Raw genomic sequence first — 72,089 nt, 5'->3', positions numbered from 1 at the left:
AGCCAATCTGCCAGGCATACAACTGGATATCATAGAATACTGCAAAACAACATCATGTATGAGAACCCTTTTGTTGAATGTGTTTGGATTTGAAAAAAATGACAAAAGTCCAAAAGGATGTATGTGCTGCGTTAATTGTCGCTTCTGTTGTAAATGTAGCTCATGCTGTAAATAATCTGAAGAAAACTGATGTGCTCAACATTTCTGCAACTCTCAAATATAGTTACACACCATTATTATTGCAATGTGATATATCTTTGACCTCCTAAATAATAATAATATAGCCATGTTAATATATGTATGGCTGAAAAAGAACCAAGCAAACACAAAGATATTGGATCAATGTGGGTCCAGTGTTGGAAGATAGCGTTGTACTCGTCCGGACTGATGCCGATTTATAGTGATAGCTCACTGAGATACCATGCCGCAGTTTAACATGAATACCCCACTCAGACACAGTATACTGACTCCGAGCCGACCAGTCCTTGTTTTAGCCCCTTAATGCCGAGCGCCAGACAGGGTAACAACAAGTACCATCTTTTAACGTTTAACTCATGCTGCTTAACTCATTGTGCTTTAATATTTGCTAACACCAAGTTCGTGTTTTATTTAGTCATTGTAGAATGGAGATAAACATACTGTGTTTTCAATGTCGAGATGCGCATTGGGTTCCACTTCAATTTAGCGCCATAATTTACAGGTAGCCTAGCTCTACATTGAAAACATAGTATGTCTCCTAAATATAGAGTACATTTTAACATTAATAATTCCTCACTACCAAGAGATATGTACAATTTGTACACTGAAATCACAGCTTAAAATTTTTCCAATTATTTCTGTGAAATATTGACATATTCTTCAAGATGACAACTTTATGATATAAAATGTGATATTGATATTTGCAGTAATCCTCTAGTTCCAAGAAAGCCTTTCCATTAAGGCTCAGATGAATAAAATAGTATTCACTTCTTCTATTGGTTGTTCACTGCTGTTAGGCCATAGGTTTTGTTACATGTCTTTCATTGTTACATACAAACATATTTATGACTTATAATTAATTCTTTATACATTTCAAGTGACTTGTCTCGTGCAATTGCATTTTTTACAGGCTAAGTTATACATTAGATCATTATTTTTAGAAGCCATTAATAGGATAAATTTATGAAGATATTTCCAATGCTTGAAATGGGTGTACTTTTTTTAAATAGAAAACAACCTACTACATACAAGCAAAAAGTGAAATTCATCTTCTGTTTTAGACTGACAACTTTTGACAAGGACTGGTAAGATTTTCAAGTTGTCAGTCCTGTGGTCTGGGGGAAATTTAATTGAAGTCTGCAACACTGTTAACACTGTCTTAAATATACCTTTGACACCTAGTTTTGGCAAACGTTTTCAAACTTTTCCTCTATCTACATAGGTGAAAGTCACACATAACTATCATCAGCCATCAGTATAACATTTTTGTCACACTAAATACACAGGTGAAAGTCACTCATCACTATCATCCAGGATTAGTATAACCAGCGTTAGAAATTGGCACTAGTCCTGTAGTCCTTGCCAAACTGCCCAATACTTAAGGTATCATCACTGAGGTATCATTAGGACGGTTAGAAAATTTCCATTTTTAAGGATTTTGCTATATCGTTATCATTATAAGGACTAGTGGACTAAACATGTTTGTTTCTACCACTGATAACATTTTTGTCACACTAAATACACAGTATAATATTTTGAGAATAACTATGTAGTAGCACCTTGTTGTCAGGGTAGTAAACACAACAAACGGCTACAGGGTGTGAGCTGATGGATGTTTATTTTCTCAGAAGAGAGAGGCGAATAAATATGCTGTGAAACAATGTATAAATAATAAGACATACTGCACAAAAGACATAGAACAATGACATTGTTATAATATACATAATGGCCTTAAATCTAATGGACATTCAATGATATAACTTAAAATAGCGAGAAATAGCGAGAAACCTATGTTACTCATGTAGTAAGTAACCTGCAGAAAGATACAGTAATATATACTCAACAACAAAAGTTCCTGTGACACCAATATTTTAGTGTATTTTTCAAACAAGTAAAGTTTGGTTTTCAATATTGTAGTACATATATGGAATCAAGTCACAAAACCGCAACTGCTACAGAAAAGCATGCATTTCATGCAAAAGTTGACTTTTATGCAATCCCCATGGACGGATTCGCGTGTACCGACGTCGAGGTGAACGTTACGTTAATCATTGTGTCATGGAAGAAGATCGTTTCGAGGGCGGCATGAGGTATGAGAATTACTGCATGAGGTATGAGAATTACTATGAGTTTATTTAGGGTTTAGTTTTACTTAGTTAATGTTCAGGTTAAGATGATAATAGCCTAGAAAAAAACAACTATTTATCAATTAAAGAAACTTCTTTATAATCATGATAATACTTTATCATATAAAATAATCATAACCAGAATACACTGATTTGTGAATTCAATACACAACCTGACTAGCAATAAACCTAGCACAACCTATTTCTAACTGTAAGATTTAGAAATACACAAATACATATAAAGTATCACAGAAGAAATATACTACAACTAACCTTCAAATCCATGAAATTAACACGTCCATTGGCTCCATGAATTAAATTCTGAATGTTTTGTTTGTTTGTTGTTTAACGCCGCACTCAGCAATATTCCAGCTATATGACGATGGTCTGTAAAGTAATCGAGTCTGGACCATACAATCCAGTGATTGACATCATGAGCATTGATCCACGCAATTGGGATCGATGACATGGATCAATCAAGTCAGCGAGCCTGACCACCCGATCCCGTTAGTCGCCTTTTACGACAAGCATAGTCGCCTTTAATAAAACTATGGCTAAAATAGAATTATAACATAAGTTGTATATACAAAATATCACTCTGCCACAACTACACAGGTGGAAGTTCATCATCACTATCGCCATCAGCAGCAGCAACCGAATCACTGGTATCATCAGACTGATTACATCTGTCATCCATGTCAATATGATCACCTTTCATCAATCTGAACACAATATCTTGGACTCTGATGAAAAGACTAGATTTTGTGAACTTTCTGAAAGGGGATGATACAATGCCCTTAAACCCATGACACTTTCTTCCTGCACAATGATGAAATGGCCTCAATTCATTAAGTGATTTTTGAATTGACTCTATCTGAGAAATACAAATCCTTTTGGAATGTCTGGTTGACTGTCGTTTGACTCCAAGAGATATCCTCAGGTTGTCACAAACTTTGAATATTGCACTTGCTGCACCTGTTGCTGTTATCATGGCGTTTTTGGTCTTGTTGGCACCAAGTTGTTTGATGAGCGCCTTCTGATTCTTTATGCTGTGTTCCTGCACTAGGTCAGCCTCAACACAATTTGAAATTCCTCCCTTGGTGTTAATGAAAGCTGTGTCAAGGACAAGTTCTTTCATCATTGGAGAGAGCAAGTAGCAGACTTTAATGAGAAAGTCAATATTCTCCACAAAATATTTACTCTGTGAAGAATGGGCAAAAAAGAATGGAATGTTCATCTTGGCATTATGGATAAGTCTATCACTGTCTCCCTCTTTGGCTGTGTCATCAAGCTCCATTAAATGGAGAGCCCAGTGGGATAGTTGCTGGCAATAACTGTAGACTTCATCAGGTTCAAACTGAGACTTTTCTTCCACCACTGTACCATCAGCATTTACATGAAAAATCAAATACATTCTTTCACAAGAATCCTTGAACGTTAAATCAAGGTATCCATAGTGGACAAGGAAAGCTCTTAAAACTGCCTCTGACGCTGTGGTTTTCTCTTCCAAAGACAGGTTGAAAACATCAACAGGAATATTCTTCAAAGCTGTCTTGTTGTCATCAGTGATACCAAAGTATTCACGTGCCTGTTCCACAATAACAGCTTTTCCAACATGAACAAGTAGGTCATGATGAGACTGAAAATTCCTCTTAACATTTCCATTAACATTTGTCATGTTAAACTTGGCTTTGTAGAAGTATAGTGTCCCTGGCTGTCTAATTGACCTTGGGCTGAACAAAGCCTTGTATGCCTTCTGTGAAAAAAAATATACAGTGTCAGTGTATTATATACACATAGTGTGATGGCACTGTTACATAACTCACGAGCAGTCAAAAGTTTTAACACTTGACTTTCCGTATTAGAATCCTGACATTGATGTGAAATACAAGTTGTTACTAGTATATCATAAGGAAATATATTTTTTCTTTGCCCTCATAAAATGTTTCTGTTGGCTATCTAAATATTTTCGTTTTCATAAATATGTATAAATGAAATACAAAGGCACATGACATGAAATTGTGACAATATTGATAATTTGATTGGTATAATGTGAACAAATGATGTTGCAAGGTCGAGTCCAGTCAAGTAAAGATGAAATACCTCCAAAAAGTCCTGCTTGTTGTGCCACCATTCAATAACAAATGGTCCAAGATCATCAAATCTTTTGGCAGGTGTAGGAGAAAGTGCTCTGAGACTCTTGGCACCCTCAAGCCTTACCCTGGTGAGCTGATCCCCACCGACTGGAACATGAAGTTCCCTTAGCGCTGATTGGTCACCTGTATAACAAGAAAATAATTTGAATATAATATTTATTAGTTAGATAATCATTTCAAATTGTTATTGTTTCTAAAAGTAGATTCACCTAATTCCACAATGATAACCTGTTGTGACTACTGTTATGATACTACACAAATCCCATGAAGATCCATGGTAGAATAGGTCTTCAGCCACACGATTATTTACAGACCACCATCATATAGCTGAAATATTGCTGAGTGCGATGTTAAACAAAAAACAAACAAAAAAAACACATACAAATTTTAACAAACAAATATGTGCAACTTTTACTTAAATAAATCTATTTTTAATATCCATTAATTAGTGTCATAACACTCATATCAGATTACATTTACGTTGGGTACTGATGCATTCAATTGAAAACTACTCTAAAGTGCAATAAAGTGTTTCAGGAAAAGATGATTTTATTTACAATTAAGAGCAATATGAAACATGTAAATGAAGTTGTAATCATCACCATGTGCACTTGTAAAGAGTTCTGTCAACTGATCCTCATAGCTATCAAGAATCTTCACACATTCTTCATACTTGGCTTCATTGCTGAATAACAGTGGCATGGGATGTACCTCTGTCTTCATGGATGCTGTTTTACTGTGGCTGTGTGGAATGTGTGTTGGGATGTTAAGCCATGATAGTGCTGGAATATCCTGAAATAATGGATTGAAACACAATGAATAACAGCTAACAGATGAAACAGATAACAGTTACAGCTGGCATGAAATCAATAACAATTTCTCTCACATCAAAGCATTTGAATTCAAACCCTTACAAAATATGTCAAACCTAAACAACTTCCTAATCCACAGCTAAACAAAAGGATCTATAAAACTTTATGTTTCATTCATTTAGATATTAGTAAATCTGATCTGAGCATGCCAGATATTAATAACATATATTATATGATTCTTAACCTTCAGTATTCTGCCAATGAGAACAATATAAGCTGAGGATAACTTGTTCAAAGTGTCTTCATTCGGGAGGACATCAGATGCGTTGATGCATGTAGATGATGGAGGGGGTGGTGAAGTGCTCAAGTTAATGTCAGCAAACTTGGAGAAAATGATGTTTGATGCAAACATGTGAAGATCCGTGTTGTCATTTTTAGTTGATCCTACTTTAGATGACCTGATATAGACATCCAAATTGTCTCCAGTGATCTATAAGAAATGAATCATATCACATTCATCATGTTCAAATACTGCATTAATTCAGTCATACAACATTAAAATGATAACTAATGGAACACATAGAAGACATATTTCAATGTAACAGTGCTAAATAATAAATTAACTTGTTGTGTTCTTTGCATTGAGTAATTACCTTGATCAATGGATTACATTGTAATGATCGAACAATGTTAAGCTTTGTTTGAGTCACTGCCTGGGCCATCATTCGGAGTTTGGTAGTTGGGGATTGGCACAATCCGATGTTGCTCAGTAGTACCATACTCTGTAAATAACGTCATAGAATGTGCACCGGAAAGCCTGGATTAGACATACAATGACTGAAAAAGAAGCATAGTCATATTTCAATTTAACACAGAAATTTAATTTATCAACATAATTAAAATGGGACAGTATAAAAATTTATAAAAATGGGTGGACATAATTTCTTAATCAATTTTAGCATTAAACATCAGACAAAATACAGGTTCTGATGGGCTAACACATATATTTAAAATGTATATTTTTTTTAAAAGAATATTGTTTCCAAATAGACATGTGTCCATGACCATTGTAAACTGGTAATGTGTATATGCCATGTACATATATATATATATATATTAATTACAACTTTCTATCCTCAAAATCATTACTATCAATAACAAATGCTTTATAGTACTGTACCTGATCTTCTAAATGTCCTCTTATGAGAATGCATCCCACCATCTTATGCCATGCTGTTAGATGGATGTTTCGCATACGCATCAGTATGGAGTATGATGACGTTATTGCAGCCACTTTATTGAGTGGAATTTCACCATCCATACATCCAGTTACAGTGGACATTACAGCCAACAAGAATGGTGCCCTAGTAAAAGAGTATGAAACTAGCAAATTATGAACTATATTTTGATGCCTTCTATGTTCTCAGAATAAGGGCTGTTTCTTCAGTACAATAAAAGCAGGATTACTTAGCAAATGAACAACACAGTGATCTTGCAATATATTTTTGGTAAACATAGTCAAAGGTACATAATTCATTCTAGAGGGATTTTAGTGTAACCAAATAAGCTCCTCTTCACATAACACTGTTATCACCTGACATGCATAAGTATTCAAATAAAATAACCACTACATATAAAAGACTACAAGAAAGACATTATAACCCATTAAATAGAGGTCACTTGTTCTTTCACTTTCAGGTAAGCTAAAAAATGATGAAGAAAAGGCAAATTAGTGTAGCTGACAAGGTAAAAACATCACACCATAAAAAGAAACATGTCATTTCAGTTTATGTGAGCTAAAAGTTGAGGGATTCAACCAATGTTTTGGTAACTTTAGTACTCAAGCTTATATTAAAACTAGTATTATATTACTCATATAACAATCATGATAAAAGTTTTATTACAATTAAAACATGACATTTTTCCCCCAAATATTACCTCATATTGTAAATTCACTCATCAAATTAGATTACCTTTCTTTCATCTCCTGAAATACCTGACCTATAAAGTCATGGCTATCTGTAAGATTCTGCAGACTTGACTGCTCCCTGAGAACCGATGGAGATGATAATGATGATAGCTCTTGACAGTCTGACAGTAGCTGCTGTATCACTCTCTCGTTTATTTTATTTCTTGAACTGGGGTGGGACAAAAGTAAGGTCACAACTTGCTCCAAGTCCTCAGATGCAACTGCTTCCATTAGTCCATGTAAATATGTCTGCTGTGGCTGTTTCCCAACTTCAGCAAATGACTCTAAACAGCGAAAAATACTGGTACCATTGTTGTATTTTTCCCATATATCAGAATCCATTACTCATCTGATAGAAATACTAAAAATATATATATATATATTTCAGTTTACACTTTTGATAAATGTAGATGGCTTCTGTAGTTATTTAAATGAAAGAAGACATTAACTTTCTCCTATCAAATAACATGTTTATCTCTTCAAAACATAAAAGTAGAATTGGTCCTATTAGATACTTAATTTCATGTATGTACCATGAGTTGAAAATGTAGATGGTAGCTTTTGTTTTGGTGGCAAATCCAAACAATAGTTGTGTTCACCAACTGCAGCCTTTGGTTTTTCATCGGGTTCAGTCCCTAAAACAAAGTAAAATAATGTGAGCATGTTCAGAAATAGACAACAATATCAGATAAGCAATCATCAGGACAAGCATGAGTACAATAGGTGCAAAGGAAATATTGAATTACGCATAAATCATATGTGAAACACATTTTTCCAATAATTTATTATATAGCTTATTTCATTTCAACACATTTACAAACATTATTATTTACTCAAAGTATTCTCTTTTACTCTAATAGTATTATGTGTAATATACCACAAGCCACTTACCAGTAGAACAGATTTTGGTACACGGTGAGGCTGCATAAATGTGTTCAGCTTCTTTTTGCACAGAGACAGATGATGCTATATTCAAAAATAAGAAAATACATATTAGGCCAATGAAAATTTATGTATTTTAAAGATATGACAAAGGAAAACTAATTCTTAAATAATCTACAGCTAAATCACATTACTTCCTTATACAACCAAAGTTCCTTTCAAATTTCATATTCACAGTAGAATACAGTACAAATGTAGTATCAGTATCTCTAACTCTGTATGTATCTATCATCTGTGAAAAAAGGGAGAAATAGGCCATACCATCTGATTCTTCATTATGGGAAGCAGGTGAACTTCTCTTGTTTTCAGTGTAACTTGTGGCATTCTTTTTGCACGTGGAAAGGTCAATGTTTAACTCTGTGAATGTAAATGATACTGCCAATCATTTAAATGTAGGAGCTGACACTGCCTAGTTACAAATTGTCTGGTAATACACAATTCTGGTAAACCATCATCAATCACGACACACATATATTTTTTCAATATAAAGGGCCCAATGACCAAAACTACAAATATTGGTATTACATAACTATTAATCCAGTGTTAGGTCATTTTAACTGCACCAATGTAACATAACTAGTAATTATTTTTTATACAGAGTACAAATATGTACATTATGAAAAACAGATGCATCTATGTACCTAGCTTCCTTCAATGTACACTTTGAGAAGAGCTGACATAACTTACTTAAGAAGTTTCTTATATTAAAACATATCAATCATTATTAAGGAAAGGTGTCCCTTTAACATAAAAATTTAAACACAAAAAATAACATTTATATTTTGCACTAAAGTAATTTTTGTTGTTGGAAAACATACAACATTAATAATAATAAGGATATTAACACAAGAATATATTATTACATCACAAAGTAAGAATACACGCAGTGAATAAGTATTCTCGATGTGTTTGCCTTTGACCGGAATCGAACCGAGTCTAAAGATTACTCTTTCAGACTACCATTCAAAAGCTTCATTACATCTAATTTCAATGTTAAAATATGTACACTTTGTTATTATGCAAATCAAAGGGTTAACCCATCATCAGCGTCAGAAACTGACACAAATCCTTCAGTCCTTGCCAAACTGCCCAATTGTTAAGGTATCATAACGACTAGTAGAAATTTGCCATTTATAAATGTTAATAAACTTGCAGAAATAGTATATGTGTGAACATTCCACACTTTCTAAAAACATAAATGTATGAAAATATAAAAGGGCACTCACTGTAAATGACGATGAAAGCAATACCAGTCGGTCTTGCTTCAGACATCAGAGGATGTTGAGCTCCAGCAATGCAATAATATGTTTTGCAAATATTTTAGCTTCTACCTCATGCTTAGTTAAAATTCTTTGCAACAGATGAATCACAATTCCAAATGTGTGCTTGAGGTTTCAAGGTTGATTTATCAAATGTGACATATGCAATAAAGCAAGAAAATCTATTTAAGGGTCCCAAAAGATCTCGTAACAGCACTTAGTTTAACCATGAATAAAATAAATAAATATTATTATTATCATTATTACGTATTATGTCTAATAAACAGACTAGTCTACTCATTTCCGGTTAGAATGATAGTGACAACAAACAGCAGTAAACAACTCAAGATAAGGAACATCGGATGGGCTGTTGAGAAGGAGGTTAGGGGCATGAAAAAAAGTTTCATATTTTCTCATGTACGGGAACGCTCACCTGAAATATCCTCAACCTCGCATGCAATTGATTGCCGCTTGCTGTCAGGTGTGGAACAATCCGTCAATAGTGAATGCCTTTTGATTTTGTTATCTCTGCAAATATATTTCTTCACGCTGGTTTGCAATCCATCCTTAAATTTCATAAAGTTATTTATTTTTATGAAACAGTTTCTACACAAACCAGCTTCGTGGTGATGCAGCAAAGAAACTGTCTCGGCATCCAACAGGACACACAGTTTTGAAAGAATATTATCCTCGACACACTTCCTGCCTGACAATTTAAAAGAAATGGAATTACCTGATGACAAACAAACAAAACAATTAATAGGGTATAATTTCGTCTGCTCTATCACGGCCATTCGCGTAAACATAAGGTCACCTAACTGTAGTTCGATAGGTCACGATTAGGCCCTAGCTCCATGCATGGCTGTAGTCGCCTTACACAGTGTGAAGTTTTGACTGGTGGCAGCGATAGTATAGAGAGCTCCGGGAACGGACTATCGCTGTGAGGAGCTTGACAAGCGTACGAGCTCCTTCCTAAGCTGGTTCCCGGCTCCCTATGCGCGTCGTCAACTTGTGATATTGGAGACGGGGCCCAGCTTAGCTCCTTCCTAGCAGAGAGCTCCGCGAACGGGATATCGTTGTAAGGAGCTTGACCAGCATATCGGCTTCTAGGCTGGTTCTCGGATCCTCCACTTGGTGTCGATGCTCTTGCTCGGTCTCCCAGTCTGTCGCGGGAACGAATTGGAACCATAATCGGTTCTAACGAAATGGCACGAGTTGGTCACAAGTGCTTATATATAACAGCATGCGATGCGTGACGATAACATGAGTGGTTTGGATATTATGCAGTGACTGTTAAACTACTAAACGTTGCTTGTAGTAAATTGATTCGTCAATAAATGTTCTTTATCATATATTCCCATTGATAGTGTTTTTTATCCGATGCAAGTCTATAGTGTTTAGCAAGTCTAGTTCTGATAATGAAGAGAGTCTCTGGGCTCCTTTTCATTAAACGTAAATTAAGATAATTTAACAACTATTTTTTCTGTACGATAGGTTCATTTCAGAGACTAGATGTTAGTCTAGGCAGAACGCTGGACAAAAGTTAATGTAGGTTCACCATTTATCACTTACCCAATTTGTCAGACAGTTTACTAGGAATGGCTCATAAAAAACATATAAGGGTTACCTGTTGCAATGGATCAGTTCTACAGACTTTACCCCCTTAGTTAAAAGATATAAAAAATAAGGACCTTTTTTTTCTAAGATACACATTAACTTCCATATGGAGAAGTGAATACCTTTAGACATGCTTATTTGATGATGTAAATATCATAACACTAAGATCTCATCTCAGTGTGGCTGCTTTTATTAAAGTATGTATATTTGGACAAATTTTAAAAATTGTCACAATAATGGCAGGGTTGCAAGAGGCGACTATAACGGGATCGGGTGGTCAGGCTCGCTGACTTGGTTGATGCATGTCATCGTATCCCAATTGCGTGGGTCGATGCTCATGACGCCAATCACAGGATTGTCTGGTCCCGACTCGATTATTTACAGATCGCCGTCATATAGCTGGAATGCTGAGTGCGGCGTTAAACAACAAATAACCTAATAACCGGATCGAAAGACATCTTTGCACTATTTGGACGCTATGGGGAAACTTGTGAGGCTCGGCTGACTTTATTGGAGACACTAGTTTTGTGTGTCTTTTGAAGTTATATTCTTGGTGAGTGCTTTGGTTTATTTATACACATGTGCTATATTTTTTAGCTGAAATATTTGAAGTAAATAAAATTTTACAACGCAGTATACATTTTTCTCTGTTGTCTTATTCGTCTAGTACAGTATCTCAACAGGGTTATGAATGGGACTAGCCTATTTTCTTATGGGTAACAGCTATTGGTAATGAGTGTACTCATCCACTACCTGTGTAGTTATAAACTCTCTGACACCTGGGGTCTCTGACAAATGGGAGGACACCCTTCCCCTGATCTGTGAGTGTTACATATTTGTAATGAAAAGAGGTCAGTTTAGAAGGTTTGGTTTGGTTTGTTTTTTGTTTAACGCCGCACTTGGCAGGATTCCAGCTATATGACGGCAGTCTGTAAATAATCGAGTCTGGACCAGGCAATCCAGTGATTGATATCATGAGCATCGATCCACGCAATTGGGATCGATGACATGCATCAACCAAGTCAGCGAGCCTGACCACCCGATCCCGTTAGTCGTCCAGTTTAGGACACTTTACGACAAAGAGATTATTAATGAGAGAGAGAGAGAGAGAGTAATTTGTCCTCTGATTTCTTTTATTTGTATATTGAAATTCATAATATAAATCAATAACACATGAAATATATGCTAACAAAAAATAGTACACCTGTTGGCACGGGCCTGTCGGATCGGGGCGTCTATGTCAGTGGGATGCAAATGTCACAATGACTTGGTATGTAAGTAACTTATCGCATGTTAATGTTTTTTACAACGTACAGAATATCAACGTTGACGTGAATTAGACTTGCCCAAAATATAAAATGCCCTGTTGACTAGTACAATACGTTTTAATTAGTGTCACATGTGTCAAACATAGCCAATGTGTAATTAGGGTAGCTATAGCTTATTATACAAGTGACCAAGAGCTGTTTGAGCGACTCGATTCAAACTGTCAAGGAAGGCTAATTAGCTCAAGCTTCAATACCCCAGTAGGCCTTAAGCAAAGTCCCGCGCCAGTATTGTATTTGATTACAGAGCTAAGCTGCATATAAGCGTAAAATATACAACACAAATTGCTAAAATACGCACCCGTGAAGGTCCGGGTTAAAATAGGTCTTCAGCAACCCATGCTTGCCTTAAAAAGGCGGCTATACTTGTTAGAGACGACTAGTTTAACGGTCAGGCTCACTGACTTGGTTGATGTACGTCATCGTATCCTAATTACCTAGATCGATGTTCTTGATGGTAATCACTGGATTGTCTGGTCCAGACTCGATTATTTACAGACCTCCGCCATAAAGCTGGAATATTGAGAGGGTCATTGACGTTTACGTTGGTTGTGTTAGACTTCTAGCCAAGGGAAGAATATAAAATTATCTTTAAAAAAGATATATTTCCAAGAAGATATCTGAATCTTCGTCTTTAGTATTTCTAACCCAATAAGGTAAAAACTATGTCTGGGACGAGTCCAAATTTACTACCCGGGTACCCATCCCCTTACATTATCCGACCTTACCCGGTACCCGCTGTAGGTCTGAAGAAATAGGTACAAAAGTCCGATTGGGAATAGTTTGACCCTGGCAAAATGTATTTAGATACTCGTATAAAACGATATGGCCATGCACACACTGAAGTTGACTGAAGTTTTATATCTATTCACACATATAAAGTCTGAAGGAATGCGTGCTTAGTCAGAAAGAACTGCGAGCAATATTCACTTGTAGTGTAACCGTGGAAGTTCTAGATAATTTATGCCATTAAACGATATATGACGTGACTAGCGACGGGTCCGGGTAGTCCTGTGGGTGTCCTGGTCCTTCGCAGGAACCACCCGTCCCTGGTACCCGAGTTACCCGTCCCTGCCCTAGTAAAAACACTGCAGACAAGAAACTTGATAAAAAATATTCAGCATAAGCAATAAGTCTGAGCATGTTGCTATAGTTTTGTAATTAAATGTCCTCATTGGTCTCATTGGCACTGGTGGCCCAGTCGTCTAAGGCGCCGCGATTCGCTGTGCAGAGTTGCGTCCCTTGGGCACGCCAGAAACCTGTGACTGTGGGTCCGAATCCCGGTTTGCCCCGATTATGTTTCTAGTTTTGTCAGCACCGTACCCATGCTCGTGCGTTTCACCGAAGTGGTAAACGTCTGAGACCTGCATCACTTGGGGCTTTCCTCCCACATTAAGCTGACACGCCGTGATATAACTGGAATACTGTTAAAAGCGGCGTTAAACCCAACTCACTCACAATCCATACACGATCTATCCATACAGCTAGTTCTAAATGTCTCTTGGTCGACACATACCGGAATGCATCTAGCGACTTGCGATTCTCAAGTGTAAGTTTGATGGAAACATAATAACATTTCGCTATTTTAATCAGAACTTTAGATTTCTACGGCGAAATGAGACCAGTTCACGATGGTTGCCGGGATATCTAGACGTACTTTCGTATTTCGCTTTCGCGCGATCTGATACCACAGTAAGTTGGAGATGAAATTAATCAAGTAATTTAATTACCCCCAGACATGTTACGGTAGCGTCTCACATGGCATTGATCTCAGTGTCTAAGAGGGACTGGTAATGGCACCCACACCATGGAACATGGGTGATACTGCCAATGTGACGTTAAATCTTAACTCACTCACTCACTCTTGTAGGTGAGGTGTTTTTTACGCCGCTTTATACAGTAGTTTAACTTATATACAGTAAAGTACGGTTATAACGAACTCAAAGGGACTTCTAATTTCTGTTCGTTATAACCGTAGTTCGTTTTAAGCATATATACAGTATAATTACAGCAAATAGTCGGGACAAAAAAGTAAGTTCGTTATATCCGTCAGTTCGTTATAACCGTATTCGTTATAACCGTAGTTTACTGTAACTGTGTGGCAGCTGATGTGGAATGAAAACCCGAAGCGATACATACGTTTTCCGCTTTGGTGAAAGCCACGAGCACGGGCATGTTCTGATAAAATGGTATGTACACCATAGCCTTGCTCCAAGGCTGTACTGAATGAAGTCCATTGGCGTATTATAATTCTATCCTTATAATAAGCAAGTCTAGAAATTAGGACAGTATAAGGACGCCAGTCTATTATAGAGACCGCTTGTGCTTATTATTTATATAATCTAGAAATTATGATTAAAACTAATAATGTTTGCCTTAGAGACTTGTGCAAGTCTAAGGACGCCAGTCTCTTATATGGCCCATTTCTTATTATTCATATAATCGACAAAAATATGATTTAAACTAATGCGTTTTGGCTTAGGGACTTGTACAAGTCTTTGTACACCACAATAGAATACTTTTGCGTATGTGGTGTAGGGACAACAGATTAGGTTTCCGCACAGTACGATGTAATAATCTTAAACACACACCCTGGTATATAACACGAAGCAATAGTCTTAGGCATGTTATGTATACCAGTCATAGTGTTATTGTGCGTTTACTAATAGTATTCCGTGAACCGCTCTCCAAGCTGGTTTAGTTTTTTACGCAGTCTTTACGCTTGCATCTTTCCCACAGTAGCCCTAACCACATTCACAAAATAATAGAGATGTTCAGAACACTGCTTACAGATTTTGAATAAATTTTTCGTGGAGGTCGTACCTAGAAATGCAGTCAACCTTGTTTATTTCAGTTTTCAAGGGTAAAAAAGATGATGGGAGAAATCCTTCGTTTAATGGTCAATTTGCTTTATGTGTTAATAGTGAGTATGGTTTTACGCCGCTTTTAGCAATATTCCAGCAATATCACGGCGGGGGACACCTGAAATGGGCTTCACACATTGTACCCATGTCGGGAATCGAACTCGGGTCTTCGGCGTGACGAGCTAACGCTCTAACCACTAGACTGACTGACTGACTGACTGACTGATAAAAAAAACTAAATGCAAAAACTGTGCCCAAACGGACTGCCCAGGCATATGCACACCCTGGTGCATCCATTGCAAATCCATACAAAAACGCTCATCACTCTCCAACCAATGCCCCCACAGACTATCACTCACCCAACAGGCCAACAAACATATAGACATAAACACGGCCAAAATCCAAACCAAAAAACCCACACTGCAAGCATACAAACCACTACTACCAACACCACCCCCAAACAACAACACTCACGCACGCACAACAGTATATCCAGGCTCCGCATGGGACCAAAATCAGCAAGACGCATACATCGCAAACGAAACAAACACCCCACACATCCCACAAACCCACACACCCACCCTCCCCGCCTCTCTCCCCACAACTACCACATCTACACCCGCAAGCAAAACCCAACGCACAACGACCACCACACAACCAGCACCAACACAAGCCATCACAGCCACAAGGGCAACAACACCCCAAAACCTACAGGCACCCCCCGAACATCCAGTCAACAGGGAAACTACAGAAACCACTCAGACTCTCACACCCAAACCAAGCATGCAACCCACCACCGAAGAGAATGACCAAACTAAAGATAATTTAACCGAAGAGGACGAGTACACATCCTCAGAGGAAATATACGATCTAACCTTGTCAGCCCCTAAAACCAAAAGCCATAGAAAAAACTCAACCAAAACGAAGCAAGCAAAAAACTAAACAACTTAGTCCTCCTACTACGTTACATGTTAAAGCAGTCTAACCCAGAAGCCAGCTCCAAAGCCTTCTTTGGTGTAGCACATAAACTAAAACTCGTCACCACCCCTTTCGACCGTTTCAGCAGCAACCTTAATGACCTACTAAAGTAAATACCTAAACCAAACATAAATCAACCCAGTTTCCCAATGGAAGGCCTAAACATTTTTCAATGGAATGCCAATGGCCTCGCCGGCCATGGTTCTGAACTTAAAGCTAAATTCAAAATAGATAAAGGTCCCCATGTAGCATGTATTCAAGAAACCAAATTCTCACATAAAACTAAATTCAACCTACCAAATCATAACGCAGTAAGAACCGACAGGTCAAACACCATCCCAGGCAGAACAGGAGGAGGTTTAATCATCTACGTTAGAGAGGATATTAACTAGGAAGTTAAAGAGGATATTAATTAGGAAGTTAAAGTAAACACTCCTAATCTAGAAGCTAATGGAATCCAAGTCACCATCAATAACCAAAAAATAAAAATCATTAACATCTATCACTCAACACTAAAACCAATTAAAGATACAGACCTAGACACCCTTTACCAATTAGGAAATAAATCAACAATCTTCCTAGGAGACTTCAATACCCATCATCCTACCTGGGGCATTGCAGATAAACTAGACAACCATGGACAACTAATATCAGAGTGGATCGAAAAAAATGACCTAATACTATTAAACAATAACCAACCAACTAGATACGACAAAATTCACCACACCATGTCGGCTATCGACTTAACAATATGTACGCCAGACTTAGCACAAAGTCTGATGTGGGACGTCCACCCAGTACCTCTAGGCAGCGACCACTTTCCCATAAATATAACCCTAGGAAATCTAAAAATACCAAATCAAACCCCAAAACAGGAACCTAAATTTCAGTACAAAAACGCCAACTGGCACAAATTCCAAGAATTATGCAACCAAGCTAATCTAAACGATATAGAAACAAAAGACCCCGAAACATTCTGCCACTAGGCTACCCGACCGCCCCATATATGTGTTAAGGCCATCATATTTCTAACGTTACTAAGCAACGTAAGGTATATGAAAATGGTTAAACGAAATGTATAAGTATGTCCATTTTTATTTTGAATAGGTCTGAAAACCTATTAATATAATGTTGGAGATGTTGGTGACGATCGCATTCAAACCAAAAGCTTCGTTATTTCACTGGCATGGTATTGTGGCCATCGCCGGTGCGATTTAAGTGGTCTGCATTCGTGGTCGTTATTGAGAGTAACGTCCCTTTACTGGCGGGAATCCCTATGCATGTATCGAGAAAACTGATTGGACGTTATAATGAAACAGTAATTTTCATTGGTTACATTCTCAAGTCCCCTGTGTTTCTTAGCATCTGCTGTTGTTTGTCAATGGAGGATCGATGGATGTAGGTGCGAACCGGGGTTTTTCAATGGGAGAAAATGAGTTGAATAATCAGAAACAGGTACGTATCGGGCACATCATTCATGTTTCTTTAAATCGGCCACTTTAAACACAATTTGCTACAAAATTGTTTGTTGGGTCATGTTTCAAACGAGAAGAAATATTCAGGTTGTGTGACAGCATGTTCTCCACACTCATTCTCAATCGATCAGTTGATTTAAGCGCTAGCGTAGTCTGTTCCGGCGATCAACTTGACTTGGGCCAATACTTATCACTTTGTAAGAATATATCATATCGATATGGTGTTTACCGAGTGACTGATATCGACGTGGAACATTTTTGTAACGCTCTAGATCTGATCTGACAGGCCTATTCTGTTTGATCATTTGTTGATCAACATATCAACACGTTGTCTTGTAAACATTCCTAGCCCACAGTTATTACTGACGTCTGACATTTTTTTATACATTTCCTCGTTCAGGGTGTTTGGACTGAGACCTATACCATTTATATTTAGGCACCATTTTATATCTTGTTGAAAGTATCTGGAAATAGAGCAGGCTTTTTCAGATTTCTGTCGGAAACTGTGCAGTCAGATAGCATCACATTGGAAATGCTGTAATCATTGTTGACAAAGCCACGAAGATTTGTGAATGTAATTTTATGAAAACATGCCAATCTAGACTTCAACACCAAACCTATAAATCATATAACATTCTATGTCTTGAAGGTTAACCATGTTAAAAATAACTGTAAAAATTTGTAGTGTCCAAACAAGATCTAAGTCCTCACTGAGGACTATCACATCAATACCACTTGTCTCTGAAGCATTTTTATCATTATTGCACTGTATCAAATAATTGATGCACAGGACATGGAGTTAACATGGTAAACATGACCATAAGATGACAAATACATATACACACTAACATATTGCAAACCCAGTGTTAGCTGTGGTAACCATATCACTGTGCTGCTCCCGATAAACGTTTTTGTTATTGACTTTGTTATCACTACTGATGTCACTTAGTCTTTTCCTGATTCTGTATTGACAACCATGCCATAATGTACATAAATCATAATACCCCCAAAACTGCAGCACAATCCCTACCTAAAACACTTGCCTTCAAATATGTACACATACTTATGTTTTCAATCATACAACATTTCCATGTGCTTGTCGGGTTGGAGTTATCAAGACGGTACAAATGTTTGGCCCAAAAATCTTTACAAACCCATTTTCAACTCACGAGTAAATATTTTGTTGCACATTCTAAAATATAAGTTTCGTACTCGTATTTGAAGACATATATGCCTTAGGAAAGAGAATCGTTTTGCATTTGTGGTTGTGAAGCACATAAAGTGCAATGCAGATTTGGATCAGGGATCTGTTAGGAAAACACTATGGAACAGTATGAAGCTCTGTATAGAGACAAGGCAGTATCGAAAATTGTTTTTAGTGACCAGCAGCAATGTTATTTTGTTTTGGTGTCACTTGTTTAATCTGATCGTTCATGACGATAAACTCATTTGTTTGTCAGATTGTTTATCACTGTTGATGCTGTTAGGAGTTGGTTTGTTGTTTAACGCCGCACTCAGCAATATTCCAGCTATATGATGGTGGTCTGAAAGTGTAAATAATCGAGTCTGGACCAGACAATCCAGTGATTAATCAGAATAGAAATTTGCCCTTTTTAAGGGTTTTGTTATTATAAGGACAAGGAGTACAGAGTAGAAATTTGCCCTTTTTAAGGGTTTTGTTATTATAAGGACAAGTGGACTAAAATTGTTAGTTTGTATTGCTTGGTTTGTAGTGGCTGGGAATTTTAAGTAGTAAATCTTTGATGGAAACTATGTCTTTTTTACCATCTTCACATTGTAAACATTAAGTTGGATGTTCGGTAAAACAATATGTTTTTTAAAAGTTGTTTCTTTCTATGGTAGTTAGGTTCCAGGAGTAGACAATTTTGTTATAGGGCCTTGAAAATTTATTCTTGGCGTAAATTTCTCCAAAGTCGACTTTGGCTTATACAAATATACCTTAAATGTTGGTCTGGTGGTTATGTAGACAAAGCATGGTGAAGTGAAAATAACAAAACTCAGTTATCATTTCTTATGTTTTAAGGATAATTCCTTTATGCTTAATCAATTTTGACATTGGTATTTTATGGATGGAAAAAGAAACATATCAAATGCTATCATCTCATGGTATATATATATATACTTTGGCCGTTATGATTCACTCGCATATTTGGTGAATTGAACCATATCCATTCATCATGTTCATGAATACAATTTGTTTTTCGTGGCCACCAAAATCGAATATTTATCATGTTTATGGATATGCAACAATGTGCATTTACATACTGTACATAAAAACATCCACAAGAACATGTTATATGCATAGATTTCTTCAAAGACAACACTCTTATAATATTCAATTTGACAGGAATGTCGTCACTGGTCATGGTAGCATTTGAGCTGATACTAGTACCTTGAGTGCAGTGTATAAATGTATAATATATCAGCGTTAGAAATTAGCACTGGTCCTGTAGTCCTTGCCAAACTGCCCAACAGTTAAGGTGTCATAAGGACTAGTAGAAATTTGCCATTTTAAGGGTTTTCCTATATGTTTTCATTATAAGGACTAGTAGACTAAAAATGTTAGTTTCTACCACTGTATATTAATAATTAACAAACCATGTCAAATAATTTATGTTGGTTATGTTTCACTCAATAATACATCAACTGCTGACTTGTTATTGTATTCATGAATTTGTTACCCTATATTTTTGACACGAATCGTATTCCCCTCATCATGCTCATAGTGTATTCGTTGCAGCCCTAGTTATACTAAGATATACATCCATTGATTTTGCTAGGTACAAATGGCATCAGGCCATTTTCATCATTTTATCACCGTTTGATAGGTCATTCTTCTATATTTGTGCTAAATTTGTAGAGGTGTGTGGCATTACCGGTATACCAAGATTTGAAATACATATCACAATACCTTTGGAAAATTGGTGCATTGCGTTTTTCAAAATCAAGCAAATATATTCATCTTGTTGGCAAAGTTGACGTACGGGACAAGTCCAACTGAAATTATGAAAGTTAGAAACTAGAAACTGATTCCCGTGATCGAAAAGCGAAACTATTCGCGACCAACTTCATTGTATGTAATGTTTCTATTATCAGCATGATCAGGGCTCGATTTGGTTGTATAAAACATGCACCAGTAGAACCTGTTATTGAAAATGCAACCTAAGATGTATGTCTACTTGCACCCAATGTCTGACTGACCCTCACTTGTCCACACAACATTGACTTCGAAGACACTCAATACCTCTAAAGTTTATTACGTTACTGCATCACTAATCCCTGTGTTATGTGTAATTTGCAGTGATAGAAATTAACTGTTTTAGCCCACTAGTCCTTATAATGATAACACATACTATGATATGGCAAAGTTCCTAAAAGGGCAAAATTTCTACTAGTCCTTATGATACCTTAACTATTGGGCAGTTTGGCAAGGACTATAGGACTGGTGCCAATTTCTAACGCTGTCATACTTTCTTGGGCTTGATGTCATCAAACTGTGGGTACTTCAAGATTGTGTGCACTTGTTCCTATTAGTGAGTGAGTATGGTTTGACGCCGCATTTAGCAATATTCCAGCAATATCACAGCGGGGTTCCTATTTCATTTTACGACCCGTAAAGGTGTGGGGTAGAATAAGTCTTCAGCAACCCATGCTTGCCTTGAAAGGTGACTATTCTTGTCGTATTAAGAGACTAACTGGATCGGGTGGTCAGGCTCGCTGACTTCGTTGATGCATGTCCCACAAAATTGTCTATGACTATGAACTTGTAAAAAATGTATTGGGAAAGTACCAACATATGGGTCCATTTCAGACTTGAAAAAAGAAAAAACAGATCGGAATAACAAAGATGACACCACAATTTATCATCCCAAACTGGCTCTCACAGGAGATATCGCTTGGGCGACATCAAGTGATATCTACATTGTAGATATCGCTGCAATGAAATTGCATCACAATGCTTTGCAGACCGGTTTGACGCCATTGGTTACCATGATGTCATAATCAAATGCAACCACTTGTTTCATTTTTGTTTCATCATGTTTATTTCAGGGCCATCCTACGTTGAAGTAATCATTCAGTAAGCAAGCAGACCGAAATGATGGGCAGATGACACCATGATGTTACTTTAGGAAATAATTTTTACAACACAAAATGGGTGACAGTGAGTTGAATCTGAGCAAGCTAACCGCTAGCTTAGAGGAGCTGTCACTACGAAAACAGCTGCCTCTTAGGCAACAAGCTCAGAAACCTGTGCTCAAATATAACACAACGATTACAAAGCCTGTCCATCTATTCAGCCAGTCTGATGTTGTCTCCCTGAGAAGAGAGCGACAACGAGAAAGTTCACCATCACCACCATCCCGGCAGGCAGCTGTTAACGGTGCTCTTCAAAGTCGCAGATCCAATCATAGTATATCACCAGTTCGCTCCACTGCTTCGTCAGTGTCCTCCAATAGTTGTGCACAAGTACAGCAAGCTAAACCAAATGGAAACCCGTATGCACGTCCGGTTAGTGCAAAAGAGGTTGCTGAAGATATCCTTGGCCATACTAGTAAGAAGAATCCAAGCACATCGTCAGTCTCCAGCATCAGTAATGCCAGCAATGGAGTGTTGCAGCTGAATTCCTTCATGAGACCACAGAGTGCTGCCATGAAAGAAAAGTTTGATCAAGCCACTAAAAAAGCGACGTCGGCTAGAAAAAACAAACAAAAACTTGAGAAAACAGCTGCAACAGAGAGTTTTCATGATCTTAACAGAAATGAAGTTCATTTAGAAAATGGTTATGATTTGAAATCTGGGTTACAAAATGGACATGACAAGCTGTTAAAAAAACCTCCCGTTGGAAAACAAGATGTTCGCGGACAGAAGTCAGGTCATGCAACTGAAATTAAAAAGGTCAGAAATTTGAATTACACACCAACCAAACCTTATAGTGAGGTGAGCGACACAGATTCTGATAGCGCAAAAGATTCAGACAACAAGCCAAGTAGTCGTAGTGTTATTATTTCTCATGCCAAAGCAAGCTCTCCTACCAGGTCTGTTCCCCCGCAAACCGTCCCGGTAGCTTTGAAGCCTACCCTGTCAAACAAAAACTCCAGCAGATCTCCACAAAGTCTGACAGCGACAACAACAATGAACTCCGACATGAGTACTTTGGGAAGTACCAATGGGAGGAAAATGCCTGTAACCAATACTGTGACTGGAACAGTTTATTATAAAAAGGGGTCCAAAGCAGAAGAAATTATTCATGAGCAGAGACCAAAAGCAGATGGTGCTCCTGCTGTCCCGAAGAAGATCACAGAGAAAGATGCGGAGGAGGAAGACGGAGAAGACGAGTACGAGGATGAAGATGAATCGGACATCTGTTCACCATCAGGGTGAGTTTATTTGTCTTCGATATTTTAAACTTCTCCTCTCAGTTTGGCCAAGAATTTGGCGGGGCAGGGTAGGACCCGGGTACCGACATTAGTGTTCTGTCAATACTAGGGCTCGGACGGGTAACTCGAGTATACTCGGGTCCTGAGTAGGACCTGGGTACCCACAGTACTGTTCCAGACACTAGATCTGGCATGGGTAACTCGGGTACCCGGGTCGGGTGGGTACTGAGTAGAGCCCAGGTACCCACAGGACTACCCTGACCCGTGGTTAGTCACGTGATGTATTGTTTAATGACAAAAATTATCTAGAACTCTATGGTTACACTACAAGTCACTAATGTTTGCATTTCTTTCTGACTATGCACCCATTCCTTCTGACTGACTGACTGACTGACTGAGTATGGTTTTATGCCGCTTTTAGCAATATTACAGCAATATCATGGCGGGGGACACCAGAAATGGGCTTCACACATTGTACCCATGTCAGGAATCAAACCCGGGTCTTTGGCTACCCGACCGCCCCCCCCATTCCTTCTGATTTTTCATTTGGTTGAATCAAGATACAATGTATAACTAATTCAACTTAGTGTATGAATGACCAGATAGTTTAATACATGTATCTAAATACATGCTAAAAGTGTTTCCAATCAGACATTTTGAGACATCTCCTGAAACCTACAGTGGGTACCAAGGTAAGGTCGAGTAATAGGCGGGTGGGTACCCGGTAGTAGATTTGGACTCGTCCCAGCCCTAACAGACACCTTTGTTGCATATTCCACACTGGAAGTTGAAATCCTTCGTCCTCTGCTTATTTCAAGTAGGTGCTGCTAGTGAGTGGAATGAGATACCTGACCATGCTGACCACTTGAGAACTAGCCAGAGTGACTCATTTTAAGACGTACCTGTTCACAGTGGGTTACGACTGATGTTGACTTTCTGTATGTGCTGAGATAAAGCTCTGGTGTGGAGTTGAACGCCATAAATGCCATGAACTTGTTTCAGTCTGCGACTTTTATCACAAGTCTTGATATCCAGCCACATTTAATATTACTTGTTACATACAAACCCTTTGTATGGAAACACTTCTGTTTTCCTGTGTAATATGAGGAATGGGGACAAGTCGGTCAGGAAAAGACTCTGAAAATTCACACAAAATTGCCACTATTTAAGGATCCTGATACAGTAACCATGGTAACTGCCCAACACTTCTTTATTCCTGATTCATGAACAGGTATATCAGTCCCCGTTATTATTCGCAATTCTTTACTTGCGGAATAATTTTCAGAAATGCCCACTTGGCACAAAAATGTATCTTGCAGAAAATCACATTTTCACATAAATACATACCCTTAATGCTTGGTTTCACTTTCGGGGCGGTCGGGTAGCCTAGTGGTTAAAGCCGAAGACCCGGGTTCGATTCCCGACATGGGTACAATGTGTGAAGCCCATTTCTGGTGTGCCCCGCCGTGATATTGCTGTAATATTGCTAAAAGCGGCGTATAACCATACTCACTCACTTACTAGTTTCACTTTCGTCAAAAGTAAACTTTGAAATGACATCCAAGCTAGAAAACGAGATCTGGTCGCAGTCTTAGAAATAGAAGACCAATCACTGCTTTTTTTGTTTTGCATGAGAACTAGATTTTTTCTAGTTTTTCAATATTCAATTTGAAAACGACCACCCACTATTATGTGAGCTGATAAATCTTTGATGTGTACCAAGTTTACAGATTTGACTACTTTGTTGTCTGCCTGTTTTCTTTGAGAAAACCTCTGCTATGTCAACACCTATATTGATATCTGGAAAGTGCCATGTTCACTTCTTACCTGCTTGCACTTGTACAGTGTCTGTTTTTCAATCCAGATGAATACCCCACAGAGCAGTACATTCGAATACACTGACACGCTTCACTGAACACAGGTGTTGCCCCTGGAGTTATGCAATGTTTGCCGACCCAGGCCTCAAAGTTGCGATGAAAACGGTCGCATTAATTTCTCTACAGTCTAACATTCAGAGGTAGCCAAATGACTACCTTGAAAAATATCTTGTGGCGACTAGATTCTATTGCTACACATATGTATACACAAAAATAAACATGTCTGCTACTCAAAGTACTCACAAATAATTACTCCTAAAGTCAGCAATGATCCGAAATACATAAATATTAATGTTGTTAGTATTTTATTTTAGTTGATAGTTTTTTGGATAAGCAAGGATATACCTGTATAATCTACTAACATAAACTGCATCATTGTTTGAGTCACAAATAACAAAACTCAAGTACAGTTTCCACTAATATACAATTCAAAGACTAATGCTATCATGGCTATGACTTGTACATATAAATTATAATAGCTATTTGATAAAGATAGTTTCAAATGCTTTTGACTACTTACACTATTGGCTTGACTTATTTATTTTCCCACTGGCTACCTGGGAAAAAAATACTTGGTAAAAATTTAAACTTTGAGTCCAACTTTGATTATCTGGTCCAAACTTGATTATTTACAGACCGCCATCACATAGTTTGTATATTGCTGAGTGCTGCGTTAAACAACATACAAACAAACAAACATTCGTTAGGTGGCAACTCGGTGGCAGATTATTTGTGCAGAAGTGTGGAAGTATACTTTATTTTCAAACACTGAATCCTCATTATAATTTGCCCTTAAGGGTTCTAAGATTGACAAGCAGTGTGGACTGTGGATGTATTACTCCTTGAGATCCTCACTAGGATTGTGGTAAAGAACGCCACTGTGAAATACATGAATAGATCAAGTCTCTGTTCTCAGTGTCTTCAAGTCTTCTCCTTTCTTCTTCCCCAATCATGAATATTTCATCCTAACTGATTCACGCCTTGTTCATAAAAATGCAACAGCACTCGATGTCACGCCAGCTTGTGAGGCAGTGATTAACTGACAAGGAAATTCCTCAGTAGTGGTCCCGAGTTCACCTTGCCCCTTAGTTCGTCTCTATGGTCTAGTGGATTGAGCGTCTACCCGGAGACTGTCTCCGTGGTCTAGTGGATTGAGCCTCTACCCGGAGACTGTCTCCATGGTCTAGTGGATAGAGAGTCTGCCCAGAGTTCGTCTCTGTGGTCTAGTGGATAGAAAGTCTGCCCAGAGTTCGTCTCTGTGGTCTAGTGGATAGAGAGTCTGCCCGGAGACTGTCTCCATGGTCTAGTAGATAGTGCCTCTGCCCAGAGACTGTCTCCATGGTCTAGTGGATAGTGCGTCTGCCTGGAGACTGTCTCCATGGTCTAGTGGATAGTGCGTCTGCCTGGAGACTGTCTCCATGGTCTAGTGGATAGTGCGTCTGCCCGGAGACTGTCTCCGTGGTCTAGTGGATAGTGCGTCTGCCTGGAGACTGTCTCCATGGTCTAGTGGATAGTGCGTCTGCCTGGAGACTGTCTCCATGGTCTAGTGGATAGTGCGTCTGCCCGGAGACTGTCTCCATGGTCTAGTGGATAGTGCGTCTGCCCGGAGACTGTCTCCATGGTCTAGTGGATAGTGCGTCTGCCCGGAGACTGTCTCCGTGGTCTAGTGGATAGTGCGTCTGCCTGGAGACTGTCTCCATGGTCTAGTGGATAGAGAGTCTGCCCAGAGTTCGTCTCTGTGGTCTAGTGGATAGTGCGTCTGCCTGGAGACTGTCTCCATGGTCTAGTGGATAGTGCGTCTGCCCGGAGACTGTCTCCATGGTCTAGTGGATAGTGCGTCTGCCTGGAGACTGTCTCCATGGTCTAGTGGATAGAGAGTCTGCCCAGAGTTCGTCTCTGTGGTCTAGTGGATAGAAAGTCTGCCCAGAGTTCGTCTCTGTGGTCTAGTGGATAGAGAGTCTGCCTGGAGACTGCCTCAGTGGTCAAATGGATAGAGGGTCTACCGTGAGACCGAGTAAGTGGTGTTTTGGACAGAGCGTCTGCCCAGGGAGAGGAACATCATTGTTTGATCCCTGCCTGCACCAAATCCATAGATATTAAAAGATGCTACTTGTTGTTGGCGCTCGGCATTATGGGGATAAAAGAACTGGTCAGCCCGGAGTCAGTATACTGTGTCCGAGTCGGGTACTCATGTTGAACTGTGGCATGGTATCCAGTGTGCTAGCACTATAAATCAGCATCAGTCTGGACTAGTACAAGCAGCCACACATGCACATAATCTTGGACGTGACGATAAAACACATTTCACCTCACCCATGTTAACTGCAACATGTTATCTCATTGGGCTAACACTATAAAACCAGCATTAGTCTGGACTAGTACAGGCACACGCACGTGCATGTACGTCAAAATGAGTGCAATGATCTTGAATGCGACGTTAAACCCCATTTCACCTTCACCTTGCTTTGAAAATCAAATTGTTCCCGGTTCAGCCATACAGGAAGACTGCATGATGACTTACTATCAGCAATGATGATAACTTTTATTGATTTCAACTGAGCATTGATCATGTTGACACCAGAAGTGATTCTAATTGAGTGGCCATAAAGCAGGTGTTAATATCTTTATTGATCAAAGAGACATGAATCACCTTGGTACCTTGTTCCTAAGGATCGGCGTGTCATCTGCTGTGACACAGTCTGTGTTTGCTGACAGTTTGTGTGAATGGAGTCGTTTGTTCGTTGTGAGGGTGCTTCACAACAGTTCGACCCGACCTAGAATGTCTCATGCTTATTTCTCAGAGACGGGGGGGTAGCCTAGTGGTTAAAGCGTTCGCTCGTCAAGACCCGGGTTCGATTCCCGACATGGGTACAATGTGTGAAGCCCATTTCTGGTGTCCCCCGACGTGATATTGCTGTAATATTGCTAAAAGCGGCGTATGACCATACTCACTCACTCAGTCATTCACTCTCAGAGACGTAGTCTTGGGAATTAGGTAATATTTAGTTATCGATCATTTAACTACACTTACTGAAGTCCTTGATGTTGGGCTATAGCTGTGCTGGAAATAATGGAATTTGGAAATATTTGTTCAAAGGGTCATCATCCCAGCGATAGTGTTTATAATTAAGTGAGTGAGTGAACAGTATTCCAGTTATATCGCGGTGTGTCAGCTTGATATTGGAGAGCCCGAAATGATGCAGGTCTCACACAATTCCATAGGGAGAAACCCACGAGTAGGTATTGTGCTGATAAACCTACAAACATAATCGGGTCCACCTGGGATTAAAACCCACTATCATAGGTTTCTTGCGTGCCCGGGGCGGTCGGGTAGCCTAGTGGTTAAAGTGTTAGCTCGTCACGCCGAAGACCCGGGTTCGATTCCCGACATGGGTACAATGTGTGAAGCCCATTTCTGGTGTCCCCCGCCGTGATATTGCTGGAATATTGCTAAAAGCGGCGTAAAACCATACTCACTGACTCACTCAATCTTGCGTGCCTAGCGGACACAACTCTGGACAGTGAATGTTCAGAATTAAGAGAGAAACATGTCAGGGCGGCCATAGATTAAAATGCCATTGCGTTTAGCAATCCTTCAGGGCCACTGATTTAAGGAAATCATTATAAACTATTTTGGTTTGCCCACTAGCTGGTTGGTAGACCTGTGAAGATCCAGGTTAGAATTGGTCTTCAGCAACCTATGAATGTTGTAAAGAGGGTGGACTGGTATAACTACAAGTTGAAACAACCAATGAAGATCCGGATTAGAATAGATCTTCAGCAACACATGCGTGCTGTAAGAGGCGACTAGTGGGATCGGGCAGTCAGGCTTGCTGAATTGGTTGACACATGTTATATCATCCCAACTGCATGTATCGATGCTCATGGTATCAATCACTGGATTGTCTGGTCTAGTCTCTATTACTTTCAGACAACCTAATATTGCTGAGTGCGGCGTTAAGCAACAAACAAACAAGTGTAAACAGGTTGACTGCCCTCTGGCACTGTCAACTGAGTACCAGAATGAATAGTTGTACCTGTGACCAAGGCTTTCAAACAATCTCTTGGTTGTGTTCCAACCATAGTATTTAATGAATACCATTCATTGATCAGTTCACAGCAATATAAGGGTTGAGAGAACAGCCTGAGAGAGATTTTGTCCCTGTGTATGGATTTCCTGACAACTGCTGCAATATAACTTATATATAAGCCTCACAACAACAGTATTTGCAACACATGTCGGTATCATTGAGGTTCATTACAACATGGGGAGTGAACACCTTGCAGCACGACGGCAATGATATTGATCTGGAGCACATGGTGAATTGTAATAATGATTGCAAGTACCGTATTCGACGTAATAAGCGCGCAGGCGCTCACAAAATTAGAAATGGGCTCTTACAGAGCTCCAGATAAGCTGCGTAACTGCGTAAAATACGCATCAGAAATGCAGAAATACACAGTAAAATATAATCCAAGCGTATCAAATACGCAACGAACATTACAGATACGCTACAAAAATAAAACTTGTGAGTATCATCAAAATATTGTGAAGTAACCCTGCGTATTCGATTAGCAAATCAGCAACCTATTTTGAAAAAAACGGGCATTCCGTCAACCTTGCCAAACTCCACGATGACAGTTACATCATGATCATTTGCCATCGCACTTTCTTGTGGAAGTATCGTGGTATTTTTGAGTCCTATAAAGCTCTCGAACCCACACGACACCAGTTTGCAGGGACTAGATGAATAGTGTTTTTTAATATTTAACTTAAATACCCACATGTGTAAAAACTAGTGGGTAACAGAAATTTGAATACGCAGATAGAATTACTGATACCCAATGATTTTAAAATGCATGGGTAAAATACCCACAACACCAAAAGCTTATCTGGAGCTCTGCTCTTAGTAGAATATTATTTTGGTGAAAACATTTTTTGGGGTGGTTTATGCTGACAGCCTGAAATGTTTATATACGAGAGATACGTTTTTCCAGAATTTAATTGTCAAGGGTGCATATTACACATGAGTGTGTATCGTACGCGAAGAAATAAGTGTTGTGTACATTGTCCAATAGAATTACTGATACCCAATGATTTTAAAATGCATGGGTAAAATACCCACAACACCAAAAGCTTATCTGGAGCTCTGCTCTTAGTAGAATATTATTTTGGTGAAAACATTTTTTGGGGTGGTTTATGCTGACAGCCTGAAATGTTTATATACGAGAGATACGTTTTTCCAGAATTTAATTGTCAAGGGTGCATATTACACATGAGTGTGTATCGTACGCGAAGAAATAAGTGTTGTGTACATTGTCCAATCGAAAGGGGTGCTAATTGGGATTGTTCACTAGCCAATATATAAGCAAATATCGCCGTGGGCGCTTATTAGAGCAGGGCGCTTATTATGTCGTATGTACGGTAATACACATCAAAGCATGGAGACTGATGACATGTCAGGAATTGATCGTTTCCAGTGCTTTGACTTTGGATTATCAAAGGGGGTTGTGGGGAGTTATAAACTTTACTGACGTTCCAGATTTCAAAAATTGTCTTGTCATTTCAAGACCCAGGTTCAGTCTCTTCGTACAGATATGTGAAGCATCTTTTATGCCTTCTGTCATGATACAGTTTGACTTCCGAGTGGAATGTTGCTATGGCATTTTTTTATTTTAAATTATCTTTCTGATTCCCGACTCAGATCTTTTCTTGTTTTTCTTGCGTTGTACAACAGCTTTTCCATAGTCTATGCAACTGGTGTAGGCTTGTGCTTTACTCTACAAGAAACTGTCATCTTCAATGACTGAATTATCATTTCATGGTTCGCACTTGAAAAGGCCTGGAATTTAAATGTTTACCTTAAAAAGGCCTGGGTGCCGTTTACAAAGCAATCTTAGGGCTAAGGTGAACGTAACTCCCATACCGTAACATAGACTTACGACAGTTGTAGCGCTAAGGTTGTTTTGTGCATAGGCACCCTGGAATTTAGATGTCTGCCTTTAAAATATCTGGAATTTAGACATTCCCTTAAAAGGGCCTGGAAGTGGTCCTAAACAGTGAAAGTCAAGTCTATTTGTCAACTTTGCTTTTTTAAATAGTTGTTGTGTTCACATATCCCAGGAAATTCTTTTTTTACCTGCTTGACTGCATAGAATCTGAAATATTGATAAACAATTGTTTTAGTTGGTTGAATAGGTTCAAGGATTACCAAGCTGTGTCGTATTAGGTCATTAAACCTGTTAAAAATATGTTGCGTTTTTCATTTTAAGGGCCTTAATTCTGTGTGCAAGAGCTTTGAAAAGACCTTAAATTTGGTGACTGAAATTCTGTATGAACGGAATAATTTGCATATTTCTGAGCAGTGATTAAGAGTATTGACATGACAAAGTATTTGGACCCTGCTCCCCAGTGATCTTAGCATAAAGACAACTGAAACTTCAGTCGGTGACAGTTGTTTGTTGTTGAATATCGCATTCAGAAATATTCCAGCTATATGACAGCGGTCTGTAAATAATCAAATCTGGACCAGACAATCCAGTGATTGATATCATGAGCATCAACCCACACAATGGGGATACAATGACATGCATAAACCAAGTCAGCGAGCCTGACCACCTGATCCTGTTAGTTGCCTCTTATGACAGTCATCTTTTATGGTAGGCATGGGTTGCTGAAGACCTGTTCTACCCTGGATCTTCACGGGTCCGGTGACAGTTGTATAACTTGCAATGCTAAGGGCACTTTGTGGAACAGGTCCGTCTCCCATACACTGACTTACAGATCCCAGAGCATGCAAATATATTGAAACAAGACTCGAAATTGAAACTAACCATGCTAACATGGCTATATCCCCTGCTCCTGTTTCAGAATTTATGACATAATTAAATCTAAACAAACCCTAACCTTTTTTAACCGAGGTGGAACTTGTCATGGATATTGTGAGTTATGCTCCGGAAACGAAACGTGACCGATGGACGGACGGACGGACGGACGGACGGAGCCTGTTTCTATATCCCCTGTCAACTTTGTTGGGTGGGGGATAATAATACATTTGCCTCCATTCCAGTCTAGCACTGGTCAAATTTCTGTTCAGCCTAATAAGCAGAGCTTATAGTCCATATGACAAAAGTAAAATGTTCTCAAAAAATGCTAACAGCTATGGCTAAAGCTAGAATACACACAAAAAGTGGCACAGATCACCTTTCCATACTGAAATTAAGAGACATTATGGTTCCTTTATACCTGAAGCTACCTTTATTTTTTATTTATACCTACATGTTATACATGACTTTATTTCAGGGACTATATATATATATGTCAGTTTGAAACAGCAGGGTTAGAAACTAACAGTTTTAGTCCACTAGTCCTTATAATGATAACATATAGCAAAACCCTAAATAATGGCAAATTTCTACTCGTCCTTATGATACGTTAACTATTGGCCAGTTTGGCAAGGACTACAGGACTAGTGCCAATTTCTAACGCTGATATATTATACATTTATATAATGCACTCCAGGTACTAGTACCAGCACAAATGCTACCATGACCAATGACGATGACCAGTTTGGCAAGGACTACAGGACTAGTGCCAATTTCTTTGTAATGATACAGGAAAAAGTGTAGATGCATCCCTCAGTCTCAAACATAATCATGATAATAATTACCCATCAACGGCTTTGTACATAAAATGTAGTCTATATATCAGGTACATAAGTGATAGATGGTAGTCACAAAAGCAGGACTTGAAAAGGACATCCAAATTTATTGATATCATAAAAGATAAGCAATATGTTACCTAGCAGAATGACATTAAAGTAAATATGATTAATATTCTGATGGTGACAAATGGCATTGTTTACGACCATTGTGTGAGAGGTATGTCGTGCCCGTGGCTTGTCTTGGTTGTCGATTGCGCTATAGATCAGTTCACTGCTTGTCAGTTGTGGCTCGACACAGGGGGCCGGACGATATTGACGTGTGTCAGTTGCAAGCATCATGGGAGGGACTCCAAGAAGCGTCTTGGAGGGTTTTCATGAAGTGCCACGTTCAGAAAGACTGCCAACTCGTGTTTGAAAAGCCACCATGCCTGATTCTCTATGTACATATGGCTTAGATATTGATCTGGTAAGAAAGAATAAACAATTATTTTCAGCCGTGTATGATATGGAAGACAAAAATGTCAACATGGTCAAAGTCTAAGTTTTTTGTTATTAGTTGATTGACATAACTCTTAGTACCAATAGGGTGAGTGACTGCATTGCTAGAATGTGAAGTTAATGCAGTTTCACATGTTGAATCTTATACTAACAAATAAATTGCAATTGATCAAGTGGCTATTTATTTGGTTATCCAGTCAAATTGTTTTTCTGTTATGTTTCTATAACACCCCCCCCCCCCCCCCCCCCAACCAAACCCCCCCAAAGAAAATTAGACCAAGCCCACAAGTGGACTACTGTCTCTGAGATTGGCCAATAATAGTATTGGCAGGGCTTTGTAGCATTATTTTTTGTTTGTTTGTTTGTTTGTTTGAAAGCCTTGGTCAATGGTCACAGTACAATTGTTTGTTTTTGTATTCAGTTGACAGAACCAGAGGGCAGTCAACCTGTTTACACTTGTTTTGTTTGTTTGTGTGTTGCTTTACGTCGCACTCAGCAATATTCCAGCTATATGACGGTTGTCTGTAAATAAGCGAGTCTGGACCAGATAATCCAGTGATTATCACAATAATGAATTGGGATACGATAACATGCATCACATTATGGTGATGAATAATGTCAGTGATGTTCGTGATTAAATATGCTGTCTGTGAAGTTATTAATATTATTGAAATTTATTTGTAAGAATTGACTTCAATATGTTTTTGCATTTACAAAAGCTAGTACAAATTCCTGCTGTCAAGTATAATTGTTTTAACATTACAAGGTCATTTTATCCGGGGTAGCATTTCAGTTTATTTTGAATTGCTGCTTTTTAAATATTTACACTGGCCATTTCTTGAAGACAGCTATCCAAGATATATATTTTTTTAATGATCCTGTTATGAATTATTGATATTTCTCCTGGATGGGAATGGGAAAACATCGACAGAATGTGCTGATTATTATGATCAAGATAAATTGCCATGGTAATATTTTCTGTCGCCATGAGAATGATCAGGTTTGTGAAAACTGTGTCTTAATATCTGTATATTGGTTATAAAGATTATTAGCATGTTAGGAGGAAAAGAAAATGTTCCTTGTTAAACATGCAGAGGTTTACTATTTTAACAGAGATAATGTAAGTTAGTAGTCTAGTGGTAAGAAGCAAATGTCGGTAAAAATTCCGAAATTGGAATTTCGTATTTTCCCGATTCATGTTAACAAGGTTGAAATGTTATGGATTTGAAGTTGAAACTTGTCTATCACTGACAACATGGCCAACTAAATGGAAGAGGCCTTTATGCTTAGTTTGACATTGTTGCTATGAATGCAATGTTAAAATACCACTGAATTTTGGGATAAAATATTAATAATTAGATTTCAATTTTGAACAAATTAATTAATTTTACCCCAGTTTTCTAAGTTTCTAAGTAAGGGAAGGCTGTATGCTCTGAGTCTTATGTTGTGTTTACATCATCTTCCCGAGGCAAGGGAGGTAACTGACTATAAAAGTCCAGTTTCCACCCTTGCTGAACTAGGCTGCAATTCCAAGTTACATTTTGGCTGGAGTAACGAGTCGATGCATAGTCCAATCAAGATCGCTGAACGAACAAGACATCCGGTTCCTGAATAAAATGGATTTGAAGTGCAGATTTCAGTCGACTGCAGGATTTGCAAAGCATGTGTACTGCCAACTGGGCATCAACAGATATTTTGCAAATTCTTTTATGCTTTTAGTCAACATGGTCAAGGTGATCACGTCATTTGATGCACTGATTTGATTAGGTAAGACCCGTTCTATTACAATATAGATCTTGATTATCGATCAGATCGTCTTGACTGGGCGCCACCATTTTGTTTGGAGCAAATGCAAGTGATGTGAACACTTGTGAAAGATAGAATCTGATTGGTGATTAGGAGGAACATAGAAGGTACATAACTTGTAATAGCCACTGGTGGCGCTATGATCGAGCTTGGAAATTCCAGCCTAGTTCAGCAAGGGTGGAAACTGAACTTTTATAGCCAGTTAACGCCCTTGCCTAAAGAAGATGTGTTTACACTGACTGGAGGCTACTAAAAATGAATTTGATTGATTATAATTTGGGAAGTGTACAATTACTTTTTTAGTTTTTAGCAAACAACCAGAAGTAAATTTTAATAAATTTGTTTTTTATTTGCTGTGGGTTCTCATGGTTGGTCAAATCCAAACCCCCAAGACTGAATTAACAGGTCTATGGGGATACAGGGGCTGTCCCTTCTCACTGAGCTTCTAAATTGTACGTTGTCTCTCTTCCTCCCCTCCCCCCCTGAAAAACACTCCAAGGGGCCTGTGTCTTAATGGCAGTGTTGCTTCTCAATTCCACCATGTCGACAGGGGAATGTCACACTGCCTTCTACCTGGTGAGAGTACCTGGTGAGTCAAGGGTTTAATGTTTCAAGCTTTATTAGATACTATCAGTGTTTTTTGTCAGCTCTCTTATACAACGACAGAAAATGTTTTTGAAAAACCACTCAACTTTTATTGCTTTCCTTTACTGCTTGACTTACCAGCCTGTTATGCTGAGTCAGGGAAATCTCCTGTCAGTGTGGTATTTACAGGCCGATAATAATACCCAATGGGGCCATGAAAGGTTATCAATTCATCTGAGTGACAAATATTTTAATGGACTGACGAACTAGTGGCTCAAAAGCAAAAGTAATTATCTGTTTTCAGTTCCAAAGGAAAATATACCTGAGCCGTGAATGAAATTGACGTGGCATTTTGCCATGTTGATAGCAATCACAAACATCTATTGATTGGCCAGTGTATCAACATGATCAAGTCACAACCTGTCACTTGAGAGATTGGGCCCCTTTCACAGACGGAATATACACGAGTGTATGACTGCCCGGCTATTTGGTGGTCAGATCGACAAGGGTGATAGGGAATATATGGGGCATTATGGCACTGATTGCTGCCAATGTTTCAAGTGCCGTTATATTGATTGTGTGCAGAAGCCAATTAACAATACCTTGAAATTTACGTCTTGGCATAATAATTATTTTTGAGATTTTACAAATGAGTACACATGGACTTAGTTTAGCCATCCTTATCACGATTGTATTATTTCATCGTAGCAACTCAGGATTCACCTAATTAAGGAGTCCATTGTCTTGTGCAATGTAATATATTATCCTCCACCCAAACGATCAGTCAAATTATTACCAGTGATCAAAAGTGAAATAGGTGATGGAAATTGTATGGGTGTTAGGAATCATATTGACAGAATTTCTCTGCTATTAAAAAGAGATCCGGGTAGAATAGGTCTTCAGCAACCCATGCTTGCCGTAAAAGGCGACTATGCTTGTTGTAAGAGGCGACTAATGGGATCGGGGGGTCAGGCTCGCCGACTTGGTTGATGCATGTCATCGATCCCAAGTGCATGGATCAATGCTCAGGTTGTCAATCATTGGATTGTCTGGTCCAGATTCGATTATTTACAGATCGCCGTCATATAGCTAGAATATTGCTGAGTGCGGCGTTAAACAAAAAAAAAAAAAACTAAATTTTAAGTCAAAGTAGATCCAGCATTAGACACACCTTAGTTAGTTTCAGAATGTGGGGAAAAATGTAGAGAGACTAGTTTCCCCTCCCCCAAAATGAGTATTTTCCCTGGACCACTATCTGGAGTGATTCCAGATTAGGCTTGGTCCAGTCCGGTGAAGATCCAGGTGAGAAAACATCTTCAGCAACCCATGCTTGTAGTGGTGGTCAGGCTCACTGACTTGATGGATGCATGTCATCGTGTCCCAATTGCATGGATCAGTGCTCATGATGTCAATCACGAGATCGTTGGTCTAGATATTGATCACAGGATTGTCTGGACCAGACTTGATTATTTACAGGCTGTCATCATACAGCTGGAATATTCCTGTGTGGCAATAAACAACAAATGCATTTATTTATTTATCTATCTATCTATCTATCTATCTATCTATCTATCTATCTATCTATCTATCTATCTATTGACCAACAAATAATTCCATGAGAGATGCAGTATTTATTTATTTGTTTATTTGTTTATTTATATTTATTTAATATATTTTTTTATATTTTAAATATTTTTTAGATATTGTTTATTTTATTATCATATTTTTTTTATTCATTTATTTACCAACAAAGTATTCCATAAGAGATGCAGTTAGCCCTCATAGAATTTAATCCGAAACAAGGGAATGCTTACTGGAATACCATCAACATGATCAAGGATATGGGCAGGCGCTCCATTATGTCACCATGTATATTTTAGTTTGTGTCCCTGCTGTTTCTCAGTACCTATAGAGGATCACTGTTTGTTCAATGCAATATTAACTAGCCACCATAGGATTCCCAGTGAGAATTGACCCAAGCAACCAATGTTTTTCCTGCCAGGCAACTTTCTGGATTGAAAGGTCACACTTGATAAGTTGATTGATTGCTTCACTGTACCCCGACATCGTGAATCGTTGCTCCCGATATCTGTGCGTTGTCTTGTCCAGAGTTGATTTTTTTCTCATGGATTTATCTTGGCGTGTTCACTGTTCAGAGTCTGAACTTCAGAGCCAGAGTGAGTGAGTATGGTTTTACGCCACTTTTAGCATGTTTAACAATATTCCAGCAAAATCACGTCAGGGGACACCAGAAATGGACTTCACACATTGTACCCATGTCAGGAATTGAACCCGGGTCTTCAGCGTGACGAGTAAATGCTTTAAGTATGCTGGAATATTGCTAAAAGCTGCTTAAAACCATACTTACTCACTCACTATTAGGGTCTCATTGATTGGAATGTGTAGGATCATTATATCGACTCAAAAGTATTATGGTATATCAATATATTGATTACTATCACAATTAGTATTCTGCAGAAATTTCCTATATAAATACGTCTGCAATAAGTTAACCTAATGCTAAATATTGAAATGAAATTGAAATTTCTGCTTTCTTATTGTCCATCTTAACCATGGCAATGTTGACAAATGTGAATGATATCAATATTCATTTGTATTGATACAGTGTTGACATTAAAAATTTGTTAATGCATGGATATCACTATATACCACATCCAATATTTATGCAAGTTACAAAATATTCTATTGTAGAATGCTGATCTGAGACTTCTTGTTTACAGTGAACGTCTTCCCGGTGATGGTGAAGCAAGCTATGATGATGATCTTGACGAAGAAGATGACGGTATTGATGGGCTTGACGATGACTGCGTGGGCTCCGACATTGAAGGTAGGTTGATAGACAAGATAAATTGCTTTTTCAACTTAAAAGTCTTCAGAATTTTTGTCATTGTCCAGTAATTGTAAGGAATCGTTAAGCTGTGTAAATATCTCTTGTGTTGGTGTTGACCTGCATGTCCCAAGGAATGAACTCTTTCCTGGCTTCTCACAAGACAAATTAAAACTTTTGAAGAACTGGAATATGAATAGGCTGCCAATGGCTTGGATAGGGATAAAACTAAATATCTGTTTAGTGGGTGAAAATATGTAAATTGTGTTTGGCTGTGTCAGCCCTATACCCATGACCATGTGCAGCTCCTGCTTAAGATTCCTCACACCTCACACCTCACACCATCACACCTCACACCTCACACCATCACACCATCACACCATCACACCTCACACCTCACACCATCACACCCTCACACCTCACACCCTCACACCATCACACCATCACACCTCACACCATCACACCTCACACCATCACACCTCACACCTCACACCTCACACCATCACACCTCACACCATCACACCTCACACAATCACACATCACACCATCACACCTCACACCATCACACCTCACACCATCACACCTCACACCATCACACCATCACACCTCACACCATCACACCTCACACAATCACACCTCACACCATCACACCTCACACCTCACACCATCACACCATCACACCTCACACCATCACACCTCACACCCTCACACCCTCACACATCACCTCCCTCCCCTCACACCCCTCCCCTCACACCATCACACCCTGCAAACCCATCACATCCCTCATCCACCACCCTTCCCATCTCTCTTACCAAGCATCACTCACTCACTCACTCACGTTACATTCCAGGGGAATCTGATGGCTTCTCGGTTGCCAGCAGCCTATCAAGACATTCAACTCGCAGTTTCCGTTCAAACAAACGTCCCACAACCAGCCTCACCTCAAATAGACCAGCCCATGTGTCCGAGGATCGACAGAAGACGTTTCTCCGTCCAGTCACAGCCTCATCAAGTGATTCCCAACCAAAGCCTGCTCTTCGACCGTCCCTCTTTCCTAACATCCCTCCAACCATCAACTTTGTGTCTGAAGGCGAGAAAGGTACAATCTTAGTTTTCAAGTAAAACAAAGTTTAAATACACAAACTTCATGATTGTTTGATTTTCAACATTGGTAAAATGTGTGAAGCCAGTTTATATGCCTGGAATATTGCTAATAGTGGCTATCTAAAGGCAAAATAATTTTCTTGAGTTTTTGTAGATAATGCTTGATATATATTCACAGAGCTCCACATAACTTTTTGAACAGTTGAGTTTTTTCTCTAGGGTTTCTATTTTAATTGGGTTATTAGATTTTTCATTTTGTAATCAATATCTTTTCACTCATCTTTTAATGTATTGGGTTTTTCCAAAAGTTAGTGAACATTTTAAGATTTAAAAAAAATGAAATAATGTTTCAGATGTATGTTACAGTTCTAAATATATAGGCTTAACTCGGAAAGTAAATTAGCCCGTAATTGTGTTTCAGAAATTAGCTCCTTTGTAGGCTTACTGAAGAAGCTTAATTAGGTATACAGCGAGCTGTTTTTATACATTTGAGTTTTTCATTTAATGCATATGTTTCTGTCCGCAAATTAATTGAAAGTAATTGGGTTTTGAATATTTTTCTTGGGTGGGGAGGGGGGTATTTAATGCAAATATATATCTGTAGCTCAGTATTGAGACATTTTTTCACCTGTTGCCGACATGCAAGATTTTATCTGAAATTATGAATTGAGGATGTAAGCTCTCACGTTCGTGTTTCAGTTGAACAACTGCCCTGGGATATCAGGAAGCTGCTCAAGTGGCGCATGAGCCCAATTACACCTAATATTGTCAAGTCAGCACTTTCCAGGATCGGCTTTCGAATAACAAAAAGTAAGACCATCAGAGTGACAGCTTGCAGCACACAGTACAAGTTCCAGCTCTCATGTCTTGCAGTCAAGTGCCTCCATTGAACACAATGTGTGAAGCCCATTTCTGATGAACCCACCTGTGATATTGCTGGAATATTGCTAAAAGTGGCGTAAAACCATACTCACTCACTAACCCACTCGAGAATAGGTGCTGTGAATTACTTTTCCCCTTTCGTGTGTATTAATTTCACATTTATTCATTTTTTCTGATGAATTAAACCGACCCTGGTGCTTTTCTCTTCTACAGGCTTTATAGGACTCTATTTTTTATGTATTCACTACTATATAGAAAAATCAACTCTTATGTGCCCCATCGCGGGGGATAGTGATAACGCTGTTTTCTTCTTTTTCTTCTTTTTCTTCTTCTTCTTCCTCTTCTTCTTCTTGGGGCGGTCGGGTAGCCTAGTGGTTAAAGCGTTCGCTTGTCACGCCGAAGACCCGGGTATGATTCCCGACATGGGTACAATGTGTGAAGCCCATTTCTGGTGTCCCCCGTCATGATATTGCTGGAATAGTGCTAAAAGCGGCGTAAATCCATACTCACTCACTCTTCTTCTTCTTCTTCTTCTTCTTCTTCTTCTTCTTCTTCTTCTTCTTCTTCTTCTTCTTCTTCTTCTTCTTCTTCTTCTTCTTCTTCTTCTTCTTCTTATCAACATCATTGTTTGAAATGAGGCATTGAAATTAAGTACAGTCAACTCATTTTTAACTGAGTCAAGGGGTCAAATACCCTTAGTGGATACATCAAGAACACTCCGGACCCCCTTAATCTGACCGCTGCAGTGCAGTGTTTTGTGATCTTACCTGTGTGCCAGTTGTATTACTGGTTGTTACTTTCAGACTTGAGAAATGAAGAAAGTCTAAAGATAATGTTTCTGTTTCAGAAAACCATGACTGGTTGGGATGTTTTGGGAAGCATATGAAATCTCAGGGATTCAAGGCCATCCGAGAATATCAGAAAGTAAGTCCAGGAGTTTTTACTGTCTTCCTGTGCGAAACAATTTGTTTTCCTTTCTCTGCCATGGGCCGAGGTTACGGGAAGTCATAATCAGATGTTCTTAACAATCCAACTCATGATGGATACGTAGATAGAGAATCTCACCCGAGTGTCTTTTGATATCAACTGAGTCAAGGGGTCAAATACCGGCAAGCCTCGGATTTTTCCACTTTTATCAACTCGTGTTGATATATTTGATATCAAAAGACACGAGGGTGAGATTTTATTTATCATCCAACATCATTCTTTCAACTTTTTCAATTTGTAGACAGTAATTAGCAGTGTCTTCAGTGTAAAAAGTACTGCAAACAGCTTCAGTAGCAGAGCCATTAGTGATGTCATTTGATTGTGACGTCATGGTAACCAGTGATGTCACAATGGTCTGCAAAGCATTGTGATATAATTTCATTGCAGCGATATCTACACTGTAGATATCGCAAAAGCGATATCTACAGTGTAGATATCGCTTGATCTCATCCAAGCGATATCTCCTGTGGGAGCCAGTTTTGGATGATAAAGATTGTTACAGTAGCATGTGTGTGTCCCATGGATTCTACAAAATAAGTGTAGGCATTTTTGTACTTCAGGAAATCTGACCATCTTTCCTTGTCATTGTGAAAGATGCATGCACATGACGTTGTAGTAAGCATGCCCTCTGTAGTGAAACCTGTAAATTGTATCAATGTTTCCCAACATATTGCCTCAGAACCAATGTGGTCATGCAGCTTTATGACACAGGGACTTACTGAATTCAAAATTCTGCATCCTAAGCATAAAATTTTAAGTAGGGGGCAAAACAATACAAAGAGCATCATCCACTGGGGTACAGAAAATTTGTGTGCATTTTAGGAATGAATGCTGCTGTTTCATAATTTGCTACCACGTAAAATTAATTTCTGTACATAATCATTTGAACAAACAACAAACATTTGGTCCTGTCTATTTTCAACAAACAGCCTCTTTGCATGTGTAGTCGTTCGTCACTTGTAGAGTACTGAATTCAATTTTTGACGCTGGAACCCCATTTTGCAGCTTGTGGTCTTCATATTTTAACCTGACTCCTATCAAAGGCTGAGTCCCTTGAACCCCAAAATATATAACCACGTAACTCCCTGGTGATATCTGTTGTACCTCTGCCTTCCAGTTGAACCATTTCCCCGGCTCTTTCCAAATCGGCCGCAAGGACAGACTATGGAGGAATCTCTCCAAGATGCAGGTGCATTTCGGCAAGAGGGAGTTCGGCTTCTTCCCACAGACCTACGTGCTGCCACAGGATCTGAAGCTGCTGAAGAGGGCTTGGGAGGATGGGGGCAGCAAACAGAAGTGGATCATCAAACCGGTGGGTAGTCATGGAAATGGGGCATGGCGAGCCTATGGCTGACGGCACTCAGATACAAAATTCTCTCATTTACACATATATTCATATTATCGTACAGTAAATTTCTGATGACTTTACAAGCAATACGTCTTGTGTTCCCAGCCTGCATCAGCACGTGGCATCGGCATCAAGGTGATACACAAGTGGACGCAGATCCCCCGCCGGCGGCCGGTCATAGTGCAGAGGTGAGAGTACACTTGACATACACCATTACCTGTTTAGTGGAAGGCTGTAATTCCTGCAAATATCCTACCTCTATAACATCACTGCTATAAATCTTGTGTCTCATGAAGATCCGGGGTAGAATAGGTCTTCAGCAACCCAGCTGTAAAAGGCGACTATGGTTGTCGTAAGAGGTGACTAACGGGATCGGGTGGTCAGACTTGCTGGCTTGGTTGATTCATATCAATCACTGGTTTGTCTGGTCCAGACTCGATTATTTACAGACCGCCGTCATGTGGCTGGAATATTGCTGAGTCCGGCGTTAAACAACAACCAAACATAAATCATAATTTTGGCTGTCACCACACCATAAAAATCTTTTGACTTTCAACAGAAGTCCTCTTCACTGTCAACTATCCATTACTAGTTGTGCAAGAAAGTAGTTTGTTGCTCCTGAAGCCTTATTATGAAAAGAATATGCCAATCAATGTTGCAGTCGGAGAAGAATTATTTGTTTTGTTATTTTAACCAGGTATACAACATCACCTGAAGCATTAACTTGCCCTTACAGTGATAAGACGTTAGGGTATTCCATAATAAGCTTGAAATTATGCTTGCCCAAAGCAAAGCTTTAACATAACACAATCAGACGAGCAGGCCATGCAAAGATGCGTCTTTGTGTTAGCATGTTTACAGGTCGGCAATAGGTCACTGTTTTAGAAGAAAATAATTTAGGTTTTATGAAAACAGCAAATCTCTTGATGGTACATATGACACCTTTTTGGTCAAGGGAAGGGCATTTATTAGTGATTCTGCTTGCTTCATTGATGAAGCCCTTGTAGGGATTCGTGGTTAGAACAGTCTCCAGCAACTATACAGGTCATCAGGGGCCGCTTAACGGATTGGGTGTCAGGCTCGGTGAAATTGTTGATTGCGTGTCATCTTATCTCACCAAGACTTGATATTTACTGGCTGCCATCATATTCCTGGAGTATTGCTGAGTGTATATTGTGGGGGGATTTCTAATCATGGTGTCTGTCCTGGTAATTTCAGTCATGCTTGCATGAACCTGTGAAGATCCAGGTTTGAATAGGTCTCCAGAAACCCGCAAAAGGCGACTATGTTTGTCGTAAGAGGCAATTTACAGGATTGGGTGGTCAGGCTCGCCGACTTGGCTAATGCATGTCATTGATCCCAATAGCGTGGATCGATGCTCATGTTGTCTGTCAATCACTGGATTGTCTGGTCCAGACTCGATTATTTACAGACCGCTGTTTTATAGCTGGAATATTGCTGAGTGTGGCGTTGAACAAGATACACACAAACAAACATGCTTGCATGAAAATCGAGTGCTCACTGAACCATTGACCGGGGTAATGATAGTGTAGCGCTATGAGCATCAACTTGGTGGATGGAATCTGGCGCATTATAAATGCACTTGTTTTGTTGTTATGTTGCATGAAACAACGTCATGTTGTTGTTCCAGATATTTGGGAAGACCATACCTGATCAACGACAGCAAGTTCGACATGCGTGTATACGTGTATGTCAGCTGCTATGATCCACTCAGAATCTACATATTTGAAGATGGCCTCGCACGATTCGCTTCTTGCAAGTGAGTAACTTGAATGATTTTGTAGTTTCCAAATAGTTAAAATGAGTTGACTGTACTTAAGCTACCGTATTTTCTTGAGTATAGTGCGCACCCATGTATAATGCGCACCCCCCTCTAGCGGGTTCAATACACTGTACCCTATCAGCGAAGTCCGGCAAACGAACGGGTGCTGAGAAACTTCGTCAGTACAAATTCGAAATTTGAGATAAAAAATCACCAGACATGTTTATTTACCGTTTAAATAGTATTTATTGTTCTGCTAGGCATTGTTTTATATCTAGGGATTAAGATTACCTTGTGTATTTTCTCGTAAACTAAGCCGGAAACAGCAATCAGCTGTACACACGTTTTCTTGGAATCGACCGGTGATTCTGTCAAGACACACCCAATGATATAACTTTATAGGATTTTTAATGCAAGGATCGGCAACAATTGTATCTGAAACTATTTTTTTTATCAGGAATAATATATTCCATTATTTTCTTAATTATATGCAGCCTTTTCTAAACATATTTAAAATAATAATAACCCTAAGCGAAGCTGCTGATCGCTATTGCCAGGTATTATTTTTTACATGGAACTAGTCTGACCAGTCACTGTCAAGGCTCACGCACACGTGATCGCAAGAATTTCATGTTGACATAGAATCGTCAAACAAAAACAAATATGACTTTTAACGAGTCAAAATATGTCATTTATGATATATGTATCCATTCTCTGTCAACTAAAGTTTGTTTCAAGGCGTCAATAGCGGTATTCTGACCGTGGTTGCTGTTAATAACGGTGAGTTGTGCGATCTTCCAATCGCTTCACACGATTTCGCCGAAATTAATAAAAACAGTATAATAAGGAATTTTGAATAAAATTAATGAAATAAGTTACAAACATAAGTCCAGATATACAAAGAACACTTTTTATAGCCAGACAGTGTAATTACATGATTATTTTGCGTACTTCAGAATGGATTTGTTGACATGGTATTTCCGGTGTTTCGTGCTCACGATAATGTCTTTCCATGGGGGGGAAAAAACATCCAAACTCATAATTCGTGTATAATGCGCACCCCCTTCTACACAGCTGTGTTTTTTCAGAAAAAAAGTGCGCACTATACTCAAGAAAATACGGTATCTGTTTCCTACATGTCCAAGTGTTTCCAAATTTTCCGCTCCTCAATCATAGTCTTTTTGAGCCATTGAGTATGTACTCAAATGTAATCATTCACATTGAGTGATTTGGGTTTAACGCCTCTTTTAACAGTATTCCAGTTATATCACGGCGTGTCAGCTTAATGTGGGTGGAAAGCCCGAAGTGATGCAGGTCTTAGACGTTTTCCACTTCGGTGAAACGGGTATGGTGCCTAGAAAAATATTCAGGGCGAACCAGGATTTGAATTCACAATCATAGGTTTTTGGCGTGCCCAAGGGACGCAACTCTGCACAGCGAATCGCGGCGCCTTAGACGACTGGGCCACCCGTTCCTCCACATTGGCTATAAGATTTCTTGGGAATTGAATATATCTTATTCCCTTGGATCCAGTCTATTGGGTATTTTTATACCATGGAGTAGGATTTTTTTTCTACCAAAAGTGTCAGATGTCGCATAAGCTTACTGCAGTGATGTTGCAGTTTTGTGCATTATTCACTGCAGTGGAGTTTATGTGAAGGCTGCATTCAAACTGTAAATACAGATGATAAAGATATTTAGGCACACTAGCTGAAAAGGCTGCATTGGGTAATTATATACAGTTATGTAGTACTATTGTGTTTGACAGGGTGGTCGGGTGGCCTAGTGATTTAAGCATTCGCTTGTCACACTGAAGACCCGGTTTCAATTCCCCTTCCGTGATTTTGCTGGAATATTGCTAAAAGCGGCGTACTTTTTCCAGAGAATGGCCCTTTTGTGTGTATTAATTTCACATTTTCTCATTTGATGAATTTAACCGACCCTCACTTACTATTGTGTTTGACATTTTCATGAATATTTGTCAGTTTACTCCCTTGTCTCGGGATGATGAGACCAGCATCACTTAGGATGTGCTGATAAATCTCACTCACACACTCACTCACTCACTCACTCACTCACTCACTCACTCACTCACTCACTCACTCTTTCTCTCACACTCACTCACTCACTCACTCTTTCTCTCACACACTCACTCACCCTCTCACTTACTCATTCACACTCACTTATACTCTCACTCACTCACTCACTCACTCTTTCTCTCACACTCACTCACTCACTCTTTCTCTCACACACTCACTCACCCTCTCACTTACTCATTCACACTCACTTATACTCTCACTCACTCACTCACTCACTCTTTCTCTCACACTCACTCACTCACTCTTTCTCTCACACACTCACTCACCCTCTCACTTACTCATTCACACTCACTTATACTCTCACTCACTCACTCACTCACTCTTTCTCTCACACTCACTCACTCACTCTATCACTCTCACTCACTCTTTCTCTCACACACTCACTCACCCTCTCACTTACTCATTCACACTCACTTATACTCTCACTCACTCACTCACTCACTCTTTCTCTCACACTCACTCACTCTCACTCACTCTTTCTCTCACACACTCACTCACCCTCTCACTTACTCATTCACACTCACTTATACTCTCTCACTCACTCACTCACTCTTTCTCTCACACTCACTCACTCACTCTTTCTCTCACACACTCACTCACCCTCTCACTTACTCATTCACACTCACTTATACTCTCACTCACTCTCACACTCACTCACTCACTCATGCTTGCAGGTACTCTTCCTCCATGAAGTCGCTGAGCAACAAGTTCATGCATCTCACCAACTACAGCGTCAACAAGAAGAACACAGAATACGTCAGCAACGCTGATGACTCAGTGTGCCAGGGTCACAAGTGGTGAGTGGTCACAGTGTTCAGTCATCCCACCAAAGATCTGGGTTTGATTTTCCTACATGCTTTCCCCTGAGAGTATCTAGTTGGGCTGGAACGGGTAACTCACGTTCTCGGGTCGGGTGGGTCCTGAGTGGGACCTGGGTATCCACAGGACTACCCAGACCCTTGGTTATTCATGTGATATATTGTTTAATGACAAAAACTCACAAGCTCAGTGGTTACACTACAAGTCACTGATATTCGCATTTCTTTTCTAACGATGCACACATTCCTTTTGACTTGCATATGTTCGAGAAAAGAAAACGCTTCCGTCAACTTCCGTGTAAGCATGATCTGATTGTTTGATACCTGTGTCTAAATAGTTTTGGCCATGGCTGCGGCAAAACAATTCCCAATCAGACATTTTGTTCCCAACTCTTGAGACCTGCAGCGGGTACCCGGGTAGGGTCAGGTAGTAGGAGGTCAGATACCCGGGTAGTAAATTTGGACTCGTCCCAGCCCTAGTATTTAAGGCTTCGGTCCTGCCCCACACTGAAGCACACATGTAGCATATGGTGTCTAGGCAAGTGACTTTGGTCAAGATATACCTCTGTTCACCCAGCACTGAATGGGTACCTGGTAGAATGAGATGGTAGTGTGACTGTTAACCTTGTAGAGATGCACAGGCAGCTTCAGTTGTATACTCCCCAGGGAGCTGGGAGTGGAGATCTAGTGCAGACTGATCCATTGACCGGGGTAGTAAGGGTATGTTTTGGGCATGATGTCTAGCATGGAAAAAGTACTATACAAATGGACTATCAATATTCTTAAACTGGAAGTCCTGGTGAAGTGAAAGAGAGAATAAGTCTCCAGGATCCTGTGCTTCTTGTGAGAGGCATGAAAGTGGATTGGGTGGTCAGTCTTGGTGACTGGTTGTTAGTGTGTCACCATACCCTGATGGACTGGGACACTGGTTAAGAGTGTCACCATACCCTGATGGACTGGGACACTGGTTGATGGTGTGTCACCATACCCTGATGGACTGGGACACTGGTTGATAGTGTGTCACCATACCCTGATGGACTGGGACACTGGTTGATAGTGTGTGACCATACCCTGATGGACTGGGACACTGGTTAAGAGTGTCACCATACCCTGATGGACAGGGACACTGGTTGATGGTGTGTCACCATACCCTGATGGACTGTGACACTGGTTGATGGTGTGTCACCATACCCTGATGGACTGTGACACTGGTTGATGGTGTGTCACCATACCCTGATGGACTGGGACACTTGTTGATAGTGTGTCACCATACCCTGATGGACTGTGACACTGGTTAAGAGTGTGTCACCATACCCTGATGGACTGGGACACTGGTTGATAGTGTGTCACCATACCCTGATGGACTGTGACACTGGTTGATAGTGTGTCACCATACCCTGATGGACTGTGACACTGGTTAAGAGTGTGTCACCATACCCTGATGGACTGGGACACTGGTTGATAGTGTGTCACCATACCCTGATGGACTGGGACACTGGTTGATGGTGTGTCACCATACTCTGCGGGACTGGGACACTGGTTGATAGTGTGTCACCATACCCTGATGGACTGTGACACTGGTTGATAGTATGTCACCATACCCTGATGGACTGGGACGCTGGTTGATAGTGTGTCACCATACCCTGATGGACAGGGACACTGGTTGATGGTGTGTCACCACACCCTGATTGACTGGGACACCATACCCTGATGGACTGGGACACTGGTTGATAGTGTGTCACCATACCCTGATGGACTGGGACACTGGTTAAGAGTGTCACCATACCCTGATGGACTGGGACACTGGTTGATGGTGTGTCACCATACCTTGATGGACTGGGACACTGGTTGATAGTGTGTCAACATACCCTGATGGACTGGGACACTGGTTGATAGTGTGTCACCATACCCTGATGGACTGGGACACTGGTTGATAGTGTGTCACCATACCCTGATGGACTGGGACACTGGTTGATAGTGTGTCACCATACCCTGATGGACTGGGACACTGGTTGATGGTGTGTCACCATACCCTGATGGACTGGGACACTGGTTGATAGTGTGTCACCATACCCTGATGGACTGGGACACTGGTTGATAGTGTGTCACCATACCCTGATTGACTGGGACACTGGTTGATGATGTGTCACCATACCCTGATGGACTGGGACACTGGTTGATAGTGTGTCACCATACCCTTATGGACTGGGACGCTGGTTAATAGTGTGTCACCATACCCTGATGGGCATAGACACTGGTTGATGGTGTGTCACCATACCCTGATGGACATAGACACTGGTTGATAGTGTGTCACCATACCCTGATGGACATAGACACTGGTTGATGGTGTGTCACCATACCCTGATGGACATAGACACTGGTTGATAGTGTGTCACCATACCCTGATGGACTGGGACACTGGTTGATAGTGTGTCACCATACCCTGATGGGCATAGACACTGGTTGATAGTGTGTCACCATACCCTGATGGACTGGGACACTGGTTGATAGTGTGTCACCATACCCTGATGGGCATAGACACTGGTTGATGGTGTGTCACCATACCCTGATGGACTGGGACACTGGTTGATAGTGTGTCACCATACCCTGATGGGCGTAGACACTGCTCACAATATCAGTTCCTTTTTTCTCTCACACTCAATTATTTAAGGGCCGCCATAATATTGCTTGAATATTGGAGTTTGGCGTTAACAACAAATTAACTAAGGCTAAAGAAAATAATAGTCTTGGTTCTCAGGCACCACCTGCATCATCATAAAGTCTGCCGCCCGTTTTGTTTTTATTTCCATTTTTTTTAAAATATAAAAATCCTAATATTTTAACACAATGCACACAAAAAATGGAAAATGGAAACAAAAATGAAACGTGCAATGAAATTGATGATAATGTGGGCAGTGCCTGAGAAACAAGACTAATTTTTTTTTTTAGCCTTAAAAGACAACAAACTTGTTTACTGATGCCAGTTGTGTGATGTTGCAGGAGTCTGAAGGCGCTGTGGAACTACCTGAAGAGACAGGGGATCAACACGGTGGGGATCTGGGACAGCGTCAAGGACCTGGTGGTCAAGACCATCATCAGGTGAGCCTGTACATCCATCCCTGCTCATGGGTTCCACTAAAATCTTAGACTAGCATCACTTTGGTCTTTCCTCCCATATCAACCATATCTGTTGAGATGTGCCTATCACTCACTCAAATATGCTGTCTGTGAAGTTATTATTGACATTTATTTGAAAGAATTGACTTCGATATGTTTTTTGCATTTGTGGAGTTATAAACATACACACCAATGTGCAAACTTGGAGTAAACACAGTGTGCACTCCGGTTTTGAAGTCTATGCCTCGATAAACAAGATAAACTCAAAAAAATGTTGAAGTCAATTCTTGACGTAATCTTCTACAATTGGTTGGTTTGCTCAATTTCGACTTTAGCGTAAACCAATGTTCACTCACTCACTCACTCACTCACATTCAGGTGAGGACCGCCTCTTTGGCCTAGTGGTAGATAAGGTGGCCTTCCTTTGGTTGCTGGTGATCTGTAGCCCATGTTTTTATTGTATTGTTGATTGGAATTATATTCTTTTAAACGTTCTCGGAACTGTGATACTCTAGTTATTCTACTGTCCTTCTCTGACAGGTTTTTATTCAATATAAATCTGTTTATTATGTCTCAGTTCTTGTCACGATATGGATGAAATGTGACGTTACATTCTAACTCACTCACTCACTCTAGTGGTAGAGCGGAGATCGGAAGGTCCCTGGGCAAACCCCTGGCCGCATCATACATAAAGACGTCAAGAGATGGTACTTGTTGTTACCCTGCCTGATGCTTGGCATTAAGGGTCTAAAGCAAGGACTTGTTGGCCTGTCCCTATAGAAGTGCAATCATCTTGAACTCGATGTTAATATGTACCTCCTCAGCACCCTATTCTGCCACAAACAACAGACTAACATGACTATAGGTGGTCAGTGGCGTGAACCGGTGCTCATCCTATCAACCACTGATTTGTCAGGCCCAGGGGTAGTGCATTCCTGCATTACGAGGACTAAAACGAGGATTGACTGGTCATTATAGTTGAACCCTGTTGGAGTATGGTGGGCATGGCTATCAGCATGTCTCCATGCCCTTTTGGCATGGAGCGAGGAGGTCATTAACAGCTATCAAGTTCAAATCTATTGCATTTTTACATATTACAGGCTCCTTGTTCTAGACCTAATATTGAAGGACCTGTGAAGGTCCACGGTAGAATAGGTCTTCAGCAACATATGCTTGCCGTAAAAGCCGACTATGCATGTCGTAAGAGGCAACTAACGGGATCGGGTGGTCAGGCTCGCTGACTTGGTTGAAGCATGTCATCGATCCCAATTGGGTAGACCAATGCTCATGATATCAATCACTGGACTGTCTGGTCCAGACTGTATTAGTTACAGGCCACCGTCATATAGCGGGAATAATGCTGAGTGTGGAGTAAAACAACGAACCAACCAACCTGATATTGAAGACTTAGGAGGTCTTTAGATTCAAGTGCTGAAGGAGAAAACCTTAAGTTAGATCTTAGATCTGGTGCTTGATCTGGTAAAACAGGGATCAGTAAGAACTGCCAGCAGGCAAGTTACCTTGTTTACCTGACTTTGAATATAATAGACCAATCTATGTAGAAGTCTGAGTTGTAATAGACCAATCTATGTAGAAGTCTGAATTGTAGTGCTGACTTTATTTTGTTCCTGTAGCTCAGAAGCGCCTATCAACAGCATGATCAAGTCGAATGTGCGGAGTCGATACTGTGTCCACGAGCTGTTTGGTTTTGACATCCTGCTTGATGATCACCTCAAACCCTGGATCCTGGAGGTCAACATCTCCCCCAGGTGAGATAAATAGAGAATCTCCCCCAGGTGAGATAAATAGAAAATCTCCCCCAGGTGAGATGAATAGAGAATCTCTGCCAGGTGAGATGAATAGAGAATTTCCCCCAGGTGACATAAATAGAGAATTTCACCCAGGTGAGATGAATAGAGAATTTCACCCAGGTGAGATTAATAGAGAATCTCCCCCAGGTGAGATAAATAGAGAATTTCTCCCAGGTGAGATAAATAGAGAGTTTCAACCAAGGTGAGATTAATAGAGAATCTCCCCCAGGTGAGATTAATAGAGAATCTCCCCAGGTGAGATAAATAGAGAATCTCACCCAGATGAGATAAATAGAGAATCTCACCCAGGTGAGACTAAAGACATTATGAGATGCAAACTTGATGTTAAAACCAGCCCCCTGGGGGTCTCAGTGGATTTTCTGGTCCAAACACGATTGTTTACAGGCTGCCATCTTATAGCTGTAGTTCTGCAGAGTGTGTCATTAAACAACAAACATTTTGTTTCCATGGAAATGACAATGACAGTGTTTTCTCTCTGTTCCTGCCAGCCTGCACTCCAACTCACAGTTGGATGTCAACATCAAGGGGCAGATGATCAAGGACTTGATGAACATTGCCGGCTTCCGGGTCCCGGACAAGACAGACATCACGCACGTCAATTCCAGCGCTTCCTGCGACTTGAGGTGAGGGCACCGCCCTGCAGCTGCCAAAATATTAAGGAGGCTGTATTTGTGTTTCTGGTTTCATCAAATTTTATAAGTATGAAAATGATAACTCAACATAAAGTGATCTTCAATTGGAACGGATGCTATTGGCATGGTTAGCCAAAGGTCTCAGATGTTAAGACTTAAGTGGATCAAAAAGTCAAGGAAATATGTAATGTTTATGTCATACTTGCATCATGAAGGAAACTTGAATGATGACATCACATGCTTCTGTGATTACTGAACTTTTTTGTTAATTATTTTTCGTAAATAAAATTGAACTTTTTTTTATAACTGAACTGGCCTGGTTAGAATGTGGAAGAAAGTAATCTTACTCAAAGTTCGATCTAATATAAATTGATCAACCGAAGAATGCGTTCTTCAAGTTTTGGGATTGAGGAAAAGAAGATACTTATCAAGATATCAAAATCCATATCATGAGTAGTGAATAGTCCACAGGATTTCCGGGCTTCAAATTCCATTTAATCAGATCGCAGCACATACTCACGTTCGGTGTTCCAGTGAGTAAAGGTGTGAGCGTCATTGAACATTCATCTATCTGTGTTGTATGTTCCAGCGCCCATGTCCCCTCAAGTGACTACTGCATGGACAAGAGGCTGTACTCGCAGCAGTTCGCCCCGGACGAGCGGACCAAGCATGCCTACTACTGTCAGAGACACCAGGATGAGGTCGGTCCATCACCTGCCAGGCAGTCTTCTTATTTCCAACTCCAATACTATTTATTCACAAACATTTGCAGACATATCCATCTAATAGTGAAGTGATGCCCTCATAATGTGTTGCATATTTGATAGTAATTCATAAACATATGCTCATGATAGAGTTGGAATCTACAATTGATTCTGCTTTTAGCAGAAACCTTTTTTTTAATATGGAAAGGGTTTTGTTGCATTGACTTACAATATATCAGTAAGTATAAGCTAGTGGCAAATTTGTACCTTATGTTATTCATGAAATGGATGTAGGCTCAAGCGGGTTAGAATAGATCTTCAGCAACCCATGCTTGCCGTGAAAAGCAACTATGCTTGTCTTAAGAGGCGACCAACAGGATCGGGTGTCAGGCTCACTGACTTAATTGATGGATGTCATCATATCCCAATTGTGTGGATCCATGCTCATGATATCAATCACTGGATTGTCTGGACCAGACTAGATTATTTACAGACTGGAATATTGCTGCGTGAGGCCTTAAACAAACAAACAAACAAACCCATTTTATGAAGCTGTGGTAGTGCTACGATTAGATTTCCGCCTAAGCCTCAACAGGGACATTGAAGTCATAGCCCTAAGATCACTTTCTCAGTCAACTGACGACATTCATTCAATCCTGTTTCCAGCAAGCAATGCAGACTATCATGGACACTCTGACGCCCAATGATGTGCGAACTCTGACGGAATGCATCGACGAGGATAGTCGGAAGGGAGGGTACCAGCGGATTTTCCCCACTCCGTCGACTCACAAGTACCTGCGCCTGTTTGAGCAGCCTCGCTACAACAACCTCCTGCTTGACCAGTGGGTTCAGAGATTCAACCGCATGGAACAGAGAGGTCAGTTTATCTCACATACTAACTACAAAAACAATCCATGACTGATATCCTGATATCTCTAAGGCTAAAAAAAATATAGTCTTGGTTCTCAGGCACCGCCCGCATCATCATAAAGTTTGCCGCATTTCATTTTTATTTCCATTTTTTATTTGAATTAAAAATATTTCCTTAAATATTCCAAAGTCTCAACGGTAGTCAAATACTGAATTCCAGTATTTTACTCATCAAGGAATACATTTGTCAGGAGGCCCTTTTTCCAGGTTCATTGTACACCATTGTATATCTTGTTACACAACTGTTTATTTGGTTACATACTTGTTTGAACATCCCACCCCACCCAAAAAATGACACCGCCCGCCTACACTATATTTTAAAAAAACATTGCCTGAGAACCAATTCTTTTATTTCTTTAAGCCTAATAGACATGGTTGACCATTTAAACCAGTTAGCTACTAACGGTCATGTGATCTGGGGCGGTCAGGTAGTCTAGTGGTTAAAGCGTTCGCTCGTCACGCCGAAGACCCGGGTTCGATTCCCGACATGGGTACAATATGTGAAACTTTGCCCACATTTGTGAGTGTTGCACCGTGATACCTGATGTTAATTCTTGAGGCTCTGAGGTGGTGTCGTGGACCAGGTGTTGCCAGCTGCATCTCTCAGCCATGTTCAGATCTGCTGGTCGTGAGTTTGAATCCAAGCTTCACTTCTGTTATTATACCCCGCCTAACAAAGTTGGCGGGGGATATAGAAACGGGCTCCGTCCATCACGTTTCTTTTCCATGGCAACAACATGGACTTAGGTTCTGTGAGGGTAGGGTTCGTTTCCGGAGCGTAACTCATAAACCGTTCAATATTTTTTCATCAAACGTTGCAGATCTGTCAGGTACATGCTGAACTGGTGCCTTTTGCTATTTAGAATTTTTAGAATTTTTTATTTTTTACGTTTCCATGGCAACAAGATGGACTTAGGTTCCAAACTCTTCTTTTTTTCACAATTTCCATGACAAGTTCCACCTCGGTTGAAAAAGGTTAGGGTTTGTTTAGATTTAATTATGTCATAAATTCTGCAACAGGGGTGGAGGATATAGTCACGTTAGTGGCAAACTCTTGTTGTCCATGTACTGCCAGCTGATGGGTTTCATCAGAGTGGTAAACGTCAAGAACCTTCATCATCGCACACATTAACTACTATGTCATGATATGCTGTTCAAATCAGTGTTAAACCCAGCTCACTCACTCATGGTTTGTTGCAGGTATCGCCATGCTGCAGGCATTTTGCGGGGAGGGACTCCATCTAGAGAACCCCACGGACAGTCCCAGTCATCAGGTGGAGTAGTAGGCTTATACTGTATCTACTAGGGATGAATATTAGCGCCAGCCCATGCCAGTTTTGTTAATGTTTAAAGCATCTTCCCGAGGCAAGGTTGTTAACTGACTGTAAAAGCCCAGTTTCCACCCTTGCCAAACTAGGCTGGAATTCCTGGGCTTGATTGTAGCACCACCAGTGGCTGTTACGAGTTATGTCCCTTCTATGTCCCTCCTATTGACCGATCAGATTCCACCTCTTATATTGACCCATGAAGATCCGGGGTAGAATAGGTCTTCAACAACATATGCTTGCCGTAAAAGGCGACTATACTTGTTGTAAGAGGCGACTAACGGGATCAGCTTGTCAGGTTTGCTGACTTGGTTGATGCATGTTATCGATTCCAATTTGGCGGATCAATGCTCATGATATTAATGACTGGATTGTCTGGTCCAGTCTCGATTATTTACAGACTGCTATCATATAGCTGGAATATTGCTGAGAGCGGGTTAAACAACATACCAATCAACCACCTCATATCACTTGGATTTGCTTCAAACAAAATGGCGGCGCCCAGTCAAGACGATCTGATCTATAATCAAGATCTGTATTGCGATAAAACGGGTCTTACATCACCAAGTGCATCAAATCACATGAGCACCTTGATCAAAAACATGAAAAGATTCGGAAAATATCTGTTGACACCAAGTCGTCGGTGCACATGTTTTGCACGTCTTGCAATCAAGGGAAATCTGCACGACAGTTTTTGAACCAGATTTTGATTTTGTTACACGATTTTGATTGGACTATGCATAGACTCATTAGTCCATCCAAAATATAACTCCATAATACCAGCCTATTTCGTCAAGGGTGGAAAGGGGACTTCAAAAGTCAGTTAACTCCCTTGCCTCAGGAAGATGATGGTAAAGTTATCCTTGGGTTGGTTACAGTTTGGGGGTATTTCTAAATGTTGTCGCTGTTTGGGCTAGTAGACATTCTTAGTTGATTTCCATCCCTATCTACACTACGTAGCATGGTGCCATACAGCAGGAATATTTTATATTTTGTAACTTATCCTGCATTTATCCTTGATGCAAGAAACAAGACCACGAATTAGGCCAAAAGCTGGACAACATGTCTGTCTGGTAACAAGCAGTAATATGAAGTACACGTGACATCAGCACTTTGGAGGTCCTATGGGTCCTGTTTCACACTTTTTGTTTCACACATTACTCAGCTGGACCTCACACAGCTTCTGAAGGTCAGCAGTAAATGCTTTAAGGTGGAATGCAGGATAAGTATACAAATATAGAAAATATTTTTTACTGACATTAAGTACTTGGGATCACTTTTTTTTATGTTCGTAACTTTGACCTGAGCTGTTTGTGTTGTTGCAGTGGAACCCGCCAAATTCCACCATTATGACGTTCCGCGACTCCCGCATGTACAGCGCCCCGGCAACAAAGAACGACAAACTGGAAAGCAATCTAAAACTGAGGTAAATGTTTTCTCCAAATATTGGTGTTAACTCCAGGTAATTTCATGGCATTAACTCCAGGTAATTTCATGGCGTTAACTCAAGGTAATCCCATGGTGTTATGTGCAGGTAATCTCATGGTGTTAACTCGGTAATTTCACGGTGTTAACTCCAGGTAATGTCAATGTATGTTGTGTGGATCGATGCTCATGTCAATCACTGGATTGTCTGGTCCAGATTTGATTATGTACTGACCACCGTCTTATAGCTGAAATATAGCTGAGTGCGGCGCTAAACAACAAACAAACAAATCTGGTGTTCCCTGCCATAATATTGCTGAAATATTGGTAAAAGCAGCGTAAAACCATACTCGCTCACTCATACTGTTGTTTATATTATGTAGTCCCACAGTAAGGACCCCACATTCTATTTCTTGTTGTAAGAGTCCCTAAACTCACTTCGTGGCAGGTCTACCCAAAATTAAACCCTCAATAATAAATGTTTTATTCAAACCTATTCTTGATTGTCTGGTCCAGACACGATTATTTACAGACCGTCGTCATATAGCTGGAATATTGCTGAGTGCGGCGTTAAACAAGAAACCAACCAACCAACAAACCTATTCTTGTTTGTTTCTTGTTAAATAAAAAATCTAACGTGTCATGCTGTGATATAATTGAAACAATGTTCAAAGCCGCTGTAAACCGAACCCTGATTCTTCTCCATTTGCCTTGTCACAGTGCCTCCACATCACAGCTTCCCAAGGTGCCTCGGAAGGCGCCACGCCCCCTCCCCCCACGATCTCTCTCCCAGACCAGTAGCACGTCCTCCATGGGCTCCGCCTTCACCCCGGGCTCTACCCAGCCCTCATCGCCAGCCACCCGACCAGGCCAACCTCAGTCAACCAGGTGACATAATATCCGTCTACCCCCTCTCAAAGATATCTTCAACGGAAGAGAGCCTATGTTTACATCCAGGCGCTACCAGCGCCACAACATTCAGCAGCCTCTTCCCCATCGTCTCGCTCGAACAACTCGATCAGCAAAGAAGCGAAGGCCAAATGACCTTCTTTCCAAGTCGGATCAGTTTTTCTTGTCATAAGCTCATCGTCATCCACAAAATCATGTTTTGTTCACTTATCTTCATTGTTGGGTCAAAGCTTACTGATCAGGTCCAGTGTCGTAGGATCTTAACATGAACTGATTATCAGGGCCACTAAGCTTGTTTAGTGAAACAGAACCCTTAGCAAGATGGAAGGACCATGTTTCAAGATCATATCAGTGCTTTTTATTGACCTTATTCTGTCAAAGATGCATACATTTTAATTGATTTTACACTTTATAGTGTATAGCAACTATAAGTTTTCAAATACATTTTAAAAATATTTTTAACTTGTCCCGCAATTAATTATAGATAGCTTGGACTTTAAAAAATTGGACTTTTTTAAGTTCGTTGTAACATAGTTTTAAGCATTTCAGGGTTCACTCATGATCTCAGTTAAAGTGACGATATTTTTTCAAAACACTAAACATATCAATACCTGTCTCATTCCTGATTTTGTTCTAAGAATATATTTTAAATGTATATTTGTAAGAGAATTCATGCATAATATGCGAAATGTTATTCCATGCTTTGCTGTGTGATACAGACACAATGATGCCTTTGAATTGTATTTGCCAAAAAGTTACGTCTCTCCGTCGATGTATGTATGAATGTGAGTGTTTGTTTATTAAACCAAGGTGTGGTTCAATCTCATTAAAATCAGATGTTAGTTCTCGCTACCGCAAAACAAAGATCTGCTGACATCCCATTAGGGGTCACGTCAGAACGACCTTTCATCCGACCAATCAGAGCGTCGCTTACCAGATCATGAAAGTGACAGTCGGAATGTGATTTCTATTCATACAACGTCAAAAACTTTAACACGGGGTATTCCAAACGATACTTACGGGTTTAACAACTGAATACATACAATCTAGAACATACATTAGCCATTCCAGAATGTTCTTTTGTTTAGGTTTCAAATTTGTAATCAGAATTTGTCAAGATATGTTTCGAAGCGTAGTCGCCAATTTGAAATTAGTGCCGTAAAGCACGAGAAAGCTGCCTTCTGATTGGTCATTCAATTGGTCGGTCAAAGTTCACGCAAGGTCGGTCTGACATGACCCGTAATGGGATGTCTTCAGATCTTTGTTTAGCGGAAGCGAGGACTAAGGTCTGATTTTAATGAGATTGAGATGTGGTTATACTATATCATTTTAAATGATAGCATGAATCTGAAGGTAGACAGCATCTATATTTGTATTCACAGCCATTACCAAAGGTCACGAGTAGCACTTCTGCTACATCATTAAAGTAATTATTGGAAAATATTTAAAGAATTCTATATATTCAAAAATAGTTTGTGACAAGTCATATCTTTATAAATTTAAAGGATTTTGATCACTTATCGGATTAACCCAAACAAAAACATGCAAACAAATACATAATTTACAACCAACAGAATGTATCATATGTTGGGTTTCCACAATGGTGAGGTTTGGTTATGGTGTGGTGTCAGTCGTGACAGAATATGAAAGTGTCAAATGTCCGCCATCCATTGTCTAGTTTACAATCTTCCTCTCAATTTTCTGCTGGGTTTGAATGAATATTTAGAGGTCTACAACCTATTACTGACCCATTTCTCTCAGCTTGATCGAAAATCGGCTTTGTTTATTGTTGTCTTCCGTGAGTTCCGCATGTGATGCGCCCTTGTCTTGCCAGTGTTGATCTTTGTTGCTTGTATGAAGCTTCAGCTTGACTTGTTTGAATGCCAAAACAGATTCAAGGGGGACTTGTTCCTTTGTGGTATATATATATATATATGTCAGAGAGAATGCATGGTTGCAGCAATGCACCTGATGCTAATTGTTACTGTCTTGTGTAGGCCTTATTAAAAATAACAAATGGATTAAAAAGCAATGGAATCGATCTGCACCACAATGGTTTTTGTTTCAGCTTGATTGGATTATCAGAATAAGTTTCAGTTGATTTAAGTCTTTTACTCTGAGATATCAAAGCCTGTTTGCTTAGGCTTAAAAAAAATAATAGAATTGGTTCTCAGGCAATGGCTTTTGAAATCATTGCACGGGCGGGCAGTTATTTTGCGGAGGCTGGTTCAAGATAGTATGTAACCAAATTTTGTTTTCAATAATTTCGGGGAAATCATGTTCATTTTAAGTATTGTAGCATTTAACTGCCAGGGTCGTGAGACGCAGAATATTGGTTTGTTTGTTTTTTTAAATGGAAATAAAGACGAAACATGTGGCAGACTCTATGATGATGTGGGTGGTACCTATTATTTTATTATTATTACTATTATTTTATTATTATTACTATTATATTTTTTAGCCTCTTTGTGGCCTACACTTAAACAGCACATCTCTATCCAATATTTATGATATTCTCATCACCCAATTGATCCAAAACAATGCAAATCATTGGTTTATTATTCATTTCAATCCAATTCACTTTGTTATTGTATGAAAGGCTACTGGCCCATATATGCAATGGAGTTACACAACATGTAATAAGATCAAGGTAACAATTCATGTCATAACAAACACATGATGTATGTACAAAGCTAGTTGATGTATTAGAGGCCCTTGCAGGACAGTAATGAATACAACCTGTGGCTAAAAAAATAATAGTCTTGGTTCTCAGGCACCGCCCACATCATCATAAAGTTGGCCACACGTTTCATTTATATTTCCATTTTAAAAAAAAAAAGAAATCCTTAAATATTCCAAGTCAAACGGTAGTCAAATACTGTATTCCAATATTTTACTCATCAAGCAATACATTTATGTAGGGAGGCCCTTTCCCACATCTGTTTATTTGGTTACATACTAGTGTGAACTACCCAAAAAAATAATAAAAACACCGCCTACCCGCACTATATTTTCAAAAGCCATTGCCTGAGAACCAATTCTTTTATTTTTTTAGCCTTATATATAAGCTTTACAATGAGACACAGACCAGTGGGGAATGTACTTGCTTCTTAGATTTTCATATGAAGGGAAAACAAACATAAGATGGTATTCATCTTTGCCAACAATATCACAAGATGGGCATAACCTTAGGAACATTCAAGGGATTAAATTTTCCCTTGTTAATTTTTAATTGGTTTATGAATGTCAAGAGTGTTGCTCATTCATTGGAGTATGTTGAATGTAGGTGCAGGAATAAGTCACCCTTTCTCCCCTTGCCATGTGCCTCTTGTTCTACGTTCTGGTCATAATTCCTGACTTTGTCGCTGATGTTTCCCATTGATTCTTCGCTGTTGGAAAAGGTTCACTCTGTGCCACCCAGACTAATAATCCACCCTCTACCTGATGAAGCCAAAAATGTTTTAAAAAACCAGTTTGAGACAATTTGCAATACAAATATCCAATCAGATTGGAAAGTTTTGAAGTTAGGGTAAGGGAGGTAACTCATGGGTAGAGTTACCTACTCCTGATTATAAATTCACAGCCCAGAGATTACAAAAAAAGATTTTTGGGTTCAACACAGATTTAGTTTGTTGTTGTGGCCTTAGGGAATGGTTTTACCCAAGGTTGTGACATTTAGTTTCTGATACCAGTTGAAACATGTCAGATCTCAATGTGTTTAACAATGTCTCAGGAGTGCAGATCGTCTTATTAATAATATTAAATATTTTAGGCTCAATTTACACATCTAAAAAAATGTAAGAAGATTTTGAATCTGTTCTAAACAGATGGATTTGAAACGAAACTATGAATGGATTTAATTTGGATATCTTCTTATATTGGCTGTACTGAAACAAGTTCAAATTTACTAGTGGTAATTGTTGACGTGAAAATTTGGCATGCCGTATTCAGTTTTGACATATCCTTGAGACTTTTTGAACTCGAAACAAAATGATCTTACAAATAATGAATCACTAATGTGGTTCTTTACAAGCAGACAGTGATTTTGGCTGTGGGATCACATAGACAACAAAATTAATAAAGCAATGATTAAAGATCGTTTTTTTGTCACTGTATGAATTTTGCTACAATGTTCGAAGTATACCGGTTTATGACTTGTGTCATTTGTGTGAGGATGTTGACACATGTATGGCCAAGTGTATCCAGAGTACACAATGTACCTGTGTTGGCAGTGGTATTTGTGCAAGTACTTGCCATGGACTAAAGAGAGCTTTTAAGGCCAAGACAAATATGAAGTTTCGGATATATTTTCCTTCACCTAAGGGTAATAGGAAATGATTGTTATTTTTCAAGAAAATGTATTGAAAGACATGCTTGCTTCCCACAATAATGTGAAATTTTGCCATATCGTAGATTTTTCTTACAGAAAAGCTCAGTGCCAAATAGAGAAATGCTTAATTGTTCTCATATAAAGCTTTAATAATGTAAGTTTAACAGATTGTTGCTTTTGACAAGGCATAGGTTTTGATTCCAGTGTTGTGTTTTGTGGATAGATCAATTAGATTTTGTTTAAGCATGGGTTGACTGAAGTATATTGATATTGTTATTTTTTTAAAACATTTATGACTTGAAATTTAGCCTAAGCCAAACATATGATATGGGTGATATATTTGACTTGACCTTTTGACCAAGAACACCCATGAAACAAGGATTCAGCGTCCAGCTGTCTCCATGAAACTCTCCACAAGCTTGAAAAGGCTCTGCATTTAGATTCTGACGTGAAAGGCTTTGAAAAGGGATTATCTGCCTTTAAAGGGACAGGATGTCGACGTTCTGTGTGTTTTTGAATCATGTCTGAAATAATTTCCGATTGTGACGTCACATGCTCAATTAAATTCTTGGACCAAAACATTAGAGCTCCACACAGCAAAGCCAACAGTGCAAGCGCTGCATAGAGTAAACTGGCTTCACTCAGGTGTTTTATTAGAGGCAATTTGAAGAGAAAGCTTGAGTGTTTTTCTTACGAAAAGACTAATTGCCTGTTTGAATAGAAGCCAGTGTTTATCAAACCCGGGATTACAATATAAATATGCCTATTTCCATTTGCGTTTTTATCCTCCACATGCTGTCATGGAAGCCCTACTGACAGCTAACAATACTTTCATGGGTATAGGTATATTGTCATGCACCTCACCGTCGCAGTTGGAGTAGCATGTCTATATAATTACACAAAACAATATGTACAATCTCATTAAAATCAGATCTTAGTTCTCGCTATCCCTAAACAAACATCTGAGGAAATCCCATTACGGGTCACGTCAGAATGACCTTTCATCCAACCAATCAGAGCGTTGCTTACCAGATAGTGAAAGTGACAGTCGGAATGTGTTTTCTGATCAAGCAACCACAAAATATTTAACACGGGGTATACCGAATGACAGTTACGGGTTTTATGATTATATCCATACAATCTAGGCCATCTATAAGCCATTCTGAAGTTTTCTTCTTATCAGTTTTAACATTTTTAATCGAGAATGTGTCAAAATATGTTTCGAAAGTTGTTGCCAGTTTGAAACCAGTGTCGTAAAGCTTGAGAAAGCTGCCTTCTGATTGGCTTATGTCAATTTCTTGTCAGTCATTTCATCGGTCGGTCAAGATTAACGAAAGGTCGTTCTGACGTGACCCGTAATGGGATGTCCTCAGATCTTTGTTTAGCGGTAGCGAGAACTAAGATCTGATTTTAATGAGATTGCAATCTGTAAAGCGCACCGAAAGGCTTGCATATGGCCTGTCTGTTCTCATTTCAGAATAAATGTGTTTGTTTACGATCAAGAGAAAAGTCTGGTCACATGATAAGCCTACATCCGCAGTGTGGTCACTGGAGCAGAACTTTCTGTCGCGGAATAAGGCGAGTAGGGGTATGTAAGCCCGGGGGGTTATCGGCTACTTTTTACAAACAAACACTCAGAACGGTTGACGCCCTGTCACTTTAAACGGCGTTGAATTTTTTGTACTAATCCCTATTTCAATTAAATTACCGAAAACTAAATATCTTTTTATGGTTTGACAAGAACAAACCTATTGAAATATGTCTGAAGAAACTGAATCATATGGTCCAGTTTATTGTCAGGTACAGAGTTATCTCCCTTCCAGTGAGTCGTACATGTCTGAGCCCATTACAAATGTAAAGGGAAAGGTATACTATTATATTTACAGGACAGCAATTTCGTGACTAAAATCTGTTCTAACCCAGGGAAAAGATCCATCTATTTTTCCAAAGCCATTAATGAGAAGAAATTGTTTTCATAGTTGCCATTTGTATTGGAGTGGCAGATCAAGCCGTACATATCTGACCTTATTGTGCTGCTCACAGATTGTGTTTTATTCGTGTATGTGTATCTGAATATATGTCAGTTTATGTACGTTTATGTTAGGCTTAAAAGAATAATAGTCTTGGTTCTCAGGCACCGTCTGCATTATCATAAGACCTGCCACACATTTAATTTTTATTTCCATTTCCAAAAAAAATAATTAAATCCTAATATCCCTAAAAACCATGTGTTCCAATATAGCATGCAGTTACTTCCCTTTACATGCGTACTGCTTTACTGCACATCTCGTGTTATGGTCATGGCAGCAATAGGAGTTTGTATGCTTGTTTATGTAGGGAGGCCCTTTGCCAGGTTGATGGTACACAACTGTTTATATGGTTACATACTCGTTTGAACAAGCCAAAAAAAACACTGTTCGCCTGCACTATATTTTCAAAAGTCATTGCCTGAGAACCAATTCTTTTATTTTTTTCAACCTTATATCCATGCTATGCTATCCCACCTCTAAGCACCTATGTAAATCTGTTCCCATTAATGTATGCTGAAGGAGTAGAACCATTATTCTGAAGAAGTAGTTTCTGTACGTGTTTAAAAAACAACTTTGTTTCCGACTCAAAACCTTCAAACTTATTTTTTAAATATTTTTTTCCATGTGTTCTGTGAATATGATTTGAATTGTTAGGGACTGAAAAAGGAGATAACAGAGTTATTATTTTTTCTGATTGTAAAGGTATTCATTGAATCCCAAATTTCGTAAAACCTTTGTTTTGAAGTTTCGTTCATGTTTCATTTCATTCAACATGCCATTGCTGGGTGATCCTAGTTCCTTTTGTTGAAGTTATCTCAGGGGTAGGCGGGAAAGGGCCGTTCGTATCAGTCGAACTTTGGCCGTTTGTGTTTCGCAGTCAGTCATTTGAAATACCTCATTCCTAGATTTGTGTGTTGATTTATTTTTTTTCCTTATAAAAGACATGTGTTTCATATAGACTGGATGAAGATAACCTGGACAATTTAAGTGAAGGGATTGACGTCGTACAGGGGATTAGTTGCCATGAAAACAGCTAGGTTTTGTTAGGGTTGCTGGTTTCTAATACTACAACATCAGAACCGACATTACTGTATATAGAGACTATGTATGAACATAAGAAGTACGGGGGCAGGGGTGGCCCAGTCGTCTAAGGCGCCACGATTCGCTTTGCAGAGTTGCGTCCCTTGGGCATGCCAGAAACCTATGGTTGTGGGTTTCACCGAAGTGGTAAATGTCTGAGACCTGCATCACTGAAAGATCTGGACAACAAACTGCACAAGTGTTTGTTTTCTTTGATTACCAATTAGGAGAGGTCACTTCCATCTGATATCAATTAATCTCTTGATTGATTTCCAAAAGAAATGTCAGGAAGGTAAGATACCCAGTATGTAAATTAAAATTTGATTCAACATGTATTAAATTTTGTGATCTGTAATCAAGAAATGACTTTTTAAGGTTCTCCTGCAAATAAGAAAAGGAAATAAAGAAATAAACAGTGTTTTGAAATTTTAGATTATTAGTTACAATTACTAAACAATAGTGAAAAATTCAATTTATTTGTTGTAAATATATTCCCAAGAAAAGTACAGTGCCTTGGAAGTGAATAATACCAGTGTTTAGTGGCAATGTACATCCAAAGGCCAAAAGTTTTTCCGCACAATGGCTGCCAAATATATGATTTACAACCGCTTCGCGTTTTCCGCTCTCTATAAATAATTACTAAACCGATTCATGACGGATCTTTTGTAATGGGGATGTTGAGTGGGTCAACACCGATGAATCTGACAAGGGAAGTAAGCCGAATTACCCCCCTTTTGTTATTTTTGTCGTCTGTTTAGCAATGGCAACCAAGCGGAAAGTATTGTTCTCTGATATGTCTGTACAGTTCTCCATTATATGTGAAACACATGCTGTAAGCTGTTGTATATAGATAGTGCCATAGAGGCTGGCCTGCGTGAGTGTATGATTTTCTTCTATACAAATAGAAGTTATTTAGGTTTCATATTTGGAACTATCTTTTTTGTGGATAAACTATTATTTGTGTTTAAAGAATTTTTAAAATATTTGTGGTCAAAAGTCAACTTGAATTTATATATATTTTCTTAAATTATTATTTGGATATGAGGATTATTTCATTTACTTCAAAATGATTTGATGTTTTCATCCGTACTCAGTTCCATAATTTTGATCAGTATCAATTTTATAACTTTTGTGGTGTGTTTTGTTAGGCTTGTTTCAGGGTTGTTGTCAAAACAGCGAACATACTAAAACTAGTACAGAATATGTCTTACTGTATTGTGTATTCACTTAATAGGTGCTTAGAGTACGCTTTTGTGATGCTTTGATTGCTAGGAGTTAATATGTCAAGGTAATGCACTATACGCATTTTACACAAGATTCAAAAATACATTCCTATACATTTTGTCAAGCTTTACACCACTGAAAATGCATTTGTGATATTGTAGAAACAATTGTACAAATAAATTCAATGGAATTGGTGATAGAATTCTGAAAAGATTTTTAATTTTATTTTCAAGACATTTAACTGCGATAAATACATGTTTTATTGGTTATGGAATTTCGGTACGAAATTTGAAAATAATTCACTTTTATGCCAAGATGTTCAATCATATAAGGTCCTGGACTCGGTTGTATCAAGCGTTAATTATCCATTGACGTGTGAAGGTGTCGTTAAACCTCCATTGATTAATGGCACTAATTTCAGTTGTTTTAAAGTCTTGATGACGGGATGTTATTGGCACTTGTGCTGGGACGTGTCCAAATTTACTACCCAGGTACCCAACCCCATATTATCCAACCATACCCGGGTACCCGCTGTAGGTCTCAAGAGATGGGTACAAAATGTCTGATAGGGAATTGTTTGACCAGAGCCCTGGCAGAAAGTAGTCAGGTACTCTATAATATGATCTGGTCATGCATCACTGGTCTTGACTGAAGCTTTGTCTTTATTCAAAAATATATAAGTCGGAAGGAATGTGTGAATAGTTCGAAAAAAGGGAAAATCCGTGACCTGTAGGGTATTCACAGAGTTCTAGAGAACTTTTGTCATTAAACAATATATCATGTGACTTACCACGGGTCCGGGTAGTCCTGTGAGTACCCACCAGACTTAAGTACCCGAGTTACCCGTCCCAGCCTTAATCTGCACGTCATTAGCTTGTCAGAAGGTTCAAGGAACACTTTGAGGAATCATTACTTAGTGTTGGACTTCTGAATGTTTTTATGCAGTCAGTCTTAAGAATGCCATCAACTAATAATAGACTACTAAAAAAAGAGTTAAAGATCCCCTGTTTCCTTCATATTACTGTAGGGGGCACGGGTGGCCCAGTCGTCTAAGGCGCTGCCATTCGCTGTGCAGAAACATATGATTGTGGGTTCGAATACCAGTATGTTTCTAGGTTTGTCAGCACCATTCCGTGTTCATGGGTTTCACCGAAGTGGTAAACGTCCAAGGCCTGCATCACTCTGGGCTTTCCTCCCACATTAAGCTGACACGCTGCGAAATAACTTGAATACTGTTAAAATTGGCGTTAAACCCAACTCACTCACTCATATTACTGTAGTCAATCTGTCATAGACTCAAACAATGTTCAGGACCATCTGATTCTTCCTTATTACTTTAGTAAATATGGTTTAACTTTTGTAATATGACAGAATTTGATGGCCCTTAACTTGTTTCGAGTAGTATATCATTAGGGCTTAATGTAGGCCATAGTGAAGGTTAGCTACAACCGAGTCCAGGTAGTTAACGTGTTGACAAAGTTGTAGGTGCTGGCTTGTTTTTTTAACAGGCATGTATTTTTGCTTTTGTTTATATTTTACAAGATAGTCATATTTTTGTATATATGTAGAAATATATTTATTGTTATGACACTTGTTACGTACGGACAAAAGATGAACCATTTATGTGTGGTTTGTGGGTCTGAACGCTTTGACTTTGTCAATAAGGGTACATGATTCTGTTTCAAACTGTTGCCATGGACAGTTGGTTGCTAAGAACAACTTTGAAATGCCAAAGTAGCCAATGAATTTATTGCCATATATTTCATGCAGTTACATGCATTCAGATGTTTTATGGATAGTATGTATTTCAGTTTATGCTGATTGTGTCATATCTGATTTGTTTCCAAGTTACCATGGTTACTAAAGGAGTCTGATAACATCATAATCACCTGAAAATGAGCTTAAGAAGTCCAACCTATGCTTGTCTCTCCAGGGGCATTCTGAGGTAGAATAGGTCACCAGTAACCTATGCTCGTCTCCCCACGGGGATTCTTAGATAGAATAGGTCCCCAGTCACCTATGCTCGTCTCCCCATGGTGATTCTGGGATAGAATAGGTCCCCAGTAACCTATACTTGTCTCTCCAGGGGGATTCTGGGATAGAATAGGTCCCCAGTAACCTATACTTGTCTCTCCAGGGGGATTCTGGGATAGATTAGGTCCCCAGTAACCTATGCTTGTCACCCCACGGGAATTCTGGGATAGAATAGGTCCCCAGTAACCTATACTCGTCTCCCCATGGTAATTCCAGGTTTGAAAATAATATTTGCAGTGTAACACACCCATGCTCCAGTAAAAGCCACCTGACCAACTTCCGGACCACCCCGTTCGTCTCTGTCAGAGTAAACTTCATAAGTGTCCCCTACTAATCCTCATATGCTTGTACAGGTGATTATGATGCTAGATGTCTGTCTGTCTGTCTTTATACTGACCGGATGATGACCTGAACTCTTTGTGCTTGTTGGTACTATTCTTGTGATGCGTGAATGTGCACCCGATGTTGTCATGTCACAAGCACTCGCTGCAAACAACACTCCATAGATGTGACAATTACATGACACACCATCTTTTTGAGGCAAGGGAGTTAACTGACTTTTAAAAGTCCAGTTTCCATCCTTGCCAAACTAGGCTGGTATTATGGAGTTACATTTTGGCTGGATTTACAAGTCTATGCATAGTCCAATAAAAATCTCGCAGTGAAATTGAAATACAGTTAGTAAACTGTCATGCAGATTTCAGCTGATTGCAGGATTTGCAAAGCATGTGCACCACCAACTTGTCAACAGATATTTTCCTAATGTTTTTAATCAAGGTGCTCATATGATTTGATGCACTTCACGATATAAGACCCGTTTTATCACAATATAGATCGTCGTGACTGGGCACCACCATTTTGTATGAAGCAAATGTAAGTGATACGAGAGGTGGAATCTGATTGGTCAGTAGGAGGGACATAGAAGGGACATGACTCATAATAGCCACTGGTGGCACTGCGATCTAGCCCAGGAACTCAAGCCTAGTTCGGCAAGGGTGAAAACTGGACTTTTGTAATCGGTTAACTAACTCTCTTGCCTCGGGAAGATGACACATGTGCTGAATTATCTTTTCAACATAAGTTTGTGAGTCTGAACATTGATAAAACAGTTTCCAAACCAGATCTATAATACTAAAAAATAATTTTCCCAATGTTTTAGTGTTTTCAAACTCATATTTCACCTGTGAATGGTTGTTAAACATATTGGTCTCTTACAGCCAATCAGATACGGTGTAGATCTAACCTGACCTTGACATCTATTACAAAATGTTGTCAGCATTGAGAGAATTGAGGAGGAACTTGGTTACAAGATAATGTTTGTCGTGCGAAAACACAAGTTAGCAATCATTTTGGAGTTTACAAGTCTCTTCTTGAAATAGTTCTCCTTGAACATGATGATGAATGTGTGGAAGAGCAGGATACAAAGTGTACACATATCGTTTTGATTTCAGTATTTTGATATTTTGATTTTCTGATATCAGCCTGGCATAAGATACGGTTTCTTTCTAGTTTTTATTTGATTTGAATATTTTTCAATGTACATTACATTTTATCTGAAAGACTTGCATCCTCACAAAGAAAAGGTATGTATGTCTGAAATAAAACTAATATCCTATCTCGCCTCATGGTTGTGTTATTTATGAAAATGATGAGCCACAGTTCATCTGACCCAGTACAGCCAAATCTGGCAAGGGGCGACAGTTCATCTGAGCTTGTATAGCCAAATTCTTCAATGATCCAGTTCATCTGACCCAGTACAGCCAAGTCTGGCAAGGGTCCTCAGTTCATCTTGAGCTTGTATAGCCAAATTCTTCTGTGATCCAGTTCATCTGACCCAGTACAGCCAAATCTGGCAAGGGGAGACAGTTTATCTGAGCTCGTATAGCCAAATTCTTCAATGATCCAGTTCATCTGACCCAGTACAGCCAAGTCTGGCAAGGTTCCAAAGTTCATCTGAACTGGGTAAAGCGGTGATCAGATGGTCACAATGACAGTAGAGTATGATGAGGACTGAACTGAATCCTGCAGTATTTCAGTTATAGAAGAAATCCTGAAGAGATGCGGGCCTTTTATGTTGACAAACCAAGAATCATAAGGCAAACCAAGAATCATAAGGCAAATGTAATCTGTAGTCATGTGCTCTTACAATCAGTACTGGTTTGTCTTGTCCCGATGGAGGTAAGGCCCAGAGTTGCGTCCCTTGGGCACGCCAGAAACCAATGATTGTGGGTTCGAATCCTGGTTCGCCCTGATTATGTTTCTAGGTTTGTCAGCACCATACCCGTGCTCGGGGGTTTCACCAAAGTGGTAAACGTCTGAGACCTGCCTCACTTTGGGCTTTCCTCCCACATTAAGCTGACACGCCTAGATATAACTGGAATAATGTTAAAAGCGGTGTTAAACCCAACTCACTCTTTCACTCACCCTTGTCCAGACTGACACACTCTCAAGATAAGTTGTAGTTTTGACTTGCCAATGAAGAGAAGAGAAAAACTGATTTTTCTAAAACAATTTTATCAACACTTTGCAACAAGTGCTACAAAACAAGATGTTATGCAAAGCCATTAACAAAAACATACTATCGTTAAAAGTATAAAACATACAAAACTGTACCCTCTGCAAGTTAGCAGTGCTAAGCACTCACAACCAAAAGGATAGTAAATCTTACAAATATACAATGCTGATGAAGAAACTAAAGAAAAACCTCACCCCCCCCCCCCCCCCCCATTATTCACAGAAACAGCAAAATATCCCGGATTCACAATCAAAAGGTGAGTGGTACATTTAGCAACATTAATATCGTTACTTGAAATGTTTTCAGATCGTGTCAAAATGTCTTATCATCAAGAAACAAATATACAGATCTAAATAGTAAAATACTGATCGCCAAACAAATAAATATCGGGTAGATCCATATTAGTGAAATGCTGATACCCAAACAAATATATAGATCAATATTGGTCAAACGCTGATCCCCAAACAAATATACAGATCTACATTAGGAAATGCTGATCAAACAAATATCAAGATCTTTATCATACCTCCATGTCAGAATGTTGAGATCTGATTGATTCACGTGATCATGACAAAATATGATG

At 39.4% G+C, this 72,089-nt stretch overlaps 3 protein-coding genes across 3 annotated transcripts in view; 2 read left to right on the top strand and 1 right to left on the bottom strand.

Annotated features, from left to right (window-relative positions):
* The window catches only part of LOC139470484 (ATP-dependent DNA helicase Q1-like), a 1,710-nt gene extending 1,018 nt beyond the window's left edge, over positions 1-692 (top strand). Inside the window, exon 2 of the mRNA XM_071252890.1 lies at positions 1-692. This exon is cut by the window's left edge and continues 645 nt beyond it. Within this exon, the coding sequence (XP_071108991.1) occupies positions 1-175 (175 nt within the window). The 3' untranslated portion in view covers positions 176-692.
* Positions 693-2,931: 2,239 nt separating this feature from the next.
* Positions 2,932-9,958, bottom strand: LOC139470313 (uncharacterized). Its single transcript, XM_071252676.1, has 11 exons — positions 9,430-9,958; positions 8,465-8,560; positions 8,153-8,227; positions 7,795-7,896; positions 7,266-7,545; positions 6,473-6,656; positions 5,946-6,074; positions 5,537-5,782; positions 5,083-5,272; positions 4,428-4,603; positions 2,932-4,080 (listed from the first exon to the last, which is right to left on the bottom strand). The coding sequence occupies exons 1-11, from the start codon at positions 9,473-9,475 to the stop codon at positions 2,932-2,934; spliced, it is 2,673 nt and encodes an 890-aa protein (XP_071108777.1). The 5' UTR covers positions 9,476-9,958.
* Positions 9,959-17,619: 7,661 nt separating this feature from the next.
* LOC139470070 (tubulin monoglutamylase TTLL4-like) lies at positions 17,620-59,125 on the top strand. Its single transcript, XM_071252359.1, has 18 exons — positions 17,620-17,701; positions 21,793-23,120; positions 38,292-38,398; positions 39,249-39,497; positions 40,202-40,312; positions 41,232-41,308; positions 42,489-42,683; positions 42,825-42,907; positions 44,371-44,499; positions 47,276-47,398; positions 50,420-50,518; positions 52,171-52,305; positions 52,857-52,991; positions 53,590-53,701; positions 54,371-54,581; positions 55,835-55,908; positions 57,285-57,385; positions 58,105-59,125. The coding sequence occupies exons 2-18, from the start codon at positions 21,895-21,897 to the stop codon at positions 58,274-58,276; spliced, it is 3,339 nt and encodes a 1,112-aa protein (XP_071108460.1). The 5' UTR covers positions 17,620-17,701; positions 21,793-21,894; the 3' UTR covers positions 58,277-59,125.
* The last annotated feature ends 12,964 nt before the right edge of the window (positions 59,126-72,089 follow it).

Source organism: Haliotis cracherodii, unplaced genomic scaffold (genome assembly GCF_022045235.1).
Source record: "Haliotis cracherodii isolate W230 unplaced genomic scaffold, xgHalCrac1.p SCAF_20, whole genome shotgun sequence".
Classification (NCBI taxonomy): Eukaryota; Metazoa; Mollusca; class Gastropoda; order Lepetellida; family Haliotidae; genus Haliotis; species Haliotis cracherodii.
This window is presented reverse-complemented; position numbering and strand designations above follow the sequence as displayed.

What these genes read in the sequence shown, in the direction of transcription:
- LOC139470313 (XM_071252676.1), bottom strand. Translation starts at nt 9,475, where the DNA reads ATGTCTGAAGCAAGACCGACTGGTATTGCTTTCATCGTCATTTACA. An exon ending in ATCTACATTTTCAACTCATG is followed by an intron (nt 7,546 to 7,794) that starts GTACATACATGA and finishes TTCGCTGTTTAG; the next exon opens with AGTCATTTGCTGAAGTTGGG. An exon ending in TCATTGGCAGAATACTGAAG is followed by an intron (nt 5,273 to 5,536) that starts GTTAAGAATCAT and finishes CCATTATTTCAG; the next exon opens with GATATTCCAGCACTATCATG.
- LOC139470070 (XM_071252359.1), top strand. Translation starts at nt 21,895, where the DNA reads ATGGGTGACAGTGAGTTGAATCTGAGCAAGCTAACCGCTAGCTTAGAG. An exon ending in CAACCGCATGGAACAGAGAG is followed by an intron (nt 54,582 to 55,834) that starts GTCAGTTTATCT and finishes GGTTTGTTGCAG; the next exon opens with GTATCGCCATGCTGCAGGCA. An exon ending in CGGACAGTCCCAGTCATCAG is followed by an intron (nt 55,909 to 57,284) that starts GTGGAGTAGTAG and finishes GTGTTGTTGCAG; the next exon opens with TGGAACCCGCCAAATTCCAC.